Genomic DNA, 72,089 nt, shown 5'->3' on the forward strand with positions numbered 1-72,089 from the left:
CTTTTCCTATCTTTCTCTTCCCCTACTCACTAGTAAGCACTAGTTTGTTTTCTACATGTGTGAGTCTTACTCTTTTTTTGCTATAGCCACTAGTTTTTTGTGGTTTTTTTTAGATTCCACATATAAGTGATGTCATAGGCTTCACTGGTAGCTCAGCTGGTGAAGAATCTGCCTGCAATGCAGGAGACCCTGATTTGGTTCCTGGGTTGGGAAGATCCCCTGGAGAAAGGATAGGACCCACTCCAGTATTCTTGGGCTCCCCTGGTGGCTCAGGCAGTAAAGAATCCATTTGCAATGTGGGAGACCTGGGTTCAATCCCTGGGTTGGGAAGATCCCCTGGAGAAGGGCATGGCAACCTACTCCAGTGTCCTTGCCTGGAGAATCCCCATGGACAGAGGAGTCTGACGGGCTACAGTCCCGACGGGCTGCAAAGAGTCAGACATGACTGAGAGACTAAGCACACATAAGTGATATCATACAGTGTTTGTCTTTCTCTGTTTGATTTATTTCACTTAGCATAATATGCTCCAAGTCCATCAGTGTTTCAAATGGAAACATTTTATTATGTTTTATGTTATGGCTAGGTAGTATATATACATATACATCTTTATCCATTCGTGTGTTCATGGATCCTTCGGTTGCTTCCATTTCTTGGCAATTATAAATAATCCTGCTTTGAAGACTGGGGGACATGGATCCTTTTTGAATTAGTCTTTCATTTTTTTTTTTCCCCAATATATACCCAGGAGTAGAATTACTGGGTCATACGGTAGCTCTGTTTTCAGCTTTTGGAGAAACCACCATATTGTTTTCCACAGTGGCTGCAGCAATTTATATTCCCACCAACAGTGTATGAGTGTTCCCTTTAGGCAGAACACTCTGACATAAATTGCAGGAATATAATCTGTCTTTGATCTTTGGATTTATCTTCTAAGGCAAGGGAAATATAAGTAAAATAAACAAATGAGATCGAATAAAACTGAAATATTTTATACAGCAAAGGAAATGATTGACAAAATGAAAAGATAACTGAATGGGAGTAAATATTTGCAAATGATATATTAAGAGGTTAATATTCAAAGTATATAAACTGCTAATACAAGTCAACAGCCAAAAAAGAAAAAGAATCCAAAGAACACATTTAAAAAATGGGCAGAAGACCTGCATAGATACTTTTCCAAAGAAGGTATACAAATGGCCAGCTACACATGAAAAAATGCTCAATATCACTAATCATCAGAGAAAAGCAAATCAAAACCACAATGAGATATCATCTTAAACATGTCAAAATGGCTATCATCAAGAAATCTACAAGTAATAAATGTTGGTGAGGATTTGGAGAAAAGGAACTCTAGTACACTGTTGGCAGGAATGTGAATTAATACAGCCATTATAGAAAACAGTATGGGGGTTTCTAAAAAAGTAAAAAAAGAAATGAACTATCACACAATCTCATAATTCCACTTCTAGGTATTTTCCCCAAAGAAAACAAAAACACTAATTCAAGAAGATATATTCACCCCTATGCTTATTGCAGCATTATTTACAATAGCCAAGATATAAAACAACATCAGTGGCTATGAATAGGTGAATGGAGATCCCCTGGAAGAGGGCATGGTAACCCACTCCAGTGTTCTTACCTGGAGAATCCCCACGGACAGAGGAGCTACATTCCATGGGGTCGCAAAGAGTCGGACACGATGGTGACTAAAGCATACTGACATATATATTTATACATAGTAGAGTTGGGGTATGAGATTAAGAGACACAAATTCCTATGTATAAAATATGTACAGTGCAGGGAAATACAGCCATTATTTTATAATAATTTTAAGTGGAATATAATCTATAAAATATGGTATTATTATGTTGTACAACAGAAACATATAATACTGTAAATCAACTACACTTCAACTAACAATATACATAATCTAAAAATTGTTCCTACTTAGTCTTGTAGAAATTGCATTTAACATTAAAAGGAAGGTGAAGAGGGTGACCTTTGAATGAGAAGCTAACAGTTTTGTCTTTTAAAATCAGCAATGACTGGAACCTTATGAATAAATTATTAGACGCTCTATACTTCTTTCCCCGAAGTTGTCAGATATCTTAAGAGGTAAATTAATGTTGGTTCAGGAAGTATAAAGTGAGTCATAGGAAGAGAATCTGGTTCAATAATCTCGAAGTGTATTAAATGTCAAAGATGATAATTTAAATTCTTTTCTTCTACTTTTTTAGGGCAGTGACCCATTATCTAAATACTTTTAAGAGGCAAAGCTGACTTTTGACATAGAATCACTCAACAGCATGAAGCTGCTCACAGAACTTACAGCTATCAATATATGGAGAGCATTCCAGAATGTCTTCCACTCCTCAGACAGACAAGGTTTTTTGGCTCATTTGTGAAAGTCTGATACAACAAATACCTTAAATAGTTTACTAACTTTGAGTTTACAGTTCAAACTTAAACTGAGCCAAACAACCTGTACACACAATAAATGGGACTGTTGTACACAATATTTGGATGCACATAGGATGTGTATATGTCCAAAATATTTAATAACCATTCTGGAATGAAAACTGATAATCAGAACGAATGCCAGCCATGGGCCGAGCAGGGTCCTGAGAGGCCTGTATTGTTCCAGGCTAATGCTAAAAACTTTTCTGATTTTACATCCCTGGGAGACAGGAAGATTCCGGGGGTGGATCTGGAAGTGGTTGCAGAAAGGAACTGTTGTGAAACTATTTCAGTAATTTAAAAAGCAGTATGGCCACCCTAGAGCATATAAAGTAAATACCAGCCCTGAATATGGAAACTTATCTAAGTTAACTTTTGACTGTCAAGGAAACGGACTCAGAGTTTAATTGACTTTTCCAAACTCATATCCACTCAGTTGCATCACCTGAGCTACATCCCAGGTCTCTTGACTCCCAATCTTCTGCTCTTTTCATCAAACTAAACATTCCAGAGGGAATATGAAAACAAACAAAACTGAAGAACAGAATTTTAATTCATTTACATTTAGGTCTAAATAGTCCCATAAGTTTACTGGCTACATTTTAGACACTGCAGGGATACAGAGAGCTAGAGACAGATGTGAAGAGGAGCTAAAGATAGCACGAGTTGCTGAGAAAAGCCTGGAGAGAATCTTTCTTAAGATAACCCATATACACAAAACCATTTCCTTTAAGCTTGTTTCAGCTTTGGGAAAGTACACAATATATTAATAATGATTTTATTTACCAAGGCCTCTTTCAAGGGAGAAGTCTAACTTTTCACTCATTTCTTTGGAAATTAGTGTTAGACATTTTCAACTGTGCTAGACATTTTGTATCTTGTTTAGCATAAGAAATATTTTAAATGCGTGTAGCTTCAGTGTTATGCCCATTCTTTATTCGCAACGACAGATCTCTTGCTATACTAGCCTGCGCATATTTGCACTAGTTTTCATGTCTTTGAGAAGTTCTCAAGGCAACTTTGCTGATATGCAGTGAGTCAAAATCCAACTCTTCTACCAGCATGGTATTGCACACCAAGGGAGATATCTTCTAGAAAGACTTAAAAGTTTAACAGATATTCCACAAAGAGTTGGATAACACTGGTGTTTAGTCAGTAGGAGTAGTGAGAACTACTCTCAGTTCATGGACAGTACACAATCTTTCATTTTGATTCTAAGACATACCTTGAACTAAAAACAAAAACAAAGCAAAAACACTGATTACCTTAATATTCCTTTCTCCCCAGCCTTTCCTTCTATGCTTAGGAAGATAATAAACCTTCTGCTCTAACCCAATAATAATAATAATAATAGAAACAATGGATATTCAAAATATATTATCAGGTTTTGGGAAAAACACTCCTAGAAAATGGGAAGAAAAGGTTTATTTACTTTTGAATTTGACTGAGGAAATAGCCACTAATTAATTAATAACTTTAAAGTGATATAGAAACATGAATTCAGAAAGTCTGTTCATGCTTATTTCTCATTAAAATACATTTCAAACACATCCTATTGTTTTTGGGGGTGCTAATGAATTCATATTTAAGACATGCACACAAAAGCCTCTCCCAGGCTTCTGAGACAATATAAAAATGCACAAGTTGATGGTTTGCCTAAATGGAGCACGGTTATCAGCAAGTTGCACAGCCTTTTTATCTGTACTGTCACTGCAGGAAATCTCATTGTGTATGTGACCTGAATACATACAACCCAGTGGAAAATTCCATAAATGCAGAGTAGCCTAAGAGCATCCAACAGCTGCCTTGGTTTTTCTTTTTTTTTTTAAAGTCAAATACAAGGGATTGCTGGAGATTGCTATTCTCCCTAAACCACTGGGCCGTTTTAGAATTCTCTGTCATTTTCATCTATCTACACTAATTCTTAAACAGCATCCACTCAAATTGCTATGCTTTAACCCTGAGGAATGTAAATACTGAAGTAATTATGAGCCTTATTTTCCAGGGGCACACATTTAAATGATTATCTGAAAGTCAAATGCTAATGTCGCAAAATAAAGTAAAACATAGTTAATGTATGTTGCCCATAGTTAATAGGCTAAAATAGAGTAAGTATCTTAACATTGCCAGGAAATCTGAATGTGGAAACTAGAAGTGGTTTTTCATTATTCAAGTATTACAGTGCAGTAGATATATTTTATTTGCATTAACCTCTTGGCCAGATCAGAGAGACAAATGGTATGAGGCAAAAGGACTAGGAGAAAATGTGTGGATTATTGGATAAAGTGTGTGTGTCCCATCGGGCAGGGGTGTGGGGTGAGAGCGACTCAGAGCACAGTCCTCATCCCACGTCTATCAGGAGTTCAAGGGCAGTGAGAAAATCCTTTGTATGTAGAACTTAGCCGTGCCCTTGCTCTCTGGGTCCCTTCATTCTCCGGGTGTCATTCCTACAGATGCCTCTCCTCCTGTCTTCTACACTGCACCTATCTTTAAGTGGATTTGAACAAATAACAGCTGCAAAGTTTGTACTGTCCTTAACTGCATCCCAATTTATACTTCTCATCCATTTTCCCTGGTGACTCAGATAGTAAAGAATCTATCTGCAATGTGGGAGCCCGGGGTTTGGAAGCTCCCTTGGAGAAGGGAATGGCTACTCACTGCAGTATTCTTGCCTGGAGAATTCCAAGGGCAGAGGGGCCCAGGAGGCTACAGGCCATGGGGTTGCAGAGAGTCGGACATGACTGAGTGACTAACAGCAACGTGAAACTCTACTCTCAGGAATTTTCTATAACCTGGTAATTCTATAAAGTTGAGTTGTTATAGATTGAACTGTGTCCCCCAATAATATCTGATGAGGCTCTAACCCCCAGTACCTCAAATGTGACCTGATTTGGACAAGGCAGTTACAACTGTAATAAGTCAAGATGAGGTCATGCTGGAGTAGCATAAACCCCTGATCCAACGTGACTTCTGTCCTTATACGAAGATGATGGCCATGTGAAGACACAGAAATCTACAGGGAGACTGCTGTATGAAGATGGAAGCAGAGATTGAAATGATGCATCTACATGCCAAAGAATGCCAAGACCATGACCAGAAAGTAGGAGAGAGACATGGAATAGATGATCCCTCAGAAAAAAACAACCTGGCCAACATTTCGATTTCAGATTTCTAGCCTCTGGCACTGTGAATCAAACATTTTCTGCTATTTCAAGCCACCCAATTTATGGTAGTTTTAAAATATATGTATATATATATATTTAATTTTTTAAATTAGAGGATAATTCCAATATTGTGATGGTTTCTGCTGTACATCAGCATGAATCAGCCACAGGTATACATATGTCCCCTCCCTCTTGAACCCCCCTCCCACCTCCCTCCCCAACCCACTCCTCTAAGTTGTCATGAGCACTGGCTTTGTGTTCCTTGTGTCATACGTCAAACTCCCCAGGAAGCTAAGACATGAATCTTTGGAAGAAATTAAGACTTTCTCCTTCTAGCTCAGTGGTTCCCAACCTTTTTGGCACAAAGGACTAACTTCATGGAAAACAATTTTTCCATGACCCAAGATCGGGGGATGGTTTCAGAATGATTCAAGCACATTACATTTATTGTGTACTTTATTTCTACTGTTATTCCATCAGTTCCACCTCAGATCATCAGTCATTAGATCCCGGAGGTTGGGGACCCTTGCCTTAGAGGACGATTACATCCATAATTCAAAACAAGAATGACTGCCAACATTTACTACTTGCTATAATAGATGCCAGACACCATCAAGTTTTCCTCCCCTAGTTCCTGACCCATTGTCCCTGCAGAAACCAGGATGCCCTACACCCTTGACTTTAGCATCCAGGGATCCTGCTGTTGGTAATAAATGGTCCACTCAGTAGTCACAGTTCTGAGTCTCTAGTAGTGTCTGACTCAGTTGTGTCTGACTTTTTGTAATCCAATGGACTGTAGCCCACCAGGCACCTATCTCCATGGGATACTCCAGGCAAGAACACTGGAGTGGGTTGCCATTCCCTTCTCCAGGGAATCTTCCTGACCTGGAGATTGAACCCCAGTCTCACACACTGCAGGGAGATTCTTTACCATCTGAGCTGCCAGGGAAGCCTTGGTCCATTCAGTAGCCATAGCTAGTCTCTAGCTTGCAGTTCTCAAAATCCCTGAGAATTTCCTTGTGGATTTCAGTTCATGTATACGTTTCCTTCTTAAAAAGAGACCTACTGGGAAGTTAAATAGTTAAGTGAACATGGGGTTGGGGAGGATGAACTCAGAGTCAGATGAGTTAGAGAAGTGAGATACTTAATGGCACTAGATACACTTCACAATGAGGATAACCTTTGGGCTGGAGTGTGGCCATCTTCTCCTCTGGTCTGAAGAGCAGGAGCTGAGATGTTGGCGCCCTTCGCAGAGCTCCCCAAGCTGACCAACCTCTTTCTGAGAGTGACATATTTCCCCTTACTTATATTAATATACTAATTCATCAAGTTACAGTGGGATTTATGTTAGTCCAGGAAGCAGATGTCAAGATGGGGTTAAACATGCATGGATTTTACCGGGGGAAGGAGCAGGGGAGATTGGAAGGGCAAGTCTGACCCTGAATGAAGGAGAAAGGAAGAGAAGAGAGGCGGGTGTGTCCTAGATTGCCACACAGGCTGAGGAAGTTCCTCCAGGCTTCTGGGGGCAGGGGTGGGGTGGGGTGGGAGGAGGTGGCTTGAGGCAAATGGGCAGAAGAAGGGATCTCCCACCTCCCAGGATTTGATGGGCCTCCTGGCTTGCTACAGTCTGTGGGATGGCAAAGAGTCTCACAGGACTTAGAGACTGAACAACAACAAATAGCATTCTTGCTGTGCTCAGCGATTGGCTGGAGCAGCCCATGGGAGACTGGGCCTCAGCGGTGACTTGCTGGAGGATTTCAGAACCGGAAAGTGAGTCTTTCATCAGTTAATACACCCAGAAGTTGGAGGTCTTCCATGGCCCACACCCCACAGTCTGTCAGTCACTCTTCTTGTTTAAGAGAATTGATAGCACATCTTGGTAATGTATTGATTTAAAATTTAACTGCCAGAAGCAGCTTTACTTTTCATTACTTGGAAGAAACCTCATTGTGGTAAGACTTCCAAGCATTCATAATACCAATCTTGTTTTAGTCCATGTAACTATTATACATGTTAACACACACATATATACATATGTTTAAGATATACTACCACATTTAAAAAAGAGAGAGAAGGTTATTGAGCTAAACACTTCCTGAGAAATGTAACTTTCCTAAACCCATAGTGAAACAGCTCTTAACGGGAAGGATGCCTGTTTTAGAGCACTGTATTATATCCACTAGACTTAAACAAATGCATTCATAACATCTCAGGGTGAATAAACAACACACCTTATACCTTGCGGCACAGATCACATTTATTGAAACACCTACTTGGCTCTTAAGAACACTTGACTTCCCTTTAATTAAAACAGCTGTTGTCTGTGGAAATAGTAATGTCCACAATGGTAAGTGCTGAGAATAGGCAAAACAAACAAGAATGCACATAATTTTTACGACCTCATCCAAATGGTATCTGAGGAATATGCTGAGCACAGCCCCCTCTGCCTGGTGGGTGAGCACCATGTAGAGGAGATGTCTGAGGGCTCAGGTGCACATGCGGATTCAGCCAGACCAGGATGAGTGTCCATCTGGACCCTCCAGGGGTGGATTGCTCTTAAAATGATGTGAAATTCAGGGTAACCAAGAGGCAAGGAAAACAGTGAAAAATGCCATTCACAGTACAAGAATTTTCCATTGTTGTCTTGTATATGGTTGAACTTTAGATAAACTAAGTAACTTCTTGTTGACCCATTTCGCCTTTGTTTGGGCTGCTTTTTTCTTTTCTTTAAATCCATAGTAGTTTATGTAGCACAGTTTAATCCACACAAAACCACTTTGGCCTAATGACTCCTTTTATGAAATTATTGTGAAAATGCCATTTCAATAGTCAAACTTCCTCTGTGTTTCTCCAGTTTTTTATCCACTCATAACTTGCTTGGAATATTTTTCAATGATCTGATGTAATGCAAAGAAATTTCACCCGAGAAAAAGCAAAAACATTTTGAATCTCTCTTTAGAAATTAGTCATTTAGTTCCAAAAAAAACCCACTTGTGTTTCAGGTTTACCTCAAGTTCATGGACAGAGAAATCAGGTTAGAATAATAATAATCCAAATAACTGGAACCTTCAAATAATCAGATATTCATTTTTTCACTGCCAGCACTTTAATTTTAGGGAAAAATGACAAGCAAACAATCATAACTTCTAATGTGATTTTAATATCCTTGGACATCTCCAGTTGCTTATAGTTGAAAATTATTATTGAAACATAACATACTTTGAGCATATATTCAAAATGTTCTATTTGCTCATTAGTCAGTCAGTCAGTTGTTCACTTGTGTCCAACTCTTTGTGACCCGAGGAACTGTAGCCCACCAGGCTCCTGTCCATGAAATTTTCCATATGAGTACACTGGGGAAGTTTACTATTTCTTACTCTGGGGGATCTTCCCGACCCAAGGATCAAACCCAGATCTCCTGCATCTCCTTCGTTGGCAGGCAGATTCTTTATTGCTAGTGTCACCTGGGAAGCCCATTCTATTTTCTAAGGCAGAAATAAAATAATATATTTCATCAATAATTTTCACAAAAAAGACACTAAAAAGATTTTGGCATTTAGGCAGTTAACTCTTGGCAAAGGGGAAAGTAGAATAACCCGAGTGTCTCATTTAGTTATCCTAGACTTCACTCTATTTCAATACATATGGAAAATCCTTGGCCTCTGACACACGTATGCAGCTTTACAGCTCAAGTCCATGAGCTCTGAGTGGTTCCTAGGAGGCCACATAGCACCAGCTGCCTCCTTTCTTCCTATGCCCACCTTTCGCCCCCATGGTTATCCTGAGTATGATGAATCGGAGAAATTATTTTAGGCCCCATAGTTTAATTGAGGGGGGAGAGGATGGAGAAAGAAAGCTGACAAGGAAAAAGGACTGCAGTGTTCTCACAGCTCCCAAGGTAAAGAGATCCAGAAAGCAAGGAAAGATAAATACTGGGGTCACCTCTCCCCCCATTAAACACATGCACACACATGCACACACTCACGTGTACACACACACACACACACACCTCTACACTGAATGCTGTGCCTTTGTCACTTCTTTTCTTATTGCTGCCTTTATGTTTATTCAAACTGAATTAGGTACACAGAGTGCTTATGAGCTAAAGAGGACACATACCCAGTGAACGGGCTTGAGTCACCTTTTTGTCTAGAAAATCATCTTTGGGCATCATGATTTATTAAGGAGGTGCTCAATAAATGTTTGTTGAATAAATGTATGTATCTGCCACCTATAGACATGAGGCTTAATTCTGATTGTTAGACGAGTTACTCTGTTTTGCTTCTGAATTATTTCCTCTGCTTAATTCAGGCATCCTAAGCTGCTAGGAATTGCTGTTAGGAATTAAATAAGACCATCTTAAACTCTAAAAAGGCTGGAAAACATCTAGAGAAGCTTGGGTTTTTCCATCCTCTATCTTGGGCTCATTCCAATTTTGGAAATGACTTTCAGCTATTCTCCTAATAGTCCATCTGTAAGCTTAAATTTTATTGGTGCCTTTAAGTGAAATTCTTTTACAGGTGAACATGCAATGTGTGTACCAAAATCCATCAGAAACTGAAGTACTATGGTGACAAAGTAAATTACTAGGAAGTTGGTGTGGGTTTTTTTCTGTTTAGACAAAAGTTATGCCTGTCATTTAATTTAATGCTCTGCATACAAATGATTGGCTTAAAGTGTAGTAAGTTTTACAGGTATTCCAGATTTTTATTTACATGCTTAGCATTCATGTGACTTGACTTGGATCCAGACCTTTCGGGTTCTGTTCCTCACATGCCAAGAATGGGGTAGGACAGGAGACACTCACTAATGCCTATGGTTGGAGACTCTAATGACCCTTCCCCACTGTGCTTCATTCACACTTCCTCCATCACTTTGATTGCAGGTTCAAGTGCTGTTATGGGCTGGGCTGTGCAGAAATGGGTTGCGTGGGTTGTAGTGCCAATGCAACTTACACAGAGTCATTAAATACTGATGAGTAAGGTTCTGTCAGTAGGAACATATTTTGCAAAATATGAATCTACTTAGATTTCTTTAATAAGAGTAAATCTGTTTGATAACCAGGTTTATGCAGGTGCTTTATAAATCAAAACCTTCTGAACAACCTACATGTACACTTCTTTCAAATCCCAGGGTTTCCGATAATACTTTGCACACTTCTCAGTGCATAAGGGCTGAAATTATGTCTATTTGTGCCTCTCACAAGAGCAGTGGTGACTTTTGGGGGAAGTCTTTAAAAATACACAATGACTACTCATTCATTGAAAAATGAATACAAGTTAAGAAATAGGACAAAATTTAAATTCTCCACCACCCAAAAATTAACCATTATTGGCGTTTTGCCTGAAAGCTTTTCAGACTTTTTCTGTGCATATATATATATATATATATATATATATATTTTCCAAGATGGGTGCATATTGTACATACTCTATACGGATACCTTAAACCTAATTCTTGTGTTTAACAATTTATCAAGATATTTTCCTATGTCAACAAACATTTGTCAATAAACATTCCTATGTCAACATTGCTTCTAATGGTGGCATAGAATCCCTTCAGATAGAGATATTATGAACATTTGAGCATTATTCTATATTCTACAATTAGACTGTTTTCAAAAACTCACTCTTTCAAATGACACTGCCATAAACATCTTCAGCTAAGTATTCATTTCCTTAGGATTAATGATTTCTTTACGATAAATTACCAGATGTAAAAGCACTGGTTCAAAGGCTATATATGTATTTTTAAGGACTTAGAGTGGCAGTAATTTTTGAAAGAATCCCTTGCTATTGATGCCATTTGACTTGGGCTTTTTTTTTTTTTTTTAATTGAAGGATAACTGCTTTGCAGAATTTTGTTGTTTTTTTGTCAAACCTCAACATGAATCAGGTATACATATGTCCCCTCCATTTTGGACCTCCCTCCCATTTCCCTCCCATCCTCCCATCCCACCCTTCTCGTTGATACAGAACCCCTGTTTGAGTTTCCTGAGATATAAAGCAAATTCCCATTGGCTATCTATTTTACACATGGTAATGCAAGTTTCCATGTTACTCTTTCCATACATCTCACCCTCTCCTCCCCCCTCCCCATATCCATAAGTCTATTCGCTCTGTCTGTTTCTCCATTGTTTCCCTGTAAATAAATTTTCAGTACCATTTTTCTAGATTCCTTATATGTGCATTAGAATACGATATTTATCTTTCTCTTTCTGACTCACTTCACTCTGTATAATAGGTTCCAAGTCCATCCACCTCATCAGAACTGACTCAAAATGCTCCTTTTTGTAGCTAAGTAATATTCCATTGTGTATATGTACCACAGCTTCTTTATCCATTCATCTGTTGATGGACATCTAGGTTGCTTCCATGTTCTAGCTATTGTAAACAGTGCTGCAATAAACAATGGGATACATGTGTCTTTTTCAGTTTTGGTGTCCTCAGGTTATATGCCTAGGAATGGAATTGCTGGGTCATATGGTGGTTTTATTCCTACTTTTTTAAGGAATTTCCATATTGTCTTTCATAGTGGCTGTATCAACTTACATCCCCACCAACAGTGCAAGAGCATTCCCTTTTCTCCACACCCTCTCCACCATTTATTGTTTGTAGGCTTTTTGATGATGACCATTCTGACTGGTGTGAGGTGATATCTCATTGTAGTTTTGATTTGCATTTCTCTAATGATGAGGGCAGGAGGAGAAGGAGACGACAGAGGATGAGATGGCTGGATGGCATCACTGACTCGATGGGCATGAGTTTGAGTAAACTCTGGGAGTTGGTGATGGACAGGGAGGCCTGGCGTGTTGTGATTCATTGGGTCGCAAAGAGTTGGACACGACTGAGCGACTGAACTGAACTGAACTGAACTGAACTGAATGATGAGTGATGTTGAATATCTTTTCATGTGTTTGTTAGCCATCTGTATGTCTTCTTTGGAGAAATGTCTGTTTAGGTCTTTTCTCCACTTTTTGATTGGGTTGCTTGTTCTTCTGGCATTGAGTTGTATGAGCTGTTTGTATATTTTGGAAATGAATCCTTTGTTAGTTGTTTCATTTGCTATTATTTTCTTCCATTCTGAGGGTTGTCTTTTCACCTTGCTTATAGTTTCCTTTGCTATGCAAAATCTTTTCAGTTTAATCAAGCCTCACCTGTTTACTTTGGTTTTTATTTCTGTTACTGTAAGAGGTGGGTCATAGAGGATCTTGCTTTGAGTTATGACATCGAGTGTTCTGCCTTTTTTTTCTTCTAAGAGTTTTATAGTTTCTGGTCTTACATTTAGGTCCTCAATCCATTTTGAGGTTATCTTTGTGTATGGAGTTAGAAAGTGTTCTAATTTCATTCTCTTTTACATGTAGCTGTCTAGTTTTCCCAGCACCATTTATTGAAGAAGCTGTCTTTGTTCCATTGTATATTCTTGCCTCCTTTGTCAAAAATAAGGTACCCATAGGTGCACATGGGTTTATTTCTGGGCTTTCTATTTTGTTCCATTCGTCTATATTTCTGTTTTTTGTGCCAGTACCATACTGTCTTGATGGCTATAGCTTTGTAGTATAATCTGAAGTTAGGAAGGTTAATTCCTTCAGCTCCATTCTTCTCTCTCGAGACTGCTTTGGCTGTTCAGGGTCTTTTGTGTTCCCATATGAATTGTGAAATTTTTTGTTCTGGTTCTGTAAAAATGCCATTGGTAATTTGATAAGGATCGCATTGAATCTGTAGATTGTATTTGGTAGTATAGTCATTTTCACAACGTTGATTCTTCCTACCCAGGAACATGGAATATCTCTCCATCTATTTGTGTCATCTTTTATTTCTTTCATTAGAGTCTTATAATTTTCTATGTACAGTTCTTTTGTCTCCTTAGATAAGTTTATTCCTACTTAGTTCTTTTTGTTGCAATGGTGAATGGGATTGATTCTTTAATTTCTCTTTCTGATTTTCATTGTTAGTATATAGAAATGCAAGTGATTTCTGGGTATTGATTTTGTATCCTGAAACTTTGCTAAATTCAGTGATTAGCTCTAGCAATTTTCTGATACTATTTTTAGGGTTTTCTATGTACAGTATCATGTCATCTGCAAACAGTGAGAGCTTTACTTCTCCCTTCTATATGGATTCCTTTTATTTCTTTTTCCTCTCTGATTGCTGTAGCTAGGACTTCCAGAACTATGTTGAATAATAGTGGTGAACGTGGACACCCTTGTCTTGTTCCTGATCTTAGGGGGAATGCTTTCAGTTTTTCACCATTGAGAATAACTTTTGTTGTAGACTTATCTATTGTGGCCTTTAACCCCCCAGGGTTAGTTCTCCGGTGGTCGAGGGTCTTGGAGTCAGGCTCCCACTCTAAAGGCTCAGAGCTTAATCTCTGGTCAGGAACAAAGTTTCCGCAAGCAGTTTGTTTTGGCATTAAGTGAGATTAAAACAAATATCCCAAATGAGAAACCAAAGATGAACCCCAGACAAATGGCAGTTACAAAATCAGGCAAATAATAATTAAAATAATGAAATATACACACATACATATACACTCATGAGCAAAGTCAAAACAATCTAACAAAAATAAAGTACAATAGATTGACCTGGAGAACAAAAGAAATCAAAAATTGTATTTACCAGTTAAGAACAAAACTAGCTAAATCATTAACTGGAAAGCAAATCTAAAGCAAGGTGCCAATTGGGGAATAAAGCAGTGAAAACAAAACTAACAAATATGTTGAGAGGAAAGGAAAGAAAGAAAAGAAAGAAAGAAGAGATATGCAAAGTTAAACAGAGATAGATTAAAAAGATTTATATTCATTAAAGATTAACTGCAAGGGGAAAAGAGCAGTAGGAAAGTCAAGCAAAGGAATAAATGTATAAAAATATAATAGGCTAAAAAATTAAAAATTAAAATTATAAAAAAGAGAAAATAAAAAAGAAATGGAAGAAGAAAGAAAAAAGGAAAAGAAAAGGAAAACTCCATAGAACTGCAATGGCCTAACATAGAGGCAGAGGTTTATAACAACAATAAAAAGTGTGACTGAATATACACATATACATATACAGCCATAAGCAAAATTAAAGCAGTCCAACAAAAGTAAAGTGCAATAGATCGACTTGCAAACAAAGGAAACTAAAACTTATGTTTACCAGAACAAAAACTAACTCATTCACAAACTGGAAAACAAAACTAAAGCAAGGTACCAATTGGGGAATAAAGCAATGAAAATAAAACTAACAAATATGTTGAGAGGAAAGGAAAGAAAGGAAAGAAAAGAAAGAATAGATATGAAAATTTAAATAGAGGTAGATAAAGAAGATTTACATATATATTAAAGATCAACTGCAAGGGGAAAAGAACAGTAGGAAAAGCAAACAAAGGAATAAATGTAGAAAAATAATAGGTCTAAAAAATTAAAAATTAAAATTATAAAAAAGAGGGAAAAAAAAAAAACGGAAGAAGAAAGAAAAAAGGAAAAGAATAGGAAAACTCCCCAGAACTGCAAAAGCCCAACGTAGAGGCAGATGTTTATAATAACAATAAAAAATGTGACTGAGAAAAAAAGAAAAAAGAAAAAAAGCTCAAAAGCTTAAATAGATATCATAGTGCCAATGAAATCTACAACTACAAGAGAGGGGAGGAAAGGGAAAAAAAAAAAGAAAATAATCCAAATGAATCTATAGAACAAGTCAAAACATAAGAATAATAAATGTTTTTCTTGAGTCACTGCTGTCAGGGTCCTTTACCTTGCTGGGAGCCACTGTCCACCTCACCTCCCTTGGACGCCCTCTAACACTGTGCTGATCTCTGGATTTGCTGTGGGGGCAGCTCAGATTCTAATCTTGTCCTACTCCTCCATGTTCTGCCTCCAATGTCTGCAGCTATCAGAACTAGTGTGTTTTCTTTTGTAGGAACTCTCTATGACCTTTTTATATTCCATAGACACAGAATCTGCCTAGTTGATCGTGTGGATTTAATCTGTAGCTGGTGGGAGGGTTTTGGGCCTTCTTCCTTAGTCATACTGCCCTTGGGTTTCAATTTTGGTTTTATTTCCACCTCTGCATGTGGGTCATCCACCGGGGTTTGCTCCTGAGGCTGCCCTGGAGGACCTGGGTGTGGAGGTGATGCAGCTGCCTGGGTCGCAGGGGTTCTGGCCGCACCAGGTACTCAGGGGAGTTGGCGGCTAGGGCAGCAGGAAATCCAGTGCTCTAGAAGGGCATGGCAACCAGTATTGGCCAATAGACTCCAGTATTCTTGCCTGGAGAACCCCCCTCCCGGACAGAGAAGCCTGGCAGGCCACAGTCTACAGGGCTGCAAAGAGTCAGACACTACCGAAGCGACTCTGTGTGCACAGGTGCAAGACTTTTTTGCCCGTGGCAGCTCTGCCCCAGTGAGAGCTGAGCGTGAAGGCGGTGCAGCTGCTTGGCTTGCGGGGACCCTGGCAGCGCCAAGTGTGCAGGGACACGGACTGCCTCTGCCGCAGGAGTTTATGGCCTTCTCAGAGTCTTTTTTCTGGTGATCAGAAGGCCTCTTCGGCCAGTCTTTCTTGGTAGCTCCTCCCGTTCAGGCACTTGGAGGGCTTCCTTGCCTGGGGTCCTTCTGTGTTGTTCAGCGATCAGTCACTTGAAGGAGCGCCCTGGGTGGGGTTCCTCTCTGTAGTTCAGTGTCCGCCCTTTGATGGGCCAGCCTCTACCGTTCAGCTGCCGGTGCTGGCGTGTGAGGGGAGAGCGGCTACGGTGATGGCGTCACTCCCTACACGTGACTCAGCAGCATCGCCTTGCTTCCACGGCCACCCAGCTTTCCTCCATAGGCATTTTCCACCACAGTCACCTCCTTCACATCCCCTGGATCCATTTCTCCGCATCAACAGCAGCCCTTGCCTGGGGATTGCTCCACAGTCTCTGAACTCCAGCTCCCAGCTTCTGCGCCATCTGGGGTATGTATGGTTGTGGCAAGGACTGTAGGATTCTCATTCCATTTAGGCTGCCACGGATCAGCTGTTTCACTCTCAGCCTTAAATGTTTGTCCTCTGACTCAGACAATTGCCCCGATGTGGGGATCAGACACCTGCTTCAGTTCCCCCACTTTCCGAGGGCAGGTCCAGTCCTACTAACACTCCTGTTTTACCCCCAGTCCCTGCGTCCTACCATGTTTCGCGTGGGTCTATAAATTCTTTTCCAAAGGTCAGGTACTCCTATCTGCTCTCAGCAGATAGTGTTCTGCATGCACTTCTGTGTCTGAAGGTGTATTCCTGATGTGTCTGTGGGAGAGAGATACACTCCACATCTATCTCTGCCATCTTGTTTTCCTGACTTGGGCTTTTAAAACAGACAATTTGAGGGAAAAATTTGACTAAGAAAATGTTGCAAGTCATCTCATTTTGGATAATGAAACAGTCATTATGAAATAGTGGGAACTCTTGGTTTCTAAATGAACACTTTGTTTCTGGTTGAGTATACTTATAGAAGATATGTTTTAAAACTTAAAAAAAATAATAGGGCCCATCAATACCTGAAAAAAATATTGGTACACTAGAATGCAGAGGGCACTTTAGTGCAGTGGATTGTGCTGGACTTTTTCTGAGCTACCTAGGACATTAGGAGTCCCACCATAGGCAGTAGGGGTCACTGACAGTGACAGGCAACAGTAACATGAAACCTCCTTCCCAGTTAATTTTATCTCTTCTTTATCTCCTTTGAAGGGCATGAAGCTGACAAATGCCAAGTACTGAATTAAGCCTCAACAAACCACCATCAGCTGGGATCTTTTACCACACAATTAATTGGAATCTTTCACCATTTGCATTAGATCAAATGGAGGGCTCAGAAAAGATAAGGTAGGGCGGTGGCCTGGGCAGAGAAGCTGAAAACTATATCCCTTTCTAATGGGGACAAATATCATAGGTGACAAAGAATGGCTAACAACTGGGGGAAGGGGAGAAGCGTGCACATACATGTTTTTCCAAATTTCTCTTAGAATTAGCTAATATGTACTTCCTCATACTTCTTGGAGAAGGAAATGGCAACCCGCTCCAGTATTCTTGCCTGGAGAATTTCATGGACAGAGGAGCCTGGTGGGCTAGTCCATGGGGTTGCAGAGTTGGACACGACTGAGCGATAACACACACACACACACACACACACACACACACACACACACACGCACACACAGACACACACTTCATTGAAGAGGAAAGTGCCAAATTTAAGATGCCTCGGGAAATATAGGTGCACATCCTAGGTCTGGGGTGAACATCAGGTGAGTGAACATGATTCACAGAAGTAGCGGGACTGGGAGAAGGAGACAGTGCTGGGGGTTCACATGTTTTCAGTCTAACATCAGTTGGCGTCATTCCTCTTCCCTCCCCGCAACCCTCACCAGGAAAGAGACCACTGCTGCAGGCCAATCAATTTCATGTTCTCTTTCTGTACACCACCCTTTTGTGATTTCTCTTCATAATGAGGCCTAGAGGGGACCTTGCTTAGAATCCTGGGGGCTGGGGCCCCAGGGTGAGAAACAGGAACAGGAGATAGAGGACTGGGAAATGAGCTTAAGTGAGAAGAACATAGGAGAACAAGAGACTGAAGTTCTAGAGGAAAGCAAAAACAAACAAAAGACAAAACAGAAATGAGACAACCGTAGTTTCAAAACATTTTCTTTCTTTTGGATATATGTGCCTCAAAGTTCATAGCAATATTATTTAAAGTAGCCAAGACATGGAAGCAACCTAACTGTCCTCTGACAGATGAATGGATAAAGAAGATGTGGTACAGATAGACAATGAAATATTACTTAGTCATATGAAGAAGGAAATGATGCTATTTGCAGCAACATTAATAGATCTAGAGATTATCATACTAACTGAAGTAAGTCAAAGACAAATATCATAATATGTCACTTATTAATATATGTGGAATCTAAAAGATGATACAAGTGAACTTACTTGCAAAGCAGAAACAGACCCAGAGACAGAGAAAACAAACTTATGGTTACCAAAAAGGAGGGGGATAAATTAGAAGTTTGGGGAAAAAAAAAAGTTTGGAATTAACAGATACAAACGATTAATACATTTAATAAAATAGATAAATGACAAAGTCCTACTGTATAGCATGGGGAACTATATTCAATATCTTGTAATAACCTATAAATGAATATATATATATATATATGAATATATATATCAGGCTTCCCTGGTGGCTCAGATGATAAAGAATCTGCCTGCAGTGTGAGGCCTGGGTGTGATCTCTGTTTCAGGACGATCCCCTGGAAAAGGAAATGGTTACTCACTTCAGTATTCTTGCCTGGAGAATTCCCATGGACAAAGGAGCTTGATGGGCTATAGTCCATGGAGTCACAAAGAGTCAGACACAATGGGATGAATAACATCAGTTCAGTTCAGTTGCTCAGTCGTGTCTGACTCTTTGTGACCCCAATAATCGCAGCACGCCAGGCCTCCCTGTCCATCACCAGCTCCCGGAGTTTACTCAAACTCATGTGCATCGAGTCAGTGATGCCATCCAGCCATCTCATCCTCTGTCGTCCCCTTCTCCTCCTGCCCCCAATTTCTCCCAGCATCAGGGTCTTTTCCAATGAGTCAGATCGTCGCATCAGATGGTCAAAGTATTGGAGTTTCTGCTTCAGCATCAATCCTTCCAATGAACACCCAGGACTGATCTCCTTTAGGATGGACTGGTTGGATCTCCTTGCAGTCCAAGGGACTCTCAAGAGTCTTCTCCAACACCACAGTTCAAAAGCATCAATTTTTCAGTGTTCAGCTTTCTTCACAGTCCAACTCTCACATCCATACATGACCACTGGAAAGACCATAGCCTTGAGCAGACGGACCTTTGTTGGCAAAGTAATGTCTCTACCTTTCAATATGCTATCTAGGTTGGTCGTAATTTTCCTTTCAAGGAGCAAGTTTCTTTTAATTTCATGGCTGCAGTCACCATCTGCAGTGATTTTGGAGCCCAAAAAACCAAAGTCTGACACTGTTTCCACTATTTCCCCACCCATTTCCCATGAAGTGATGGGACCAGATGCCATGATCTTAGTTTTCTGAATGTTGAGTTTAAGCCAACTTTTTCACTCTCCTCTTTCACTTTCATCAGGAGGATTTTTGGTTCCTTTTCACTGTCTGCCATAAGGGTGGTGTCATCTGCATATCTGAGGTTATTGATATTTCTCCCGGCAGTCTTGGTTCCAGCTTGTGCTTCATCCAGCCCAGCGTTTCTCATGATGTACTCTGCGTATAAGTTAAATAAGCAGGGTGACAATATACAACCTTGATGTACTCCTTTTCCTATTTGGAACCAGTCTGTTGTTCCATGTCCAGTTCTAACTGTTGCTTCCTGACCTGCATACAGGTTTCTCAAGAGGCAGGTCAGGTGGTCTGGTATTCCCATCTCTTTCAGAATTTTCCACAGTTTGTTGTGATCCACACAGTCAAAGGCTTTGGTATAGTCGATAAAGCAGAAATAGATTTTTTTTGGAATGCTCTACCTTTTTCAATGATCGAGCGGATGTTGGCAATTTAATCTCTGGTTCCTCTGCCTTTTCTAAAACCAGCTTGAACATCTGGAAGTTCATGGTTTATGTATTGCTGAAGCCTGGCTTGGAGAATTTTGAGCATTACTTTACTAGCGTGTGAGATGAGTACATACATACACATAAATATACACACATACTTATATGCACAGCAAAGTGATTCAACCATAGACTCATAAAATATATACATATCTGCATTTGAATTGCTTTGCTGTACATGAAATTAACACAACATTGTAGATTAGCTACATCTCACTAACAATAATAATAAAAGATTGGAGAGACTCATTAGGGGCTATTGAGCACAGCAAGGGAACACATAGTTGGAAGATTTGAAGTAGGATACAGGGTTTAAAAAAATTGTCTTTTTGTTGACAAAGCAAAGTTGTGTTAAAAGTATCCTAAAAATAAGGGAAACACTGATATTCTCTAAACAAGGAAATTCCCAATCAGATCTTTTCTAACCCAACACTTCTTAATTTATAACACCTCAATAGGAAAGACGAGGCAATGACTTAGGATGTTTCTTTTATAATAAGATAGGATATGACCAGTACTTTGTTTAATAATGAAAAAGTGAAAGTGAAAGTCACTCAGTCATGTCCAATTCTTTGTGCCCCATGGACTATATAGTCCATGGAATTCTCTAGGTCAGAACACTGGAGCGGGTAGCCTTTCCCTTCTCTAGGGGATCTTCCCAACTCAGGGATCGAACCGGGGTCTCCTGCATTGCAGGCAGATTCTTTACCAGCTGAGACACAAGGGAAGCCCAAGAATACTGGAGTGGGTAGCCTATCCCTTCTCCAGGGGATCTTCCTGACCCAGGAATTGAACCAGGGTCTCCTGCACTGTCGGCAGAGTCTTTGCCAACTGAGCTGTGAGAGAAACCCACATTTGATAATAGTGATAGATTATATTAACTGAGAACTTGTAAAGTGCCAGGAACAGCATTAAATATTTTTACTTATTATCCCATTCTACAGGTGAGGAAACTGAGTCAGAGTGTGAAGTAATAGTGCATGATGGGTAGAATCGACCTTTGAACGCAGGCACTGTAAGACCAGGGTCTGTGCCCCTAATTGTGTTTTACTGTTCACCACACGGAACAGCACCACAGTGGGAGTGAAAACAGCTCACCAGCTTGCTAGGCCCACCTCCTCTGTCCTGTTTGTTCAATGAACACACAGTGGTCTCCTATGGAATAGATTTTTAAAAGTATTTTTGTATATGGTGGATTTCCCCAAAGTACCAACCGAATAAGAGCAGCTGTTCAGAATGCTTTGATTACACCTGTATGAATAAAAAGGGAAATATTTTTAAGATTTTATCCCAAATGTCTTCCATGAAGGATGTTGGCTACTACCAACAACCTTTCTTAAAATGCATCCCATTTTTAAAAAAATCGAAGTACAGTTGAATCTCAATGCTGTGTTAGTTTCACGTGTACATCAGAGTGATACTTCTACATATATGACTCTTCTCAGGTTTTTTTTTCTTTGTAGGTTTTTACAAGCTATCAAATGTATTTCCCTGTTCTATGGAGCAAATTTGTGTTTAAAAACGAATCCCATCTTAAATACTTAAATAACCTAGAGCAAAAAAAGAAAAAAAAATATGATAGTTAAGTAGGCTTGAATACAAATCTATCAGAGGGCAAAAAGCTAGAGGATTTCTCTGTGTTCTCCACATGGGGGCATAGCTAGTCCTTCATGTACTAAGGAATAGGCCTGTGGTCCTGAGGCAGTGTGTGTCTACCAGATGAGGGAAGTACAAGAGCAAGGGATGAGGATGAGGGAGCAAGGCCAGAGGATACTGCCGTCAGCTGCGATGGGGGTGGTGGTTGAGGATATTCCCTCATGGCTCCCGAGTCCTCTAGTCCATCCTTGCGGGCCTGTTCGACCTTCCCCTGGTTGGTAACAATGGAGGCCAGACTACAGATAGCAACGTGGCCATTCTCTATTTTTGCAGAAGCCCTTGTGTAACAACCGTTACAATATACTGCAGCCACAGCAAGGACGAATGCCTGCATCTCTTCACCTAGAACACTGTCCATTCTGGGTCTCTTCTCCCCAGTCTGGGGAACAGCTCTTTATGAGATACACAAGAGCCTGGGAAGTGATGGAGTGCAAGCCCTCGTGGGATGCACACCTTTTAAAATAGCCTGGTGACTTAATTCCGTAGCTAATTCCTGGGTTGGAGTGGAAAATATTTCCAGAAGAAGATAAAAATAACAAATGAAAGGTAGAGAGCCACTTTAGCATAGAGCAAAGCCCGGGGCAGGAGAAAGACCAAGGTGAGGGAAGCTTTCTATTTTTCTTCCTCTCTCCCTCCTCTAAGAATCAAACCCAGTATATATGTTTTCTTTAGAGCACCAGAGACAGAAGCATGACAAGAAAACAAAGAGTGAGGTTTGTTAAAGAGGTCAGAGCCTGAGGAAGACTCCTGGGTGAGAATTAAGAACACCTCTTGACATTCGTTTTATCTTCTGCCTCTGGAATCTTCAGCATGTTTATCTCAAGTAGAGCTGAGGGGTTCCCTGGCTCCCTCTTTCAGTATAATGGAGTTTTGGGTGACTCTGCTCCAGTCACTCCTATCGTGTGTTAGTCGCTCAGTTGTGTCCGACTCTTTGCGACCCCATGGACTGTAGCCCCCCAGGCTCCTCTGTCCATGGAATTCTCCAGGCAAGAACACTAGAGTGGGCAGCCATTCCGTTCTCTGGGGGGATCTTCCCCACCCAGGGATCGAACCCCCATCTCCTGCATTGCAGGCAGATTCTTTCCATCTGAGCCACCAGGGAAGCCCAGTCATTCCTGCACCTGCCCCTGCTGCTACCCACTGCCCAGCTCATTACAGAGGGTGGCTTGCGTAAAGCAGTTCATACTCAAGTTCTGACAGTAGATGTCAGGACTAACCTTGCTCATTTCATTTCCACATCTGCTTTAACAGAAGCAGAATTCAGGTTATTTGTTCAATGGCAGCATCTAAAGGACAGGAAATATCTGAAATGGTACTTTTAAAGAAAATAGATCATTTAGACATTACCTTAAAAAGAAAATCTGCTTCTTGGGAGGGAAGAGGTTGGAGAATTTGCTCACCAAATACATGGAGACGTGAAGTGCAAAGGAGGAACTTTCAGATAGCTTATCTTCCTCATCAAACTCCCAGACACATTTATTTAGTAGGAGGTGCCTGAGGAAAGGGAAAGTTAAGGCTTGGAGTTAAAATGAGAAAATTTTTATTTCATTACATAAAATATTATATCTCAGGGTCTGACATAGTTAGCTTTAATTATTTTTTTAATAGACTTTATTTTTTAGAGCAGTTTTAGGTACACAGAAAAATTGATCAGCAGACATTGAGATAACCCGACATCGGAGGTTCCCAACCTTTTTGGCCCCAGGGACCGGTTTCATGGAAGACAATTTTTTCATGCACCAGAAGCGAGGGAATGGTTTCAGGATGATTCAAATGAATTACATTTATTGTGAGCTTTATTTCTATTATTGTTACATCAGCTCCACCTCAGCCCATCAGGGATTAGATCCTGGAGGCTGTGGACCCCTGCCCCACATCACTTCTGCCCCCCTCCCAGGCAACAGCCTCCTCTGCTAATAATTATCCTGCCCTAAGCTGGTACACTTGTCAGATGGATGAACTTACCATTACTCAAAGTCACAGAGTTCACTCCTGATGTTGTACATTCCATGGGTTTTAACAGGCATACAATGATATATATCCCCCATTACAGGATTAGATAGGCAGTTTCACTGCCCTAAACATCCCTGGGCTCTGACTATTCACTTCTCCCTCCCTCCAACCCCTGGCAACCATTAATTTTTTTTACTGTCTCCATAGTTTTGCTTTTTCCAGATTGTCATATAGTTGGAAGTCATACAGTATGTAGCCTTTTCAGATTGGCTTCTTTCACTTGGTAGTATGCATTTAAAATTTCTCCTTGTCTTTTCATGGTTTGATAAGACTTTTTTTTTAGCACTTAATAATATTCCATTGTCTAGATGTCCCATAGTTTATTTATCTATTCACCTACTAAAGGACATCTTGATTACTTCCAAGTTTTGGCAATTATGAGTAAAGCTGCTATAAACATCTGTGTGCAGGTTTGTGTGTGAATGTAAGTTTTCAGCTCATATGGGTATTTGGAGTACAGTTGCTGGATCATACAGTAAGAATGAGATGGGAATACCTGACAAGTTCATCTGTCTCCTGAGAAACCTGTATGAAGGTCAAGAAGCAACAGTTAGAACCCAGTATGGAACAACTGAATAGTTCAGGATTGAGAAAGGGGTAAAACTGTTTGTTGCACATTAAACAGTAAGACTGTTTATTGTCATCCTGTTTATCTAACTTTTATGCAGAGCACATCATGAGAAATGCCAGGCTGGATGAGTTATAAGCTGGAATCAAGATTGCTGGGAGAAATATCAACAACTTCAGATATGCAGATGAAAGCCTTTCTTTTTTTATGACAGAAAGCGAAGAGGAACTAAAGAGCCTCTTGATGAAGGTGAAAGAGGAGATTGAAAAAGTTGGCTTAGAACTCAGTATTAAAATTCGAAGATCATGGCATCCAGTCCCATCACTTTATGGCAAATAGATGGGGAAAAAGTGGAAGCAATGACAACTTTCCTCTTCTTGGGCTCTAAAATCACTACAGATGGTGACTGCAGCCATCAAATTAGAATATGATTGCTTCTTGGCAGGAAAGCTGTGACAAACTTACATAGTGTATTAAAAAGCAAAGACATTACTTTGCCTACGAAGGTCCATATAGTCAAAGCTATGGTCTTTCTGGTAGTCATGTACAGACAGATGTGAGAGCTGGACAATAAAGAAGGCAGAGTGCTGAAGAATTGATGCTTTCCAACTGTGATGCTGGAGAAGACTCTTAAGAGTCCCTTGGAAAGCAAGGAGATCAAACCAGTCAATCTTAAAGGAAATCAACCCTAAGTACTCATTGGAAGGACTGATATTGAAGCTAAAGTTCCAATACTTTGGCCACCTGATGTGAACAACTGACTCATTGGAAAAGAACCTGATGCTGGGTGAGATTGAGGGCAGTAGGAGAAGAGGATGACAGAGGATGAAACGGTTGGATGGCATCACTATTTCAATGGACATGAACTTGGGAAAACTTCGGGATGGTGAAGGACAGGGAAGCCTGGTGTGCTGCAGTCCATGGGGTCGCAAAGAGTTGGACTGAGTGACTAAACAATATGTTTGCAATGATATCTCTTTGTTTTAATTTGCCATTTCTTAATGGCATATGATATTAAGCATCTTTTCATATGCTTATTTGCGATCTATTCAATGTCTTAAATCAGTATAGCTACTTCTTTCTTTTGGTTAATGTTAGCATGGTATATCTTTCCTTTTACTTTTACTCTATATGTGCCTTTTTATTTAAAATGGGTTTCTTCTTCTATTCTGTGGAAATGTAAATTAGTGCTGTCACTATGGAGAACAGTATATAACAGTCACTATAAAAGATCCCTAAAAAAATTAAAAATAGAGTTACCAAATGATCCAGTGATTCCACTCCTGGGCATATCCAGAGAAAACTCTAATTCAAAAGATACATGTATCCCAATATTTATGGCAGCACTAATTGCAATAGCTAAGGCATGGAAGCAACATAAATGTCCATCAAATATTCATTTAGATGATTGGATAAAGAAGATATGGTACAAATATGCAATGGAGTATTAGCCATAAAAAGGATGAAATAGTGCCATTTGTAGCAACATGATAGACCTAGAGATTATCATACTAAGTGAAGTAAGTCAGACAGAGGAAGATGAACTTCATATGATGTCAGTTATATGTGGAATCAAAAAAATATGATAAAATGAACTTATTTACAAGGCAGAAATAGACTCACATTCAACATTCATAGAAAACAAATTATGGTTCAGTTCAGTTCATTCTCTCAGTCGTGTCCGACTCTGCCACCCCATGAACTGCAGCATGCCAGACCTCCCTGTCCATCACAAACTCCCGGAGTTTACTCAAACCCATGCCCATCGACTCGGTGATGCCATCCAGCCATCTCATCCTCTGTCGTCCCCTTCTCCTCCTGCCCCCAATCCCTCCCAGCATCAGGGTCTTTTCCAATGAGTCAACCCTTCGCATCAGGTGGCCAAAGTACTGGAGTTTCAGCTTCAACATCAGTCCTTCCAATGAACACCGAGGACACATCTCCTTCAGGATGGACTGGTTGGATCTCCTTGCAGTCCAAGGGACTCTCAAGAGTCTTCTCCAACACCACAGTTCAAAAGCATCAATTCTTCAGCGCTCAGCCTTCTTCACAGTCCAATTCTCACATCCATACATGACTACTGGAAAGACCATAGCCTGGACCAGATGGACCTTTGCTGGCAAAGTAATGTCTCTGCTTTTTAATATGCTCTCTAGGTTGGTCATAGCTTTCCTTCCAAGGAGTAAGCATCTTTTAATTTCATGGCTGCAGTCATCATCTGCAGTGATCTTGGAGCCCCCCAAAATAAAGTCTAACACTGTTTCCACTGTCTCCTCATCTATTTCCCATGAAGTGATGGGACCAGATGCCATGATCTTAGTTTTCTGAATGTTAAGCTTTAAGCCAACTTTTTCACTCTCCTCTTTCACTTTCATCAAGAGGCTTTTTAATTCCTCTTCACTTTCTGCCATAAGGGTGATGTCATGTGCATATCTGAGGTTATTGATATTTCTCCTGGCAATCTTGATTCCAGCTTGTGCCTCATCCAGCCCAGCGTTTCTCAAGACGTACTCTGCATATAAGTTAAATAAACAGGGTGACAATATACAGCCTTGATGTACTCCTTTTCCTATTTGGAACCAGTGTATTGTTCCATGTCCAGTTCTAACTGTTGCTTCCTGACCTGCATACAGGTTTCTCAAGAGGCAGGTCAGGTGGTCTGGTATTCCCATCTCTTTCAGAATTTTCCACAGTTTATTGTGATCCACACAGTTGAAGGCTTTGGCATAGTCAATAAAACAGAAATAGACCAAAGAAGAAATGCGGGGAGGGATAAATTAGGAGTTCTGTGTTCACAGATACTCATTACTATATGTAAAAGAGATAACCAATAAGGACCTACTGTATAGCACAAGGAGCTATACTCAATATTTTGTAATAATCCATAATGGAAAAGAATATGAAAAAGAATATATATATATGTATAACTGAATCACTTTGCTTTATACCTGAAGCTTAAGCAACATTGTAAATAACTCTATTTCAATAAAAATTAAATCAAACAAAATAAAATATAATTGGTTTCTTGTAGACAAAATGTCTTATTTTTTGACCCATTCTGATAATCTCTGTCTTTTAATTGGTGTATTTAGACTCCTGATGTTTAAAGTGACTGTTGATGTAGTAGGATTAATATTTTACCATATTTATTATTGTTTTCTAGTCATTGCCCTTGTTCTTTGTTATTTATCTTTCATTATTTTTCTGCTTTTTGTAGTTTTAATTGAAAATTTTATAGAATTTCATTTTCTCTTCTATTTTAGCATTCCAATCATGCTTAAAAATTTTTTTTTTTTACTTTTTAAGTGGTTGTCTTAGAATTTTCAGTATACATTTACAATTAAACCAAGTCCACTTTCAAATAACACTATACAATTTCATGGTAGTGCAATACCTTATAATAAGAAAATAATCCTAATTCCTCCCTTCCATCTCTTATATCCTGGTTGTCATTCATTTCTCTTATACAGAAACATACATAAGACTACATGATCAAATACAGTGTTGATATTATTTTGAACTGTTATCAGATCAATTAAGAATAAGAATCTTGGAATTTCTCTGTCATTCATTGGTTAAGACTCCCTGCATCCAATGCAAGGGGTGTGGGTTTGATCCCTGGTGAAGGAACTAAGATCCCAAGTGCCACATAGCAAAAATAAATACGTATTTATTTCTCCTTCATCTTTGTAGGATAATTTTGTAAGCTTCAGAAATCTAAGTTGGTGTTTCTTTAATTCCAGCACTTTAAGTATTTCACTCCACTCTTCTTGCTTGCATGGTTTTTGAAGAGAAATTAGATATAATTCTTATCTATGCTTCTCTACTGGGGCTTCCCAGGTGGCATGAGTGGTAAAGAACCTGCCTGCCAACGCCAGTGGAGGAGATGTAAGAGACAAGGTTAGATCCCTGGGTCTGGAATATCCCCTAGAAAAGGAAATGGCAATCCAATCCAATATCCTTGCCTGGAAAATCCCATGGACAGAGGAACTTGGCAGGCTACAGTCCATGGGGTCACAAAGAGTTGGACATGCCTGAAGTGACTTAGTGCATATTATTCTCTATAGGTAAGATTTTTTTTCTTTGTCTTCTTTCAAGATTTTTTCTTTATTTTTTATTTATGTAATTTGAATTATATATATACTTATTTATTTAATTTGAATTATATATATATATCTATCAGTATAGTGTTTTAGGCATTTATTCTTCTCTGAGTTTCCTGGATCTGTCATTTGATATCTGACATTAACTGGGGGAAAATTCCCAGTTTTTATTGCTTCAAATATTTCTGTCCCCCTCTCTCCTTTTTCTCGTGATATTTTCATTGTAAGTTTGTTACACCTTTTGTAGTTGGCCCACAGTTCTTGGATGTTCTGTTTTTTTTTTTCCAGTCTTTTTTCTTTTTACTTCCTCACTTAGGAAGTTTCTATTCACAGATATCTTAGAATTTCCATCCCCCTGCCTAAACTGTCCATCTGTTCTTACATGTTGTTCACTTTATCCATTAGAGGCCTTAGCATATTAATCATAGTTGTTTTAAATTCTTGGTCTAAGTCTGACATCCCTGCCATATCTGAGCCTGGTTCTCATGCTTGGCCTGTCTCTTCAAACTGTGTTTTTACCTTTTAGTATTCCTTGTGATTGTTGAAAAACAGACATGACGTACTGTTCTTTAGTGCTGTGGTGGTAAAGTGTGGGGGAAGGGGAGCGATATTTAATGAGCCTGTACCCCTGAACTGTGAACTTCACAAATCTATGTCCTTTTCCCACCATCTCTTAGGTGGTACAGGATGGCTAGAGTGGACTGTAATTGGTTATTTCCTTTCTCCCACATGCAAGACTAGAGTTAAATATTTCTCTTTACTCAGATCGATTAGGCCCTGCTAAAACGCCAATAATGTAAACTCTGGTAAAAATAATTTCTTTTGCTCATAGACCTTGTTAAGTGTGAAGTTGCTCAGTCATGTCCAACTCTTTGCGACTCCATGGACTGTAGCCCATCAGGCTCCTCTGTCCATGGGATTCTCCAGGCAAAAATACTGGAGTGGGTTGTCATTTCCTTCTCCAGGGGATCTTCCCAACCCAGGGATCAAACTCAGGTCTCCCGCATTGCAAGCAGATGCTTTATTCTCTGAGCCAAAGAGACCTTGTTAAGAAGAAGATGAATACTTAACATTTGCTATGTGATAGGCAGGATTTTGGGCTCCAAGACACCAATAGCAGAACAGAGATGTCTGCTCTCAAGGAGTCTATCTTCATTCCCAGGGAAATGACAGTTTTACAGTTCTTTCTCTTATCTATTCTTGTCCTCCCCCATCGGTAATTCTTATGCTATGGAAACTTGTTACAATTATACTTCATCATGGGCTTCCCCAGTGGCTCAGCAGTAAAGAATCCACCTGCAATGCAGGAGTTGCAGGTTCAATTCCTGGGTTGGAAAGATCTCCTGGAGTAGGGCATGACAACCCATCCCAGTATTCTTTCCTGGAGAATCCTGTGGACAGAGGAGCCTGATGGATTACAGTCCACAGGGTCGCAAAGAGTCAGACATGCAACTTAGCACGTACGCATGCTCATACTTCATTATAATGAGCTTTTATTACCATAAATCACCATGTGTTAAATCCAATGGGTCCTCTTATAACATAAGAGTTTTTCCCCAGTCACCAGCTCTGAGTTGGAAGTGAAACTGTTATAAATTTTTCTTGGCATTCAGAGAGGGGAACTAAGCAATATTCTTATCCCTGGTAAGGATCAATCTAATTTGCTTGGATTTGTCCAAAGATTTTAGTCATGGAGAATGTAAAGGCTCCTTTCTAATTGCAGACAATTTTAATTTCTCTTTGCCATTATAAAATAGCTACGTAATGCTTTACAAAAACTGAGATGAACTCTCTGGGAATGATCCCAGAAGACATATTGTAACATTATAAAGCAGTATAACAAAATTATCTAAACAGTCACACTGAAAGCATTTTAATAAAATGTACACACAAAAGACCACTTCCATCAAAGTCTGTTTTTAGATGTATGCCAAATTCTTTATTTGAAGATTGTTTTATTTACTTTCTTGACTGGCTTAAATATGAAAGTTTTTTGGAATGGATCTGAATCACATTAGGTAAAAATTTATCTCAAAAATATCTTGTCTTTCAATAATGAAGAGCCAGGGTAATGCTGTCCAGTGGAATTCTATGTGATGCTAAAAAAATATTCTAAATCTGTGCCACTAGTTGACTGTAGCTAATGAACACTTTAAAAATGCTGAGTTTTTAATTCTATTTAATTTTAACTAATTTATAATTAAGTAACCACCTGCATCTAATGGTTATTTGGAAACTAAAGATCCAGGGTTGCTAGATCCTAAGAGCCATGCATTCTAATTCTCCCCATGAAAAGTTAGAAATCCAGATCACTACCACAGCCCTCATTGCCTATGGAGAAAAACAGAAACTTCAAAAGACAGAAAGGAATCTTTCTCTTCTCTTTGCACAGGGCAGATGTTGGGAAGTGAGATAGAAATTTTGTGTTTGTCTTTAGCTTTATGGGGGTTAAAAGAAAAAAAAGTAAATATCCATAAACTACCACTTTCCAATGAATCTATGAATTATAACTTTGTTTAATACAAATAATTAAAAGAAAGTCCTTTTCTTTCTGACATGACATAGACTCAAACAATTTCTAATTTTGTTCAGATGGAAGAATTCCTCCTAAATCTTTTTCTCTTCCTGCAAGTTAGAGTTTTATTCATTCCTTCAATAGATATCAATTAAGCATATTTACTGTGCTTCCATATAGTTACTAAAGTTTTTAGGTGTTGCAATCATCGATGCAAAGCTGTTTATTAAGTTAGCCAGTGGGACACAAAGAGAAATTTTCCTTATTGTTTTCCCCCAAGGACCCTTCAAACCTCCTCTTGCAGGTTCTTTCCTGCCCCTGGAGGAAATACCAAGCATACTCCACAGCTTTTCTAGTCTCCGGGAATCATAAGAGTAATTTCATACTGTAGATTGAAAAAGCATCTTCTGATCTAACCTTGGAACGTCCATCATTTATCCCCTTTAAAGCCTCTGCCTCTCTCATCAAGGCTGGGAAATCTGCAGGGTTAAAATGCTGAGGTGGATCTCTTTCTTGCTTCTTCTAGTCCCAACTCCTCACACCTCACTAGCTGCCATTTCGGGCCCCTTCACTGATTGGAACAAATGGAAAAGGAGAGAAATTATAGTGATAGTCCATCCTATCTGTACTAGTATGGTCATAATCTTGGATTAGTTCCCTTCTATGGCAGATGCACAATTGCTGACTCTTGTGGGATGATCAACACCCCTAACATCATTCCACGAGGGCACTCACAGCTCATTGACACAGCATAGGTTGGCTGACATCAGTTCCCACCCTCATCCTTCTGTTTCCCGGGCAGTGCACACCTATTAGGTCCCCTTTTTGGCAACTTTTAGGCCCTTCAGGCCATCCTCTTTTTGTTCATCCTGTTTTTGATTCAACATGTGTATCAGTAAAGTACTTTTGGCTGTGAACAGTGATACACAGGAAAATGTTCAACAAGCAGGTTTCCAGTGGGGGCGGGTGGTGGTGGTGGTGGGAATTCCTAATTCAGAGCATTTGCCAATTTCTGAGTTTTAAATAGTCCCATGATGGTCAGTTTTAACCTAACAAGATGATGTCACTGAATACAGAGTTGGGAAAAGATGTGCCCACTCAGTTCTAGAGAGCTAGCTCCAGGATTTACTGAAGTAACAGTAAGTGACAAACCAAACTGTTTAACACTATAAAGGAATAGATTGGTTTAATAGGAAATTTGGAGGTGGGGTGAATTAAGGCTTGCTTATCCATTAGGTCTTGGATTTCATAAAAGATGCAAACTCTTTCTGGCTCCAGCAACAATGTTGTCTTGATCCTGAGTCACTGCTTTTGACTTTAAGCAGAGTCAGCTCCTTCTGAATCTTTTCTTTGAGCTTTGGAACTTTCAAGTAACTTGGCATCAAAGACCTCATAGGTAGATTTTTCTTTGGAATTTAATTTCTCTCTTCCTTTCTTAGTATAATTTTCAGGTGAAAAAAAGTTGTGCCAGATGATGTGTGAAGTCCTGTCAGCTTTCAGAGCTGTGACCTGGTCTGACAACTTGTTTCCACGTATCCCTGTTTCTCTGTACTCTTTTCCATGATGATCTCATCCTCTCACATGGTTTCAATTATTGCCTCTGTGTATTGTAGATAATTGGCAAATGTGTAACTCTAGCTCTGAAATATCTTCATTACTCCAGTACCTACATTTCCTAATGCCCAATTAATATTTTTTACATAGGCATCCCAGTGACTTCAAATTCAACCTCTCTAATCCAAATAAATCACTCTTTCCTTGTCCTTTCCAAACAAATAAACAAACAAGAGTTAAATTTCTTCTGAAAGTATCAGGCACTGTTAAGGGCACCACTACCATCCAAGGAACACAAATTGACTCATCCTTTGGTAATCAAGGATGATGAGGTCAAACTCTGATTTAATAAACTAGATGACAGATAGTTTAATTCACTGAGATAGGAAAGCATGGAGGACAAAGTGGTTTGTGATGACAAGGTTTGGAGGAGAAGGAGTAGAACAGAGGGGAGGAGTTTGGTCTTGGACATAGTAAATTTAAAGTATGATGATGATGATGTCCAAGAAAGGGTGTCTAGAGACAATGACATTCATAGTCTGGAATTTAGGAGAAAGGGCTGGGCTGAAGAGAAAGATGCAGTTGATGATATTGATGTGGAAGGGCACACAGAGGAAGCAGAGTGAGAAGAGGAAAAAAAGCTAGGTCGGAGCCCTGAATGTGACATTGAAGGGAAGAAAAGGAGGGAAAGATGAGAAGAAAGTCAAGAAAATGAAGTGTTATTGAAATCAAGAGATGAGAGTGTTGGAGGGAAAGTTTCGGCCTAGAGAGTCAATTGCTGCTGAAACCTGATGCAGGGTAAAGTCCTGTAAAGTAGTCTCGGGATCAACAATGAAGAGCATGTGGGAGATCTTCCAAATGCGTTTTCAGGGGTGTGTTGGGTGCAGCAGCCAGAATGTGGTGAGTGGGAGGTGAGGACGCAGATGATTATTCAACAAATGGTATTAGGAAAAGTGATAAACTTTTGGGAGGAAGGATCAACACACGTAGCCAGAATGTGAAGAAAACAAACAAGAAATAAGCTCAAGCGCTTGTCCTTCAAGCAAATGTAAGAGAGAGCTTCATTTGAAAGGCAGCCAAAAGGTCACTGGCATTTTCAGGGGTAGACATGTGAAGAAAATATTTTCAATACCAGGATGGGCAAGAGCAGAGGGTAACAACAGAGGAGGATGTGCGCTGAGGACCTGCAGAGTTTTAGGAAAATTAGCTAAAATGAAATAACCAAGATGGAGGAAAGAGAGGGAAGCCTGCAATGTGAACACTGGCTAGGAAACTCTCTGCAACTACTCTTTTCACGGATGTTTCAACATCTTCAAAGCTGTGCTGTTTGAAAAGCACCACCACTGCCAACAGCACCACCATAAGAACCTCTTCCTGTGACCTCTGCATTTCCCCCTAGCTCTAGCCATAGTCTCTGCTGTTCATAACCAAACTTTTTGAAGGCTTTCTATCCATGCATACTGATCTCTTTACAGTTTTCTGAGTCAGTTTCAGAGTCCTATTTCACTTATCCCAACTCATTCTAAATTTTATCTTCAGGTTCTTTTCCAAGGAGGAAGAGGAAGGGAAGGGAACGTGGATTGCTGACTGGCGCAGTCACAATACATGCACAAGGCGGGCCTCTCTGTTTCCGGGAGGCAGGGCCACTCTCTTGGCTCCCCTTGGCTGATGTCCCCACCCTCTGTACTCTTCCTCCCTCTGTTTTAGGTGTCTTTGAGCTTCTATCCTCTCAATCTTCCAGATACTTTCTCCCCAAGGTTAAACTTTTAATTTTTATTTTTAATTGGAGGATAATTGCTTTATAATGTTATGTTGGTTTCTGCCATAGAACAACTTGAATTAGCCATAAGTATACATATATCCCCTCCTCCTAGTTTTAGTTTTTATATTGAAGTATAGTTGATTTACAATGTTATATTAGTTTCAGGTATACTAGAATGTGATTCAGTTATACATATACATATCTATTCTTTTTCATATTCTTTCCCATTATAGAGTATTATCAGATATTGAGTTTAGTATGCAGGTCAGGAAGCAACAGGTAGAACTGGACATGGAACAACAGACTGGTTCCATACAGGGAAAGGAGTACATCAAGGCTGTATATTGTCACCCTGCTTATTTAACTTATATGCAGAGTACATCAGGAGAAGCACTGGGCTGGATGAAGCACCAGCTGGAATCAAGATTGCTGGGAGAAATATCAATAACCTCAGATATGCAGATGATACCACCTTTATGGCAGAAAGCGAAGAAGAACTAAAGAGTCTCTTGGTAAAAGTGAAAGAGGAGAGTGAAAAAGTTGGCTTAAAATTCAACATTCAGAAAACTAAGATCATGGCATCTGGTTCCATCACTTCATGGCAAATAAGTGGGGAAACAGTGGAAACAGTGACATAGTTTATTTTTGGGGCTCCAAAATCACTGCAGATGGTGACTGCAGCCATGAAATTAAAAGACGTTTCCTTCTTGGAAGAAAAGTTATGACCATCCTGGACAGCATGTTATAAAGCAGAGATATTACTTTGCCAACGAAGGTCTATCTAGTCAAAGCTATGGTTTTTCCAGTGGTCATGTATGGATGTGAGAGTTTGAATATAAAGAAAGCTGAGTGCCAAAGAATTGATGCTTTTGAACTGTGGTGTTGGAGGACTCTTGAGAATCCTTTGGACTGCAAGGAGATCAAACCAGTCAATCCTAAAGGAAATCAACCCTGAATATTCATTGCAAGGACTGATGCTGAAGTAGAATCTCCAGTTATTTGGCCATCTGATGTGAAGAACTAACTCATTTGAAAAGACCCTGATGCTGGGAAAGATTGAAGATGGGAGGAGAAGGGGATGACAGAGGATGAGATGGTTGGATGGTATCACCGACTCAATGGACATGAGTTTGGGTAAACTGCAGGAGTTGGTGAAGGACAGAGAAGGCTGGCGTGCTGCAGTCCATGGAGTAACAAAGAGTCAAACATGACTGAGTGACTGAACTGAACTGATTGAGTTTAGTTCCTTGTACTATTCAGTAGGTCTTTGTTGTTTGTTTTATTTTATGTATAGTAGTGTGTATGTGTTTATCTCCATCCCCTTCCCTCTCTCCTTTGGTAACCATAAGTTTATTTTCTATATGTGTCTATTTCTGTTTTGTAAATAAATTCATTTGTATCATTTTTTTTAGATTCCATATATAAGTGATATCATGTGATATTTGTCTTTGTCTGCCTTACTTCACTTAGTATAATACCCTCTAGGTCCATCCGTGTTGCTGCAAACGGCATTATTTCATTATTTTTTATGGTTTAGTAGTATTTCATTGTGTGTGTGTGTATACTACATATTCTTTATTCATTCATCTGTTGATGGACATTTAGGTTGCCTCTGTGTCTTGGCTTTGTACACAGTGCTTCCAGATACTTTTTCAAACCTTTGTTCGATGCTGATTTACTTGCTCTTCTCTTGGCTATTACAGGTTTCCCCTTTACTACAGGATCTTGGGAGGGCTCAATTTTGTTCTTGAAAATAGTCTAAAAGAATAGGGGAATTAAATTTTTTTTCCTTGCCAGATTTTTATTAGCATATCTTAAAATGAATTTATATCCAAAAACAAAAAATTTTTTTCTTTACGTTATGGGCTATAGCATGATAAGTGTTCCCTCCCTAGGCCTTTGCCTCTAGCCAAATGCTCGACCTTCCCTGGCCTTTTCCTTTCTTTCTATTCAAGACCCTGCTCATATGTCACTTCCTCAGAGAGCCCTTCCTTAAAGATTCCTGCCCAGTCACTCTTCCATCACCTGTATTTGTTATCGTCAAAGCGGTTATCACTGGATAAAATGACCTTGCAAGCATCTTGCCTCTCTTGTTCACAGTGGAATCTCAGGAGACTTAAATAGTGCCTGACCCACACTAAATATGCAATAAATATTATCTATATAATTTATTGATCAATAAAGTAAAATCACAGTGTAAGTAGCTTTTATTCTTGAAATGCACAATGTCTTTTCCCTCCTTTCTCAAAAAATAGCAGAAAATGTAGCATAACTTGTGACTTTTAGGTTCTATTTGTGGAATTCAAATCTTTGAAAGCTTCCATAATCATGCCACACTTTGACTCAAGGAGCATTTACTAAATACCTTCTAAGGGCAGGTGTGGTAGAAGACACAGAGATAGAAGAGACAGTTGCTGAGTTCTGCTGAACCATCTCATATGCTTCCTTGATCCTCATGACATAGGGGTAAGTATTCTAACCTGGCCTCGAAGAGCTTCCATTCTTCCTTTCTATAATTTGACCATATAGAACTCTTCTTTAATCAAGTTCATAAATTATTTCTATGCTTCTATTGATTCAATTAGACAATATTTCTTTCTACACAATCAAATCTTGGCCATCCTTTCTCCCACCCTCCAGTATCCAAGGTCTTTATCACCAAGATGACAGAATCTTTGGAATGATGAAACTGACAAGATGGAGGAAGGGTAAGGAGGAAATGTGATGGTTTGTATATTTTTTCACTTAGAGAATTGTGGAGGTGCATTAACTCATCTGCTCTGCCTAACTTCTGAAAAAGATTTCAGTGAGAAAATAAATGAGATTGCAACACCTCTTGTCTTTCAAAAGTCAAGCACTGAATTATATGTGGGTCTGTGTGTTTTCTGCCCAAATTTGCAGTGGAAAAGAAAGGATTCCAAAGTTGTTGGTGTCATGATGCCAAAATATCCAGATGAAGAATTCAATCAATTGTGCAGATGTTCCAAATGCATCATGCCAAATATTCCAATCTGTGGAAACATCCAGTGACCATCTTTTTCATTTTGTTCTTGATATTTTGGCAGGGTACAGGTGCAGACTGATTTGCTGAGCTTAAGAGCCAAAATCACAACATTTTCTATCCAAAGTTATCAGGTTGATACCCTCAAATGGGCTTTTGATATTTTAAAGATTTATACTTTTTTCTCTTGGGGAACTATTCAAGAAGGAATTATTTTTCTGACTTCTATTATTTATCTTCATCAGAAGAGGAAAAGGTAGACAAGATAGATAAATCCTCAGAAATTGCTGCAGAAATGAATAAACACTGTATTCTTAAAAGAAAATGGTGTACAGCAGGACAAACATTTTAAAGAGATTTAAATGGAAAAATGTACAGGATACTGTGCATTAAGTGTTCTCATATTATAAACATATTAACCAGTAATAACACAATCTCTTTAAACTCTGGTCTGCTTCAGAAATGTTCTGATTTGGTCCCACTATCCAAGTCTTCAAATATCTGACATTGATTCCACAGTCTACGTTCATTGATACCAGAAGAACTGTACACCAGAGTTCCATTTTGAATTTTGTGTCCCGTTAATCCCACCCAACTTCACATTCCACATTGCTGAGTCACTCCCCAGACTACAGGCCCTTGTGTTCCTCTATCTTCTTCCTTATTTCATCCTAAACCACTCTTGGCTTTTTTCTCTTCTCACATAATCTATGGTCTCCTCTTATCTGATCCTTGATTATGGGGGTGGGAGGAAGGCAAAGATCAAAATTTCTTAGTCCTCACTTTGGAAAAAGTGAAGGTTCTTTTCAACTGTGTCATGGTCTGTGTTTGTTCTTTTAAAATATTTTACTGTCACTGTGATTAAAGAGACAACCAATTCCTAAGACACTCATGACTATCTTAACCAAGTGTCTGAATTTCTTCTGACAAGTTTTTTCATTTTTGCCTTCCAAAATAGAAGGCTAAGTATAGAAAAAATAAAAATTCTCAAACTATCTTTCATACATAAAGCTATAAGAGATTTCCCAGAGGGTCCCTGAAAATTGCAAATATTATTTTTTTTCAATCTTCAGAAAGGTGCTGGAAATAACTAGGTTTGTTTGATGAATTGCATTACTTGTCAAATCAGAAGAGACAGTCATTCCCAGGTTAACTTTGTAGAGGTAAAATTTTAATTATAAATATAATAAAAATAATATAAAATTTTAATTATTAATATAACAGCATCAGAAATTGTGTGCTTTATGGGAAATCCTTGGTAAATTGTCAGTATCATCTCTGTCCACAATATAGTTTAACCTTCAGGGATAACACTGATCAAAACTCTAGGATATAGCTGTGTCAGATGGTCCTGTTTTATTGGCGTCCTGGTACTGCTTGAGGCTTCCCTGTGGTTCAGATGGTAAAGAATCTGCTGGCAATTCAGGAGATCCCAGCTGGGCCCCTGGGTTGAGAAGATCCCTTGGAGAAAGTCATGGCAACCCACTCCAGTCTTCTTGCCTGGAGAATTCCATGGACAGAGGAGCCTGGTGGACTACAGTCCTTGGGGTTGCAAAGAATCAGACACGATTGGGTGACTAACACTGGTACTGCTTTGCCTGGTGACCAGATCGTCCTCATTCCTATTCTCGTCTTCTGGGATTTACTTTAACTCTTTCAATCCCCATCTACATGCTAATACTCCTCCAATTTCTATCTTTCTCATGTTTAAAAATTATGCTCATGTATCTCAATTTAAACCAAAGTAATCATTAAAATGTTACTCACCATGTTTATAGGTCAGAGATTCTAATAGTCTGCACTTTCCATGACATTTATAAATCTTGGCTTATTTTAAAATCTATTTTATGTTACTATTAATTTTATTAGTTCAGTTCAGTTCAGTCACTCAGTTGTGTCCAACTCTTTGCGACCCCATGAATTGCAGCATGCCAGGCCTCGCTGTCCATCACCAACTCCCAGAGTTTACTCAAACTCATGCCCATCGAGTCAGTGATGCCATCCAGCCATCTCATTCTCTGTCGTCCCCTTCTCCTCCTGCCCCCAATCCCTCCCAGCATCAGGGTCTTTTCCAATAAGTTAACTTGTTGCATGAGGTGGCCAAAGTATTGGAGTTTCAGCTTCAGCATCAGTCCTTCCAATGAACACCCAGGACTGATTTCCTTTAGGATGGACTGGCTGGATCTCCTTGCTGTCCAAGGGACTCTCAAGAGTCTTCTCCAACACCACAGTTCAAAAGCATCAATTTTTCGGCGCTCAGCTTTCTTCACAGTCCAACTCTCACATCCACACATGACCACTGGAAAGTCTCACAAAGTTTCAATCTATGTTAGCTCAGGGACTGATGAATGGATGCTTATGAAAGCTGTATCACAAGTCCAAGGAGATCTTCAAGATCAGTCAGGAACACCCTAATGGGTAGGATAGATAAGTGACATTTCTATAGGAAATATTTTATTGCTGAGAGACTTTGTATCATTCTCAATATGATATGGCAGGTGTTACCTATCATTAGTCAAAAAACCCAAAATAAAAGGTATATAGAAGCAATATTCCTATCATCAGCTTTATCATTATAACCACAAAATATGCAATTAGAATATCTAAAGAAATTTTCTTCTGTTTTGAGAGAGGGATTGATGAGGGGAAAAGGAGGAACAGGTAAAAATAGTAACAAAGAAGTGGGGAGAACAGTAAAAATACCAAACAGAATATTTGGAAGGTACCAAGAAGTGAGGAAGATACACACAGAGAGACAGAGAGAAATCAAGAAAGTGGGAGACACACTCGGAAAGAGGATCAGAGCAAACTTTCCCGGCAAAGCCTCTTACAGAATTTTACAGGACAGGAATCTGACAGAATTATGACCTCCAGGAATCATAATTCCACCAGGCCAACAAAGTCTTGTCATAATGAGCAAGTATAAAACAAACTGGAAGGAAAATCTATCTTCCTGGTTCACATTAAGTGTAATTTTTTTGTCACCACATTTCTCCCAACATATTGAAAAAAATCAAATAACAAAATATTTATTAAACAGTTCAGATGCTAAAAACTTAATATTTGTGTCACATATAAAATTATATAAAGCAAATAATAACAGACTAGACGTCTGTACAGTGCCATTTGCAAAGGCCAAAATATCTTTTGGAGCTTAAGTCCACCTTAATCAGTGAAAGCTTTTCTAAACTCTACTATATATGTCTCTCTGAACTTGTCTGTGATTTCGAAAATATGCTTTTAGAACTAATGTGAACTACTGCATCAGAAACATGAGAAGTGAATTATTATGTACACAAAAAGACTAAATTATTGAGTGACATTTTAAAGAAATATTGTATTTTTCTACTAAAACTTGTTCTGGAAATGCTTTGCTTTTTTCCTTAAAAGTATACACCAGTCACGAAATTTGTCAATATTGACATTTTTACTACAGAATAACAAGGTCATCATTTACTGAGCACTTACTATGTGGCTGGCATTATTCTAACATTTCACTTGTACCGGCTCATTTAATTCTCACAAAAGCCAATGTGTTTGGTATTATCATCCCCATTCTACAGATGTGGAAATCAAGAGACAAGCTAAATGACTTGCCTCAAGTGACACAGCTTCCGGTGAATGGCTGAGCTTTCGCTCCTGCTATTACCTATGCCTTTTTGCTGTTCAGTCGCTCAGTTGTGTCTGACTCTTTTCGACCCCATGGACTGCAGCATGCCAGGCTTCCCTGTCCTTCACCATCTCCCAGAGCTAGCTCAAACTCATGTCCATGGGTCGGTGATGCCATCCAACCATCTCATCCTCTGTTGTCCCCTTTTCCTCCTGCCTTCAATCTTTCCCAGCATCAGGGTCTTTTCTAATGAGCTGGCTTTTCACATCAGGTGGTCAAAGTATTGGAACTTCAGCTTCAGTATCAGTCCTTCCAGTGAATATTCAGGATTGATTTCCTTTAGGATTGACCTATGCCTACAATCACTGTGTTAGCATTTCTGCCTAGCATTTCCCGCTTATTCTCAAGGTCTAGATCAAAAACCGCTGTCCTCAATTAAGCTTTTCCTAGACTTCCACTCTTATTCTTACCCACAGGAGAATGAATGATCCCCCCTTCACCTATCCTCCAGCACTTTGATATTCTTCAGCCCAACTTTGCCATCACACCTTTGGCTTCCTCTAAAACAACATGGACTATAGCACAGACCAGATGCTTCACAAGCTGCATAAAATTATTTAATAAACTCTGTACAAACTTCCTCCAACTACACATAATATATTTTTCTTTAAACCAGCACATTTAGCACTTTTCTTCCATGTATGTTATCATTCTGCCCTTTTTGTTTTAGATAAGAGCCATTCTATGATGGTCTAAGGATGTAAGTGTTTTGAAGTCTGTTAATAAAGTAGTGAATGGAAGCCACCTTAAAAAGGAAATTCAGGAGCCCCAGAAAGTAGGAAGTAGGAACCTGGCCTGAGAAGCTCATTCTTCTTCTTTTTTTTTTTTTGATAATTTATCTTTTATTTTTATACAATTTAAAAGGTTACTTTCCATTTACATTATTAAAAAATATTGACTGTGTTCCCTGTGTTGTACAATACAGCTTTGCAGCCTGTCTTACAGCCAACAGTTTGCACCCCCCACTTTGACTCCTCTGTGCTGTCCCTCTCCTGACACTGGTAATCAGTAGCTTTTTCTCTATAACTGTGAGTCTGCTTTTTTGTTGCTATTGTTTTATTGACTACTTTTGTTGTATCTTTTAGAGTCCACCCATAAACACAGTATTTGCCTCTCTCTCTCCGACTTATTTCACGTAACACAGTGCCCACGTTTAGCACTTTTCTTTCATGTATGTTATCATTCTGCCCTTTCCATTTTAGATAAGAGCCATGCTATGAGATTCTAAGGACGTAAGAGTTTGACATCTGTTAATAAAGTGATGAATAGAGGCCAATTAAAAATGATTTAGATATTTTAATACACAATATCAATAGTATATGTGGCAATCCCAATCTCCAGTTCATCCTATCTCTCCTTCCCCCTTGGTATCCATGTTTGTTTTTTATGTCTGTGTCTCTGCTTTGCAAAGAAAATCATCTATATTATTTTTCTAGAGTCTATGTGCCTGCCTTAATATAGCACAGGGAACTCTACTCACTGCCCCATGGAAACCTAAATGGAAAGGAAACCCAAAAAGGAGGAGATATGTGTATACATATACCAGATTCACTTTTGCTGTACGGTAGAAACTAACAGAACACTGTAAAGCAACTATACTCCAGTAAAATTAATTTAAAAAGTGATTTAGATCACTGTGCTATGTCTCTCAACTTCTTTTTCCTTATATGCAAAAGTAAGTAAAATACATGCCCTAGGATTGTGGTGAAGTTTATATTTTAAATGTTTTGGGGATAGTAATCAATACACATGTTATTGTTTAGTCCATAAGTTGTGTCCGACTCTGCAATCTCATGGACTGTAGCCCATCAGTCTCCTCTGTCCATGGGATTTGCCAGGCCAGAATACTGGAGTGGGCTGCCGTTTCCTACTCCATCACTCTTCTTTCAGTAAGAGGTTAATAAGTACATAAGACTAAGAGTGTAGGAAGTCCTGAGAATGGCAAGATAGGACCCCAGTGAAGGCAAGTAGATAAGGGTCTTCAAAAAGTGTGTCATCCAGGGGATTAAAGAAAGGCACTGGGAATTACTCCCCTCCTAGTTCAATAGCTATGGAAAAACCCACTATTGCAAGCCAGCCAAGGCAGAATGGACCTGGTATCTTTAAATTCTAGAGCTATGAGAACTGGCCAACAGGGTTTGACAGAGCCAGATAAATGTATTAACTCCCACAAACACCAGACTTTTTGTCTTGTGCTCTGATTAACTGGATAGGGCTTGTACCATAGAATCCCACATGTTGTTATTAATAGCAGAGTGGACCATTTGCTTGGTCCATATGCTGGGATTTAGACAGGATGGAACACGACTATTGATCTAAGGTGGTTTCAAAGATTTGGTCCAATGGAAAAAATTCTATTGCCTCTTGGACTGTGGCCTTGCAAGGGGGTGGGACGAGCCTCTGTCCTGATGCCTTGGGTATCTTTGATATGCACACCCCAGAATATCTCTCAGTTGATTCTCCAGTGCTGCCCCAGGATACGCTCACTCTGTGTCAATTACCTTTACACGTGGCAGATCCAGTTTTGAGATTAGCACTGCAACATTGTCCTTTTGTTGTGGGAAGAGGGTGGGACCTCCTTCCAAGGTACATTGGCTGTGTATGTGGAATCTTTTCCTGGTCATAAAACATACTGGGAGTGTCAGTATTGGGAGAGTTCTTATTTCTCATGCAACATCTTTCTTGCAAGTTGGAACTACTGTCTTTGGATGGTGAAAGAGATAAGAGACAACTCCACTGTGTGTGAAAGTCACTCAATCGTGCCCGACCCTTTGCGACCACATGGACTATACAGTCCATGGAATTCTCCAGGCCAGAAAACTGGAGTGGGTAGCCTTTCCCTTTTCCAGGTTATCTTCCCAACCCAGGGATCAAACCCAGGTCTCCACATTGCAGTCATATTCTTTATCAGCAGAGCCACAAGGGAAGCCAAAGAATACTGGAGTGGGTAGCCTATCCCTTCTCCAGCGGATCTTCCTGACCCAGGAATTGAACTGGGGTCTCCTGCATTGCAGGCAGATTCTTTACCAACTGAGCTATCAGGGAAGCCCTTGGATGGTGAAGAAGTCTGTAAATGGTCTCTATATCTTGTAGTTAAGGAGTTTTCCCAAGATAATTTAGAATTGAAACAGACAATTTCAGTTTGATTTTCAGTGTGATGGTGGTCTTCAAAGAAAAGAGTATGTCTTTTCTATCTGCTCTAAAATTTCTGATAGTCTGTGCTTATACCTCATAGTTTAGTTCAGTTCAGTCGCTTAGTCGTGTCTGACTCTTTGTAATCCCATGGAGTGCAGCACGCTAGGCTTCCCTGTCCATCACCAACTCCTGGAGCTTACTCAAACTAATGTCCATTGAGTCAGTGATGCCATCCAACTGTCTCATCCTCTGTCATCCCCTTCTCCTCCTGCCTTCAATCTTTCCCCAAATCAGAGTCTTTTCCAATGAGTCAGTTCTTCACATCAGGTGGCCAAAGTTTTGGAGTTTCAACTTCAGCATCAGTCCTTCCAATGAATATTCAGGACTGACTTCCTTTAGGATGGACAGCTGGATCTCCTTGAAGTCCAGGGGGCTCTCAAGAGTCTCCTCAACACCACAGTTCAAAAGCATCAATTCTTTGGTGCTCAGCTTTCTTTATAGTCCAACTCTCACATCTGTACGTGACTACTGGAAAAAACACAGCCTTGACTAGATGGACCTTTGTTGGCAAAGTTATGTCTCTGCTTTTTAATATGCTGTCTAGGTTGGTCATAACTTTCCTTCCAAGGAGCAAGTGTCTTTTAATTTCATGGCTGCAGTCACAATCTGCTGTGATTTTGGAGTCCCCCCCCTCCACCCAAATAAATTTCTGTCACTGTTTCCATTGTTTCCCCATCTATTTGTCATGAAGTGATGGGACTGGATGTCATGATCTTAGTTTTTTGAATGTTGAGCTTTAAGCCAGCTTTTTCACTCTCTTTCATTTTCATCAAGAGGCTCTTTAGTTCTTCTTCGCTTTCTGCCATAAGCGTGGTGTCATCTGCATGTCTGAGGTTACTGATATTTCTCCCAGCAATCTTGATTCCAGCTGTGCTTCATCCAGCCCAGCATTTCTCACAGTGTACTCTGCGTATAAGTTAAATAGGCAGGGTGACAGTATACAGCCTTGATGTACTCCTCTCCTGATTTGGAACCAGTCTGTTGTTCCATGTCCAGTTCTAACTGTTGCTTCTTGACATCATAGTGCTATAATTTTTTTAAGTTACTATAATTAAAAATGAATTTAAAATAGTTTACCTAAGTTAATACTTTCCAGGTATCTCAGTGGTCAAGAACCTGCCTGCCAATGTAGGAGACACAAATTCGATCCCTGAATTGGGAAGATCCCCTGGGAAAGGAAATGGCAACCCACTCCAATATTCTTGCCTGGGAAATCCCATGAACGAGGAGCCTGGTAGGCTACAGTCCATGGGGTTGGAAAAAGTCAGATACCACTTAGCGACTAAACAGCAACAACAACAACAACAGCAATCTAAGTAATTACATGCACATGGTTTAAAAACAACAGTGAGTATTTTGGTTAAAAATTACAGGTTGGTTAACCCATCTCTCCTCATTTTTCTCCTTATCATTCCCCCCACAACACACACATGCACAAATAATTTTCAATTTCTTTAACTGTTGTCTGGGTTTTACCATCACATTTTAAAATTGTAATATCTCCATCTTGATTTATTTCAACTTTTGCTGATATTTATTGTTGAGATTATTTAACTCTTACAAGTCCTGCCCCCCTGAGACATTTCCCTTTGCCCCTTCTGTTTCTTCCAGCTATGTCACAATTTCTCAAATTAAATGTTTAGTTCACAATTGCATTACTATAGCTATATGAACGCCACTGAGTCAAACTTCATACTTTGATATATTTTCTTTTTTGTATAATAATATTTAATTTTCCTTCTCCTTTTTTTTGTAGTTTCTTGTGTATCTATTCAACTGCTTCATGAAACCTGTAAAATAGTATTAAATTATCCAAATACCTACCTCAGATATTTATCTATGTCACATCTGCTCCCTGAAACTCACACACAAACCTCCATTCCTGACTCTTCATTTCTTCTGTTCCAGATTTCATAAATTATTTTCTAGTCTTGAGTGAAGCTTTCATCTGGATTCTTCCCTTTGCTGTTTTCCTATGCTGGGTCCCTAGTTTCCTGGGTCATACAACTTCCTTCTGTAGGTTTATATCATCATTTTTTAAAGCATATTCTCCAGTACATTTGTAAGAAAGGGTGCAGGGTGGTTATTTTCCTCAGCCCTAGTACATCTGAAAATATCTTTTGCTATCATACTTCCTTTGTAGTTAGGCTGAGTATAGAACTTTGGGCCTAAAGTCTTTTTTTCTCAGATTTTGACGATATTGATTATTATCATTTAATGTTACAAATGAAAAGTGTGATGCCATTCCATTGATTTTATGTATATCTTCACACATGTACACATCAGTTCAGTTCAGTCACTCAGTTCAAAGTCGTGTCTGACTCTTTGTGACCCCATGGATTGCAGCATGCCAGGCTTTCCGGTCCATCACCAACTCCCGGAGCTTGCTCAAACTCATGTCCACTGAGTTGGTGATGCCATCCAAGCATCTCACCCTCTGTCGTCCCCTTTTCCTCCTACCTTCAATCTTTCCCAGCATCAGGGTCTTTTCCAGTAAGTTAGTTTTTCGCATTAGGTGGCCAAAGTATTAGAGCTTCAGCTTCAGCATTATTCCTTCCAATGGATATTCAGAACTAATTTCCTTTAGGATTGACTGGTTTGATCTCCTTGCAGTCCAAGGGACTCTCAAGAGTTCTTACATTTAAGTCCATGATTCATTTTTAGTGGGTTTTTTTTTTTTTTTTTTGGTATGAAAAAGCAATATAACTTCATTTTTCACATGTGGATATCCAATCAACTCAGTACCATATCCTGAAAAGACTTGTTCATTCATATCAAAAAGTGAAATACTAAAAGACTAACTGGAAGTGCTACGTGCGTGAGAGGGGTTAATCAACAGGTAGGCTTTACTCTGAAGTTTTGGGACTGAATTGGCCTCTTTCCTGAGTTTCCTAGATAAGTAATATGGAATGATATGTCACTCTGTCCTCAACACCACATCTCAATGCTTTCAAGTCCAGAACATCTCTTGTTTAATTCCTCCAGTTTGTGGTCACTTAGAGAAAGGTGATGAGTAGGCGGTTAGGAAAAGGTTGTCACTTGTCTGATGTGGGAAGGAGGAAGTTATGTGGGACATTCGACCACTTCCAACGCAGACTTCCATCTTATCCCCCTGGCTTTAATCTTTTGCTCTATCCACAGTTTGGTGACTCCAAGTTCTGAGACTATGAGTTTCAATGCAGCAAATTGGCTCATTTCTCACCAGTGCTCCTTTCAGCAGACACTGCGGCGTTATCTTCTTACTAAGTCACTTACCAGCTATTTTTCACTTTATCGTCTGCAAGTATTGAAATCCTCTGTCTGTTGATGATTCATCTCCCTCTCTTGCTTTATTCATTCATCATTTTAATGGTGTTCAGGAGCAAAAGAGATAACCATGTGATACGCATACCACGTTTAGCAGGAAAAGTCTTTTCAGTTCTTACTGTGCATGGCGTTCAAAACAGTTTCATTTTAAATCAGAATATAGCTAATTTCAGTAGGATAATCTAATTTAGTAAATGTAAATTCACATTTAGACAGTAACAGAGAGTAATCTTTCTAAATAGTCCATATTAGATGCCATCCCATTCGCAAGTGTAACATCCCTCAATGGCTGTGTTATGTTTCCTTGTTTCACTGTTGAGTTCCTGGAGTTTAGCACAATGGTTAATGCATAGGGAGTCTCAATAAATGCTTTGTAAATGGATGGACAGATTACTGAGCAACCACATGACACTGATCGAAAGTTTTCAACTACCATGAGTAGCTTACTCTAAGACAATAATTTTTTTTAGCACTTACAGCACTGATTTTGCTTGACTTTTACATCTTGACCTGGGGGAGTAGATGAAGTGTGTTAATTTCTTAACTTTAGCTCCAACGTTGAACTGTATTTTGCTCATATGCAAGTCAGCACTGACTGATGAGTTATAAGAGTTTACTTTCAGTTCAAAGAAATCTGACTTCAAAACAGGTTAAAACTTACTCTTAAGTAAATTTCCCCACATTCTTCCTCCCACTAATTCCAGAAGACAAAGTGTCATTGTTTGCCAACATGACTTAAATAGAATTAATAAATCTAGTTCACTTTGATGATTGGAAAAGATAATTAAATTTCTAACAGGATTCTAGTATATATTACCATGCTGTTTAAAAACTAACTTTTTAAGCCTAAGAGATGAAATGAATAATCTTTTTGAGTGAGCTTTGGTTTCATTTCATTATGAAAATTCTAAAGAAATACATAACACCTAAAGACATTTGTTCTGAGTCTAATATTTTTCTCATATAAAGTCATTAAGACATGATAGCTGAATAAAATACATTATTTGAGGTTGAAGGAGCAAGAGTAAAATAGAGAATATTATAATATGGTTATAATTTGATATGGTTTTAGTCACCATTTTTACTACACCTAAATAGAATCTATTAGTAAAACTCTGGAAATGAAAAATGCAAATAGGAGTTTTTAGTGATTTGGCTTCTCAAACTGTTTAGCTTGTTGAGGAAGTTGCAGATAACTTTTAGATACAGCCAATCTAAATTGTTCAGTTGGTCTCAAACCATTGCTTGTATCTTGGATTTCTGCCTAGCAATTTCTTTAGGATTGCTGGAAGATGTTGTTGCTTGTCTTTTCAAGAATAGTTGAGACAATCAAGAAAAGAGCATGTTTCCATTATCCTGAAAAAATATAGAAGCAAAGTGGGAAAAAGTTGTTTGATATCAATCCAGCTGTGATTGGTAATTAAACCTGTTTTGTTCTTGTTTGGGGGCTTAAATATCTTAATAACTACTAGAACTTATTGTTTTTCTTCATTATCATTAATTAGGTATTTAAAAATTACATGCACATAACTTTTTTGAATCTAAAATAATAATTCGAAAAGTCATTTACTTATATTATGATTACATAAATATTTTTCTGGTAGAAACAAATGCTGGAGATACAGAGAAGTAAAAATAAATATTATTGTTATTATATTTTTCTAAAGAGAACATTTCACAAATCACAGCCTTATGAATTCACTTTTAACTTTGTTCTAGAGTGTTTTATTTCTGCATCAGACTCAGTTGTTGATGTTCCTTGAATTTCACATCTTACTGTTTTTTAGAATCATTTGGCTATAGACTGAATGTTTGTATGCCCCTCAAATTCATATGCTGAAATTTTCCACAGTATGATGGCACTTGGAAGTGGGAACTTTGGGAGGTGATAAGTTGATGAAGGTAGAGCCCTCATGAATGGGATTAGTGTACTTATAAAAGGGACCCCAGAGAGCTCCCTCTCCCCTTCTGCCACATGAGGATGCAGGAAGAAGCGGCTAGATAAGAACCAGGAAGTGGATTCATCAGTCACTGAATCTGCTGGCACCTTGGTCTTAGACTTCGCCTCCAGAACTGTGAGAAAGAAATGTCTGTTATTTGTAAACAATCCAATCAAAGGAATTCTGTTATAGCAGCCCAAACTAAGGCACATTTTATATTTGATTGGTTTGCCTGTCTAAATAGCAATGGATGCTAGACTTTCTGAATTCTTGCATGTCCAAAATTGTCTTAATTTTCTGTGACCATTTGATCAATATTTGACTGGGTACAAAATCCTAAATCCAAGCTTTAGAACTTATAAACCATTATTGTCTTGCTGGAAATGAAATGTCTGATATTAGCTAGTTATTTTTCTCTTTATCCCAGAGTGCTAAAATTTCTTGAGTATGTGTCAAGATATATATTTTAAAGTCATTATTATTGTCACTTAATAAGGTATTTCAAATCTTTCTTCAGCTCAGTACATTTCTGCTCTTCTCAATTATATCTTTCCTTTTATTCATCCTGTTTGTTTCTTTTGGAACTCAAATTAGGTGGCTATTGGATTTCCTAAATATATCTTCCACATTGCTCAACTTATCTACTACTTTTAAAATAGACAGTGGAAAATAATAAAGAACAAGGTTTTGGAGTCAAATTCCCTGGATTAGAATTTCAGCTCTATCACCTCATTAGCTGTGTGACTTTGGATATGCTACTTAACTTCTCTCTGTATATAATAATAGTTCTCAGTTCAGAGAGTTGTTATGAAAATTAACTATGTTATTATAACTAAAGCACTTACAGCCATCTGGCACATTAAGTGCTCCTATTTCCTCATTGACTTTTTGCTTAAATATTCTAAAGAGCTCCTTGAATTTACCTTCCTTACCATCAACTTTCCTAGATGTCTAATTCATTTTTCAGGCCTTTTTTTAAAAAAGTTTGGGCAATGGAAATTTTAATTGCAATAAAATCTCTTCTGTTTCTGGTTGCTCTATTTTTATAGCAGCCTGTTTTCATATTTGGCTGCAAAATCTTCTAAATTTTAATATTATATTTAAATGTAACTTCTTTTAAAAAATTATTGAAAAATAGTTAATTTGCAATGTAGTATTAGTTTCAGGTATACAGCAAAGTGATTCAGTTATACACACACACAAAGGTGCATATGTGCATATTTTCTTTTTTAGATTCTTTCCCATTATATATTACTATCAAGGGATTAGATCTAATAGACAGAGTGTCTGAAGAACTATGGACAGAGGCTTGTGACCTTGTACAGGAGGCAGGGATCAAAACCATCCCCAACAAAAAGAAATGCTAAAAGGTAAAATGGTTGTCTGAGGAGGCCTTACACATAGTTATGAAAAGAAGAGAAGTGAAAGGCAAAGGAGAAAAGGAAAGATATATCCATTTGAATGCAGAGTTCCAAAGAATACAAGGAGAGATAAGAAAGCCTTCCTCAGTGATCAGTGCAAAGAAATAGAGAAAAACAATAGAATGGGAAAGACTCGAGATCTCTTCAAGAAAATTAGAGATACCAAGGCAACATTTTATGCAAAGATGGGCACAATAAAGGACAGAAATGGTATAGACCTAACAGAAGCAGAAGATATTAAGAAGAGGTGTCAAGAATATACAGAAGAACTGTACAAAAAAGATCTTCACGACTCAGATAATCATGTTGGTGTGATCACTCACCTAGAGCCAGACATCCTGGAATGTGAGGTCAAGAGGGCCTTAGGAAGTCCAGTTGAGCTATTTCAAATCCTAAAAGATGATGCTGTGAAAGTGCTGCACTCAATATGCCAGCAAATTTGGGAAACTCAGCAGTGGCCACAGGACTGGAAATGGTCAGTTTTCATTCCAGTGCCAAAGAATGCTCAAACTACTGCACAATTGCACTCATCTCACATGCTAGCAAAGTAATGCTAAAAATTCTCCAAGCCAGGCTTCAACAGTACATGAACTGTGAATTTCCAGATGTTCAAGCTGGGTTTAGACAAAGCAGGGGAACCAGAGATCAAATTGCCAACATCCGCTGGATCATCGAAAAAGCAAGACAGTTCCAGAAAAACATCTATTTCTGCTTTATTGACTATGCCAAAGCCTTTGACTGTGTGGATCACAATAAACTGTGTGGAAAATTCTGAAAGAGATAGGAATACCAGACCATCTGACCTGCCTCCTGAGAAATCTGTATGCAGGTCAAGAAGCAATAGTTAGAACTGGACATGAAACAACAGACTGATTCCAAATAGGGAAAGGAGTACGTCAAGGCTGTATATTGTCACCTTGTTTATTTAATTTATATGCAGAGTACATCATGAGAAATGCTGGGCTTGATGAAGCGAAAACTGGAACCAAGATTGCCGGGAGAAATATCAATAACCTCAGATACGCAGATGACACCACCCTTATGCAGAAAGGGAAGAAGAACTAAAGAGCCTGTTGATAAAAGTGAAAGAGGAGAGTGAAAAAGTTGGCTTAAAGCTCAACGTTCAGAAGACTAAGATCATGGCATCTGGTTCCATCACTTCATAGATGGGGAAACAATGGAAACAGTGAGGGACTCCTGTTTCCAGGGGCTCCAAAATCACTGCAGATGGTGATTACAGCCATGAAATTAAAATACGCTTGCTCCTTGGAAGGAAAGCTATGACTAACATAGAAAGCATATTAAAAAGCAGAGACATTACTTTGCCAACAAAGATCCATCTAGTCAAAGCTACTGAGTTTTCCAGTAGTCATGTATGGATGTGAGAGTTAGACTATAAAGAAAGCTGAGTGCCGAAGAATTGATGCTTCTGAACTGTGGTGTTGGAGGAGACTCTTAAGAGTCTCTTGGACTGCAAGGAGATCCAACCAGTTCATCCTAAAGGAAATCAGTCTTGGATATTCATTGTAAGGACTAATGCTGAAGCTGAAACTCCAATATTTTGGCCACCTGATGCAAAGAATGGACTCATTGGAAAAGACCCTGATGCTGGGAAAGGTTGAAGGCAGGAGAAGAAGGGACCGACAGAGGATGAGATGGTTGGATGGCATCATTGACTCAGTGGACATGAGTTTGAATAAACTCTGGGAGTTGGTGATGGACAGGGAGGCCTGGTGTGCTGCAGTCCATGGGGTCGAAAAGAGTTGGACACGACTGAGTGACTGAACCGAACTGAACTGATATGTTGTTACAAGGTATTAAGCCTAGTTTCTTGTGTTATGCAGTAGGTCATTGTTGGTTATCTATTTTATACATATTTTAATCCCCAATAAAGTCTAGGTTCTTGTTTGTTTACCAGGTTATATCCTTTTCCCTAGAGTTAGTATTTATTTTGTTTATCGTATCTTTCTCTTCCATGTTATTGATTTTCCTTAAATGCTTAGTAACCCTTGATTTCCTTTTTGTGTTTATGAATATTGATCAGTACACATACTGAGTTTGGTTTTCTTTGTAGCTGCGTTCAGTCTGGCTTTATATCAGTCAGAGTACCAATAGGAAAACAGAAACCACACTAGGTATTTCAAACATTAATACAAATCAAAATTTTAAAACAGAGATTCTACAATATTGTTGGAAATTGTGGAGATGCAAAAGATGGCAAATCAAGTTACTCGAAGACAGATAAATATAGGAGGCTGCTACCATCTCTGTGCTGAAGAGGAAAAACTACCTAAAGGCCAGATCAGCTCTTGTTATTGAAGCCCATATGCCTGAGTAGGAACCCAGTAATTTGATATAAGTGGTTGGGACTGGGGTATACAGATTTAAATGACTTCAGGAAAATGGCAAGTTCCCTACAAAAGATGAAGCAGATGGGACAGTGGGTATGAAATAGCAAGGGTGGTATTGTGACTAGCTGGACAATGCACACTTGGCCAAAAATTTTTGCATACAACTTTTACAAAATATTTTGCTATCTAACATGAGTTTTCTATTATTTCTGGAGTTGAATGTTAGTAAATTATATCCTACTTCATTTTATTATAATAATATATATATATAAAATCACATATCACAGCATGTTTTGGGTCATACTGTTCTAAACAGTTGTTTTTTATTCAGTGCTTTTGAAGATATAGGAAAATGATTCTGCTTCTTTAAATACTTTAGACTGTTTTTTGTAGCTGTGACAAACATGAGCTGAAGTATCATGATTTGGATGCCTTCCAGACATGAATATCGCTTTTCAGACCATATAAGGAGTGATAGGATCCTTGGCAAATGGACTAGAATGGACTGAGCATTGGAAGAACTGGCTTTATGCTGACTGACGCAGAGAGAAAAGGAAGCAATGGACAGCAAAGCGGACCTGTTGTAGGATTGCCTGAGTCTTCCCACATACTATTATGTTTATGGGGGAAAAACTCCTACCAAGACCAAGCAATTATCTTCAATACTAGGAGAAAAGGACTAAGAAGTTTTCATGTCAAATGCATGCCAGGTGCTGCGTATGTGTCATTTTGTTTTCCTCAAATCAACCTCATAAGGCAGGCATGCTAGCCCACGTTGTTCAGTAGCTCAGTTCAGTTGTGTCTGACTCTTTGTAAACCCACGGACTGCAGCACACCAGGCTTCTCCGTCCTTCACTATCTCCCAGAGCTTGCTTAAACTCATGTCCATTGAGTCGGTGATGCCATCCAACCATCTCATCCTCTGTCGTCCTCTTCTCCTCCTGCCTTCTGTCTTTCCCAGCATCAGGGTCTTTTCCAGTGAGTTGGCTCTCTGATAACACATGGCAATCTGAGGCTTAGAAAATTTAAGTCCCTTAACCAGTCAAATTATACAAAGTATGAAGTGACAGTTCTGCTATTCAAACATAAATCTGTTTGATTTCAATACTCAGGTTCTTTCATCTATACCATATCATCTCTTATGAAGTCAGAATTTGGTGAGACATTTCAGAAGACCTTGGGGAAAGTTCTCAACAAAGGAGTATTTTTGATAGCTTTCAATTTCCCCCCTAACAATATGTTGAAAAAAGTGTTGCAAGTTTTAGGTATTTTACTGGTTAGTTTGCCCACAGCACAATAAATGGGTAGAATTATTCCAACTTCACCTCCACTTAGATATCTATTGAGCCATCAGGCATTGAAGATCGCTGGAAGTGTTTGCTTTGTCCCACAAATAGAGCAGTGATGACTCAAGCACACAGAATTGGAATTAAACCCGGTTGTTCACACATGCACCCTGAGCTGTGGTCTCCAGTGACTTACCGTGTTTCTGAATGTTGACAGTGAGCCACGTCTAAAATCCCAGCTAGGAATAGAAGGGAACTGAGAAACCAGATACCACTCACTACTTCCAGAAACCTCACGGCAGCATAATGGAAAAACCAGAGTAGGCCTTCAATAGGCAGCTGAAAGATTTATTCTGGGTTGGCAAAATGAACCTATGTGAAATGTAATTGATCAAGGGGCAATTGATCCTGTGGCTTGCAGTAAATGAGAGGCCCCTGGAAGCCTGGCAGTTTTGAATGGTGTCTGGCTGTATTCATTCCTGTTTAAGAGCAACATGTTAATATGTTTATGAGCATATAATGGGCACTGCCTAATACCACTAATTGCCACTTAATGTTAATCTTCGGTTTTAGTCTTTCTGCGAGCTCTATGATCCCTTAATTGGTTAATTAGGCCAGCATTAGCTGTGGAGGAGGTAAGAGTGCTGCTGCCTGCATCTACTCATAAAAGACTGAAAGTCAATGACCACTGCCCTAGGAAGACCACAGCTTGATTTTTTCCTTTGCCACATCTTGTCTTGAAATAGTTGTACCAGGAAAGCCCTTCATAGTTGTTGCCTGAGTGCTAAGTTGCTTCAGTCATGTCTGACTCTTTGCAAATCTATGGACTGTAGCCTACCAGGTTCCTCTGTCCGTGGGATTCTCCAGACAAGAATACTGGAGTGGGTTGCCATGCCCTTCTCCAGGGGATCTTCCTAATCCAGGGATTGAACCCTGCTCTCTTATGTCTCCTGCATTGGCAGGCTTATTCTTTACCACTAGTGGCACCTGGGAATCCCAATCACAGTTGCTAATATTTGCTAAATGGCTTCCCAACAACCTCTCTAATCCTGTGGTCCCCAAACTTTGGCCTGCATCAGAACCAATAGATTGTGGAGTTCCCTGTTCATTAAATCTAGGGTGAAGCTCCCAAATGTGCATTTCTAGTAAGTCCCTAGATAATGCTGATACTACTGTACACTTTGAGCACTCCTGTTCTTGCTGGATATTCCAAAGCCACAATAAAACACATGTCTTGGGCAATATTCAAACACCTGGCCTTTCAGAAGCCCAGCACAGACAGTCAAGTCTTTGTGAAAAGAATCACTGAGGAAAAAGCCAAATTCTGGTTTTTACCTTAAGTGGGGGAAGGCCACAGTGACTCTCTAATTTAGTGGTTGAGTCAAAGTGTGGTTCCCCAACCAGAACTATCAACATCACCTGGGAGCTCATTATGAAAGCAGAATCTCAGGCCCCACCTGGACAGACTGGATGTGACATTCTGCAGGTGGAGTCCAGCAATCTTGGACTTTTTTACTGAGTCCAAGCTCACTCTGCTTACTGCATGACACACCAGTGAACCTGAGAGATGAGATGTTGAAGCAAGGAATACAACTTTATTCGAAAAACTGGCTGACCAAGACAATGCAGACTAATGTCTCAGAGTAACCATCTTGTTGGGGTCTGGATGCCAGTTTCATTTATAGAGTCAGAGAGAGAGAGAGAGAGAGAGAAGAAATGAGGAACTAAATTCAAAAGGCAGAATAGAGAGTGAGAGATAGTGAGGAAGTAAAGTGAAAGGGTCTTCAGTCTTGCAAAACATCTGTCTTTAGGAATGGCCAGACATTGGAAGGGGTGTGTTAATCTCTTCTTTTTGTTGTAGCTATTTGCAGGTGGGCAGGGCCAGATTCTTTGTCTATGAGATATTTTTTTTTTCATTTATTTTTATTAGTTGGAGGCTAATTACTTTAAAATATTGTAGTGGGTTTTGTCATACATTGACATGAATCAGCCATGGATTTATATGTATTCCCCATCCCGATCCCCATTCCCACCTCCCTCTCTACCTGATCCCTCTGGGTCTTCCCAGTGCACCAGGCCCGAGCACTTGTCTCATGCATCCAACCTGGGCTGGTGATCTGTTTCACCCTAGATAATATACATGTTTCGATGCTATTTTCTCGAAACATCCCACCCTCGCCTTCTCCCATAGAGTCCAAAGTCTGTTCTGTACATCTGTGTCTCTTTTTCTGTTTTGCATATAGGGTTATCATTACCATCTTTCTAAATCCCATATATATGTGTTAGTATGCTGTAATGTTCTTTATCTTTCTGGCTTACTTCACTCTGTATGATGGGCTCCAGTTTCATCCATCTCATTAGAACTGATTCAAATGAATTCTTTTTAATGGCTGAGTAATATTCCATGGTGTATATGTACCACAGCTTCCTTATCCATTCGTCTGCTGATGGGATCTAGGTGGCTTCCATGTCCTGGCTATTATAAACAGTGCTGCAATGAACATTGGGGTGCATGTGTCTCTTTCAGATCTGGTTTCCTCAGTGTGTATGCCCAGAAATGTCTATGAGATATGTAAAGGCACTTTAGTTTACAGTCAGGGGTAGGGTCCTCTGAGGCAGGCTATTATGTATGACTATAATAGCAAAAGCAATGGAAAGCAAGTCAAAGAAACAGTTTCCAACATGAAGTCAGAATTGGCTTTTTCTCTGCAACACTTTCACGTATTTACTACCACGGGCAAGTTCCAGCACCACAAAGATTCTTCAGTTTGTTCTTTTATAAACATACCCACCTCCCTCCCACACAGCCCCCACCTTCCCTCCCTAACCCTTGGCCACCACTAACCTGTTTTCCATTTCTAAAACTTTGTCATTTCAAAAATGTTACATCAATGGAGTTATGCTGTGTGTAACCTTTTGGGATTTACTTTTTCCACTCAACATAATTCCCTGAAGATTCATCCAAATTGTGTGTATCAACAGCTTGTTCCTTTTTATTGCTGAGTAATTTCTATGGTACTTGTGTACCACAGTTCATTCCTAGTGAAGTTCATCTTGATTGATTTCAGTTTTTGACTATTACAAAAAAAGTGGCTGTTGAATATTCATGTACTGGCTTTTGTGTTAAGCATATGTTTTAATTTCTCTGGGGATAAATATCCAAGAATACAATTAGCAGGTGGTATGTAGTTTCATTACTTTATTGACGAAGGTCTGTATTGTCAAAGCTATGGTTTCTCCAGTAGTCATACCAGGCCACCTGACCTGCCTCCTGAGAAATCTGTACTGAAGCAATAGTCAGAACTGGATATGGTACAACAGACTGGTTCCAAATCAGGAAAGAAGTACGTCAAGGCTGTATATTGGTCATCCTGCTTATTTAACTTATATGCAGAGTACATGATGTGAAATGCTGCGCTTGATGAAGCACAAGCTGGAATCAAGATTGCCGGGAGAAATATCAATAACCTCAGATATACAGATGATGCCACCCTTATGGCAGAAAGGGAACAAGAACTAAAGAGCCTCTTGATGAAAGTGAAAGAGGAGAGTGAAAAAGCTGGCTTAAAACTCAACATTCAGAAAACTAAAATCATGGCATCTGGTCCCATCAATTCATGGCAGTTAGACGGGGAAACAATGGAAATAGTGACAGACTTTATTCTTTTGGGCTCCAAAATCACTGCAGATGGTGACTGCAGCCATGAAATTAAAAGACACTTGCTCCTTGGAAGAAAAGTTATGACCAACCTAGACAGCATGTTGAAAAGCAGAGACATTACTTTACCAACAAAAGTCTGTTTAGTCAAAGCTATGGTTTTTCCAGTAGTTATGTATGGATGTGAGTGTTGGACCATAAAGAAGGCTGAGTGTTGAAGAGTTGATGCTTTTGAATATGGTGTTAGAGGAGACTCTTGAGAGTCCCTTGGACTGCAAGGAGATACAACCAGTCAATCCTAAAGGAAACCAGTCATGAACATTCATTGGAAGGACTGATGCTGAAGGTGAAACTCCAATATTTGATGTGAAGAACTGACTCATTGGAAAAGACCCTGATGCTGGAAAATATTGAAGGCAGAAGGAGAAGGGAACAACAGAGAATGAGATGGTTGGATGGCATCACCGATTTGATGGACATGAGTTTGAGTAAGCTCCAGGAGTTGGTGATGGACAGGGAAGCCTGGCGTGCTGCAGTCCATGGGGTTGCAAAGAGTCGGATGTGACTGAGAGACTAAACTGAACTGATGTATGGATGAGCAAGTTGGACTATAAAGAAAGCTGAATGCCAAAGAATTGATGCTTTTGAACTGTGGTGTTAGAGAAGACTCTTGGGAGTCCCTTGAACAGCAAGGAGATGGAACTAGTCAATCCTAAAGGAAATCAGTCCTGGATATTCATTGAAAGGACTGATGCTGAAGCTGAAACTCCAATACTTTAGCCACTTGATATGAACTGACTCACTGGAATAGACCCTGATTGTGGGAAAGATTGAAGGCATGAAGAGAAGGGAATGACGGAGGATGAGATGGTTGGATGGCATCACCAACCCAATAGATGTGAGCTTGAGCAAGCTCCAGGAGTTGGTGAGGGACAGGTAGGCCTGGAGTGCTGCAGTCCATGGAGTTGCAAAGAGTCGGACATGACTGAACAACTGAACTGATGTAGTTTCATGTTTAATTTCAAAAGAAACTCAAGCTATTTTCCAAACTGGTTGAGCTATTTAGATATAGCCCTGTGGAAATCAACAGCAAAGTATGAATAACCCTGTTCTCTGCATCCTCGGCAGCATTTGGTGTTGGTACAGTTTTTTCCTTTTTTTAGGTGTTTTGGTAGTGCTGCAGAACACTATCAGCTATGTGTTCGAGAACACGTTCTGACTCCATGTTGGGGCTGTTTCTTTGGACTTGCTTTTTGTTGCTGTTGTTATTATAATCAGACATAACAGTCTGCCTCAGAGGACCCTGCCCCTCTGCCTGCTGGTTAAACTGAAGTGCCTTTGTTCAGCTCAGAGAGAGATAATCTGGTCCTCTCTTACCTTTGAATGTCTGCAAGAAGGAAGAAATTACTATATCCCTTTCCTGATGCTGGTCATTCCTGGAGACATTTTGCAAGGCTGATGGCCCTTACTACTTTACCTTCTTACTGCCTCTCCCTCTCTATTCTGCCTTTTGACTAGTTCTTCCTCACCTCTCTCTGGTTCTATAAAAGAATGTGGCATCTACAGCACCACAAGACGGTTGTTTTCAGTCATTAGTCTGCCATCTTCTCAGTCAGAATACAGTCATATTCCTTGCCTTAGTACCTTGTCTCTTAGATTCATTGACTTGTCATGTGGTGAGCAAAGTGAGCCTGTACTTTCCAACAATCAGTTCAGTTCAGTTGCTCAGTCATGTCCGACTCTTTGAGACCCCATGGGCTGCAGCATGCCAGGCCTCCCTGTCCATCACCAACTCATAACAACTCATTCCTTCGTAACAGCAGGTGTGTAGTAATATCTCACTGGGATTTTAATTCACATTTTTCTCAAGACTAATGATATTGAACACCTTTTCATGTACTTATTTTCTATCTGTATACCCTCCTCAGTGAAATGACAGCTCATGAGATTTTTTTTTCCATTTTCTAATTGCATTATTTTGGTGTTGTTGAAGTCTTACTAATTTTTGAAAATGCTTTTTATATTCTAGATATTAACCCTTTCTTGGACATGGGGTTTGCAAACATTTTCTCCCAGTCTGTATCTTCTCTCTTCATCTCCTTCACATGGACTCTCATAGATCAAATGTTTCTGATTTGATGAGGTCCATTTTTTCTTTTATTAAAGAGATGATGCATAGTGACCACTTTTTATTTGATTTTTCTTGTTTCTTGAGATAGACTTGTATCACTATAAATTTCCCTCTTAGAACTGCATTTGCTGTGTCCCATAGATTTTGGAAAGTTGTATTAATAGTAGCTACTTAAAAATGTATATATACATATATAGTGGTAAAATATATATAACATAGTGACTATTTTAGAGTTCTAGTGACTGTGGTTTTTTGTTTGTTTGTTTTTTTTTTGGCATAGTGACCTTTTAGAACACAAATTTGATTATGTTGCTTTCCTGTTTAAAACCTTTGACTGCCCATTTCCCTTAGGATAAAGTTTAAAGTTCTTAATATGGATGAAAGCTCTCCACTATTCTGCCAGGAGGTCATTCTTCTCTGCACTTTAGCCAAACAGGAACTACTTTTAGTTCCTCTAAGATATTTGGTGTTCCTGCTCTTCACTCCTGGGACCTTCTTCTTCTCTACCAAGTGCTCTTGAAGTAGAGTGGTAAGTGCCCATTTCCTTGCCTCCCCTCCATTATCTAAGCTCCTTGAAGGCAAGAACTATTTATTCATCACTGTCTTTCCGTTGCCTGTCAGAATGCCCATTACATAGGACACTAGACCTAAGTCACTGAGCCCTGGGACTGCAGCCCTCCCCACAGGACCACCCTGCAAGAAAAGAAAACAAATCTAAACTTTAGCTTCAAAATGAACATCACTCTCATAATCTCTGATGAGCTTTCAAAACATTCTGAAATTACAAAGCAGCCTTTATTTTTGAGCAATTGCGTGGCATGGTATTTTGGCAAAGTGCTTTATAATGAGCTCGTTGATTGCTTCTCAAAACCCTTAAGGAGAAATGTTCACCCTCTCTCAGAGATTAGAGACTGAGCCCAGATCAGAAAATCACATCTAAAGTCATATGGCAAATCATTAGCCCTCACCACAAAGTATCTTTGTTTCCTTGGCTTTGACCTTGATGTGTCAAGGTCACATATAATGTGTCCTCATTATACTGGGGAAACCCACAAAACCCTTGGGACACTCAGAGGAGGTTATTCAGTACAGCTTTCCTTTTTGGGTCATTAACAGAAATTGAAAGACAATTCTTTTATTTTTCATTTTTACTTTTTAAATTAATTTTTATTGGAGTAGTCGCTTTGCAATGTTGTGTTAGTACTCACTGTATAAAAAGGTGAATCAGCTATACATGCACATATAGCCCCTCTTTTTTGATTTCCTTCCCATTTAGATCCCCACAAAGCACTGAGTAGATAAGAGTTCCCTGTGCTATACAGTAGGTTCTCATTAATTATCTATTTTATACATAGTATCAATAGTGTATATATGTCAATCCCAATCTCCCAGTTCAAGTCATTGCCTCTTTTCCCCTTGGTATCCATACATTTGTTCTCTACATCTGTATCTCTATTACTGCTTTGTAAGTAAGATCATCTATACCATTATTTTAAACATCTGTTTGAATGTATGAATTGAACAAATACATTCTTAAATTTAGATACAAAACTAATATTACTGTTTAAAGAGGTAGTCTCATTATGAGTCCTGCTCAACATTAGCTTACTGAACATTTTCTAGCTTATGGAATTGACTCCATACATTAGTATAATCATTCCTTCAGCTTCCATAATATTGGAAGCAGAGAAAAATATTCGCAAATGGCATTAGTCCACTCTCTTTACTTTGCACAGTTTCATCTGCATTTTTGCTCTAGTGGTTGAATGGAGTTAAAGACAATCCATTGCAAACCACCCCCATTATCAGATTAATTTGAGCTTTCAACACAGTCCCTTACACAAGGAAGAAGGGCCAGCTCAAAGGGAATCATACACTGTAAAGAAAATTCAGGAAGAAGACTGACCGTCCCACCCCCCACATAGTTCTAAGGTAGTGTATCCTGAGGACCTACATTGTATCCTTTGGGGCAGCTGGAGTTGGGACAAATGAAGTACTAGGGCTTCTTGGATGAAGGCTTGATTGCTACTGCATCTACATTCTTGCATTCTTGTGCAGAGGGAGAAGACATAGGGAACAGGTCAGTTTCAAAGCACCACCTAAACCAGTGAGCCAGATACAAGAGCAGCCCCAGCCTGCCCCAGGCTCAGGTCTCACCCCATATCCATCCATCAGGGCAGGACCTGCTCATCTCTGGTTGATCCACCCCAGGACTACTGAATCAGGAACAGAAATTTACTTCTCATAGACTTATTTTCTCCTACACTCACTCAGGTATATTAACTCTGTGCTCAGTGGTATTATTTTGCTTATGAAGGTAACACTTAGCTAAGATTTAAAACACTTCTGTAGTCTGTTTTTGGTGGCCAGTATAAAACTGTCATTCATTTATTTCTTCAACGTGTACTTACTGACTACGTCCTCTGTGCTAGATGCTATGTTTGGCACTGAGGACTGAGTGGTAAACAACATGAGCAGGGCCTCTACATTCAAAGCTTACAGTCTAGCAGGGCAAGGGCCTAATATCAAACAGTCCTGCCAGTACACACATACCTCCTTTAAAGGCAGTCTTTGTATGCAGCATTGATTTTTCACAACACCATTTATTTTGAAGCAGTTTTCTTAAAACACACACACAAGACACACATATAGCACATTATATACAAAATACTTTAGTTCACTGTGGATGCCTGTATTTCCCCATGCTTAGTGAAAGCAAGTTCAACCATTGGAGCGTGATGCGCCACACTACAAAGACCCACAGCCAGCACGTGATGGTCAGGACAGCAACACTGCATTGCCTACACCCACATGGAGCTGTATTCTGCCAACAATGTGAATGAGTTTGAAAGGGCCTAGACCCTACAGAAGGAGACGGCAACGCCAACCCACTCCGATACTCTTGCCTGGAAAATCCTATGGATGAAGGAGCCTGGTAGGCTGCAGTCCATGGGGTCTCAAAGAGTCGGACATGACTGAGCGACTTCACTTTCACTTTTCACTTTCATGTGTTGGAGAAGGAAATGGCAATCTACTCCAGTGTTCTTGCCTGGAGAATCCCAGGGACGGGGGAGCCTGGTGGGCTGCCGTCTATGGAGTCGCACAGAGTCAGACACAACTGAAGCGACTTAGCAGCAGCAGCAGACCCTACAGAAAGGAATGTGGCTTTGTTGATATTTTTGACTTTGTCAAAAATCATCATATCAGAAAGCCAGCCAAGCCTATTGGATTGCTATGGAGCTGTGAAATGATAATTGATGTTGTTTAAAATGCTGAGCTTTGATAATTTGTTACAGCAGCAAAAGAAAACTAATACAGGACTAAGGGAATAAACACTAATCAAAAAATTATTGCAAAATTCTAGCAAGAGATGTTGGTGGTGTGGTGTGGGCAACAGTGTGGAAGTGATGAGAAGTGGTGAGATTCTGTATATATTTTTAAGGTAGAGCCTAGATGATTTGCTGAGCTGGTGTATGGCTGAGAGAAGCCAAGGGTCCCTCCAAGATTTTGGTCTGAGCATTTGGAAAAATGCTGTTTCCATTGAAATAGAGTAAACTATGGGAGGAGCAGTTTGCAAAGGTACATCTAGTGAAGCAAGTGGAAACAAATTATACAGTGCTTTCTAAGAATTTTTGAATATTACCTTAAAAATAAAGGAATACTATTAAATACCTTCAATTAGACAAAGTTTAGAATCAATTTGCATCTTAATAAGAGCACTCAGGAACCCTCATGGTCAAACAGATGTAGTGAGGTGTGATCACCCAGTATAAATAGGTAATTACACATTTAGGAAGACCAGCAAAGCCAGGGTCCCCCAAAGTGAGACCAAGGACAGTTTCCTAGCTTATTGGAACAGAATTTCTCAAATTAATAAAATGAGAGACTATTTCAAAGGAAAAAAATACACATGGGCTACCAGGACTTATTAAATCTATTTTAATTCCAGGCAAGAATACTGGAGTGGGTTGCCATGCCCTCCTTCAGGACATCTTTTCAACCCAGAGATTGAACTCAGGTCTGTGTGACTCCTACATTATAGGAGGGTTCTTTGGCACTGAGCACCGGGGAAGCCTCTATTTTCATTATAACATTATTTAACTATGCAATAAAACTAAAGTTCTTATGGCTATAAAACCCAATAAATGCACAAATTAAACATTAGGAAAAATAGAATTCAAATTTAGAACACTAATACACTGTTATAAAAGATGTTATAAAGCATCTTTTTCCCCCCAGAAGTTAAATTGCCAAAGCTTGACTTAGGAGTTGAAAGATGCATTTTCTTTTTTTTCTAACATCAACAATATAAATGCCAATGTCTCCTCTCAAATGTGTGTGAAAAGTCATGTTACTAACATCAAAGCTCTGCTTGCTAGTTCAAGATAATCAGATATCATGTCAGTCAAATTTAACCAATTTGCCAGTATTCAAATGGCATTTTTAATAAAGCACAGTTTGATAGCCCTGTAAAGTGTACTTACTAGCTTCAAGATGATATAGCATTGCAACAGCTTAGAAATCATTATTAAAGTTACATTTAATAGGTTTATTGGACAGTCTGTATTAAATACTTACCTCCACACCAAAGAGCTATAGCAAATGGATACATATAAAGATGGGATTTGTGTGGTATATATTTACAACACAGTGCAGTTCCTTTTGAATTTAGCATACCTATATGCGAAGAAGACAAGGAGAGGAAAATAAAATTACATGGATTAAAAAGAAAGAAACAAAACTGAAATTACTTGCAAATGATATGATCTTGCATATAAACACTCCAAAACACATTCTAGAAAATTAGTAGAAATAGCAAAAGAATTTAGCAAAGTTGCTGGAAATAAAATCAAATAAATGTTGATAATGCATTTCACATTCCAGCAGCAGTTTACAAATAAAATTAAAGAGATATTATTTAAAATAACATTAAAGAGGTACTTATTAATGAATATAACAAGAGATAGGCACAACTTTCCTGGATAAATGTATAAAACTTTTCTGAATGATGTTTGTTGTTGTTTAGTTGCTAAGTCATGTCCAACTCTTTGTGACCCCAAGGACTGTAGTTTGCCAGGCTCCTCTGTCCATGGGATTTCCCAGCCAACAATACTGAATTGAGTTGCCATTTCCTTTTCCAGGGGATCTTCCCAATCCAGGGATCAAACCTGTGTCTCCTGTGTCTCCTGCATTGGTAGGCAGATTCTTTACTGCTGAGGCACCAGGGAAGCCCGGATGATGTTTAAGGAAACCTAATTAAGTGGAAAGATAGACCATGTTCACTGATTGGAGAATGAAGTATTTTTAAAAGTTTGTCTTTCCGAATAAATTTAATAAAATACAACCGTATACCTGAGATTTATTTTTCTTTTTTGAAAATTGATAAGCTAATTGAAAATTTTATATATGCAAAGAGCCAAGAATAACTGAGACATTTTTGAAGAAAAGACAGGTGGGGTCACACTCAAGTTGTCCTCCTTTCCATAAGACATTATCAAGTTAAAGTGATTAAGACTATAAGGTATTGGTACAAGCATAGAGAAATAAACAAATAGAAACAAATTAGAGACTACTCAAATAAACCCATAATATATGGGCTGTTGAAATAAGGCAAGAATAGAACTGCAGATCAATAAGAAAATAATTTTTTTTCACTAAGCAATTCTGTGCATTATTTATACTTTCAGAAAAAAATAAAGCCTTTCTCACATCATAAATAAAAACAACCACAGATTGAAAATTAAATAAGAAAGTCAAAATTATTAAACCTTAAAAATGTAAAATAGAATACTTTGTGATTTCGGGTAGGGAAGAATGTTGTAAATATGGTATAAAAGTATAAACCATGAAAGACTGATGAATTTAATTACATTTAAGAACTCATGTTAATCAAAAGACACCACAAAGGAAATGGCAATCCACAAACTGGAAGATAGTATTGAAACACATCCATAAAATGGGTAAATCTAGAGATTCTTCTTAAGATATTATAAGAAGGACCTACATAAAAGGGAAGGTTTATGTATAGGTGATTCATTTTACTATACAACAGACACTAATACATCATTGTAAAGTAACTATACTCCAATAAAAACTAATTTTTATAAAAGAGAAGGTAAAGGGTGGAGATGGGATAGTTAGAAGATTGAGGTCTTTGGTAAGGCAGGGAAAGATACAGAACAATAAAAGAGACACTTGCTGTTGATAACTGTGGGAATATTAGTAGTAGAAAGGATGAAAATAAGAGTGGAACAGATTCAAGAATAGTTTCAGACTTGTTGGAGCAAAAGAGGTGGCAGGGGGACTCATGAGTGATGATTTCTATTTTCTTTATAAGTTATGAGGTAGTATTAAGATAGCATGTAAATTTGATGGTTGCAACCCCATGGACTCTCTTGCAACCCCATGGACCATAGCCTACCAGGCTCCTCTGTCCATGGGATTCTCCAGACAAGAATACTGGAATGAGTTGCCATTTCCTTCTCCAGGAATCTTCCCAACCCAGGAATCGAACTTGGGCCTCCTGCATTGTAGCCAGATTCTTTACCAACTGAGCTATGAGGGAAGTTTAGGGAGATCAGATGCAAGGTTGGGGATGAGGGAAGAGCAAGTGAAATGCTTGTAAAAAGAAGAACAAATTTACTGCCGGCAGTACTGAGGGCCAATTTGAGTTTAATGATCAAGAGTATCTATAGCTGTTATTTTTCACAATTACATGAAAAATTTCTGGTAATGCTCAGTCTTTGAACACATGTTCAGAGAATGCCAGTGATTGGGTTTATCCAGAGTTGTGTTTTTCCAAGAAGGCATGATGGAATAATACTTATTTAGTACTATTTAAATTACTCACCTAGAGCCAGACATCCCGGAGTATAAAGTCAAGTGGGCCTTAGGAAACATTACTATGAACAAAGCTAGTAGAGGTGATGGAATTCCAGCTGAGCTACTTCAAATCTTAAAAGGTGATGTTGTGACAGTGCTGCACTCAATATATCAGTAAATTTATAAAACACATCTGTGTCTACAGAACTCGAAAATGTCAGTTTTCATTCCAATTCCAAAGAAAGTCAAGGCCAAAGAATGTTCAAACTACCATACAATTGTGCTCATTTCACATGTTAGCAAGGTAATGCTCAAAATCCATCAAGTGAGGCTTCAACCATATGTGAACCAAGATCTTCTAGTTGTACAGTTGGATTTAGAAAAGGCAGAGGAACCAGAGATCAAATTGCCAACATCAGTTGGATCATAGACTGAGCAAGAGAATTCCAGAAAAAACATCTACTTTTGCTTCACTGACTACACTAAAGCCTTTGCCTGTGTGGATCATAACAAAGTGTGGGAAATTCTTCAAGAGATGGAACTACCAGACCACTTTACCTGTCTCCTGAGAAACCTGTAGGCAGGTCAAGAAGCAACAGTTAAAACTGGACATGAAATAGTGGACTCGTTCAAAATTGGGAAAGGACTGTATCAAGGCTTTGTATTGTCATTCTGTTTGTTTAACTTGTATGCAGAGTACATCATGCAAAATGCCAGGCTGGATAAATCCCAAGCTGGAATCAAGACTGCCAAGAGAAATATCAATAACCTCAGATATGCAGATGATACCACTCTAATGGCAGGAAGTGAAGAGGAACTAAAGAGCCTCTTGATGAGGGTGAAAGAGAAGGGTCAAAAAGTTGGCTTAAAATTCAACATTCAAAAAACAAATATCATGGCATCCAGTCTGATCACTTCATGCAAACAGATGAGGATAAAGTAGAAACGATAGCAATTTTCTTTAGATTCCAAAATCACTGCAGATAATGACTGCAGTCACAAAATTAAAAGAGACTTGCTCCTTGGAAGAAAAGTTATGACCAACCTAGACAGCATATTAAAAAGCAGAGACATCACTTTGACTACGAAGGTCTGTGTCATCAAAGCTATGGTTTTACCATTAGTTATGTACAGATGTGAGAGTTGTGTCATAAAGAAGGCTGAGTATCAAAGAATTGATGCTTTTGAATTTTGGTGCTGTAGAAGACTCTTGAGAGTCCCTTGGACAGCAAAGAGATCAAACCAATTAACCCAAAGGAGATCAATCCTGAATATTCACTGAAAGGACTGATGCTAAAGCTGAAGCTCCAATACTTTGGCCACCTGATTTGAAGACTGACTCATTGGAAAAGAGCCTGATGCTGGGAAAGATTTAGGGGAAAAGGAGAAGGGAACAACAGAGGATGAGATGGTTGGATGGCATCTTTGACTCAATGAACTTGAGTTTGAGCAAACTCTAGGAGATAGTGAAGGACAGGGAAGCCTGGCGTGCTGCAGTCCATGGAGTCACAAGGAGTTGGACATGACCGAGTGACTGAAAAACAACAACAACAGTGATGAGTCTCTTTCAATGTTTTTAAGGAACTTCCATATTGCTCATCATAGTGGCTATAAGATTCCCACCAACAGTGTAGGAGGGTTCCCTTTTCTCCACACCCTCTTTAGCATTTATTATTTGCAGACTTTTGAGGATAGACATTCTGTCTATTGTGAGGTGATACTTCATTGTGGTTTTGATTTGCATTTCTCTAATGATTAGTCTGATATAATGGATATGAACTTGAGCAAACTCTAGGAGATGGTGAGGGACAGGGAGGCCTGGCATGCTGCAGTCCATAGGGTCATGAAGAGTTAAATATGACTTGGCAACCGAAAAACAATAATTAGTCATGTTGAGCATCTTTTCATGTACCTATTGGCCATCTGTATGTCTTCTTTAGAGAAAACATCTATTTAGGCATATGTTCAGTTCAGTTCAATCACTCAGTCATGTCTGACTCTTTGCAACCCCATGGACTGCAGCACTCCAGGCTTCCCTCTCCATCACCAGCTCCTGGAGCTTACTCAAACTCATGTCCATCAAATCAGTGATACCATCCAACCATCTCATCCTCTGTCATCCCCTTCTCCTCCTGCCTTCAGTCTTTTCCAGCATCAGGGTCTTTTCCGATGAGTCAGTTCTTTGCATCAGGTGGCCAAAGTATTGGAGTTTCACCTTCAGCATCAGTCTTTCCAATGAATGTTCCCAACTGATTTCATTTAGGATTGACTGGTTGGATCTTCTTGCAGTCCAAGGGACTCTCAAGAGTCTTCTCCAACACCACAGTTCAGAAGCATCAATTCTTTGGCACTCAGCTTTCTTTATAGTCCAACTCTCACATCCATACATGACTAGTGGAAAAACCATAGCTTTGACTAGGTGGATCTTTGTTGGCAAAATAATGTCTCTGCTTTTCAATATGCTGTCTAGGTTGGTCATAATTTTTCTTCCAAAGAGCAAGTGTCTTTTAATTTCAAGGCTGCAATCACCATCTGCAGTGATTTTCAGTTCAGTTCAGTTCAGTTCAGTTCAGTCGCTCAGTCGTGTCCAACTCTTTGCAACCCCATGGATCGCAGCACGCCAGGCCTCCCTGTCCATCACCAACTCCCGGAGTTCACTCAAACTCATGTCCATCGAGTCAGTGATGCCATCCAGCCATCTCATCCTCTGTCATCCCCTTCTCCTCCTGCCCCCAATCCCTCCCAGCATCAGGGTCTTTTCCAATGAGTCAACTCTTCGCATGAGGCGGCCAAAGTATTGGAGTTTCAGCTTCAGCATCAGTCCTTCCAATGAACACCCAGGACTCATCTCCTTTTAGAGCCCCCCAAAATAAAGTCTGTCACTGTTTCCATTATTTTCCTATCTATTTGCCATGAAGTGATGGGACTGGATGCCATGATCTTAGTTTTTTGAATGTTGAATTTAAGCCAACTTTTTCACTCTCCACTTTCACTTTCATCAAGAGGATGTTTAGTTTTTCCCTTTCTGCCATAAGGGTGGTGCCATCTGCATATCTGAAGTTATTGATATTTCTTCTGGCAATCTTGATCCCAGCTTGTGCTTCATCCAGCCTGGCATTAGGCATATGACTGTCTGTTAAATGGAGCATAACACTTTGAAGAGGCTATGGATATAACCAGACACATATGGTAGTCATTATATTAGTAAGAGTTTTTAGTTGTAAGCAACCAGGCAAAATGATTTAGATGAAAAGAAATTCATGAAAAGGAGCATGAATATCTCAGAGACCCACACAAAGGAGGGACAAAGCCATCATAAGCTGGCAGACTCCCATTCTCTCAGGAGGGGGCACCTTTTTATTTTTCACACAAAGACCTCAACAGGCCTGGGGTGAGGAATTTGACATAGGGTGACAGATCCAAGCAAAGGTCCCCTGCTCCATAAGGCTGGTCTAGGGACTCCTTACTGCCGCCTCCCTGAGCAGCATACCTTGTCGTGCGACAGACCAACCATGGGCTCAGCCCACACCACTGGCTCTCTTGTTGCTGCTGGCAGAGACAGTGGCTCCAGGGTGGAGTGTGTTGGCAATATCTGAGTTACTTTTGGCTCTTGCTTCAAAGAAGACAGGAAAAGCAATTCTCTGACATAGTCTGGTGTGATAACAGCGATGTCTGTTGCTTGAGTGGCTTGAGCCATTCACCAAGACCCAAGAGGTGGGGAATTTCCCAAACACAATTAGGAGCTCTGCTTGGCAGCTGAGAATGCCAACACTAACTTGTTGTTGTTTCCTGTCCTTGATTGTTTCTTTTACCATCTATTTTGACTTTCCTTGGCATTCTAAAACACAAATGAGATGGTGCCTACATGCAGTAACAGGTTACAGGAAGTCAGCACAAAGTTGAAAAGGGGGTCAGTCCATGGATAGTAGGGACTTTAATTTAAAGAAGAAAGGACATTTCCAATAACAATAGTGTCCTTCAGGCTACTTATAAGCATTACATCACATGGATCACTGCGTGGTATGAAGAGATGTGGAAACTGAGCTGTTGGTCTAAAAAACGAATGCACTAGATATGATTAAGTTTAACTCAAATTTTTATTTATTAAAGTTGGACCCTGGAATGTTATTTCTTCACACAGTCACACACACAAAATGATGGAGATTATTATCTGTATAAGTCTGTGTGTGTGTGTGTGTATATCTATATATGTAACAGTATATATAAAGTATATACGTGTAAATAATCATCATTGTAATCATTCTCCATTTCTGTTTTCTTACTTTGCTTTGTATTATGCCTCCTTCTCCCCCCCCCACCTTCCTCCAATATTATTGATTCAACTTTATTCCATAGCAACATGTATTTCAACCATCAGCCACATATCCTTAATCCTGGCTCAACTTAATTCAAATTAATAAATATTTATTATTTGCTGTTATGTGCAACATATACAGATTAAAAATTCATAAATGCATCTTTTTTTTCCCTCTCTGTCTCTCTCTCTCTACAGCTTATAGCAGATCAAGTTGCCCCAGATAGATATTCTGTAAAAGCAAATGAGATGACTAGAAGGATATGGGCAACATATACACAAAACGAATGAATCCATTACCCATAAAATACCAGTAAAATACTTCTTTTTGTCACAACTTCTTTTTTTGTTGTCATCAGTCTTTAATATCTGAAAACATGCCAATTTTAACATACCACTCATCAAAATTTAAATACATTTAGAAATTCACTATGTGAAGATAAAATCTATAGATAAATTAAATAAAGGCCTCCTTCATACAACAGAAAAACATTATGTCTTTTAACTCTCTTTTCCAGAATTCAGCAAATATATTCTCATAAAATAGTGAATGATATTAAGAAATGTGTATTTAACATTCTAAAAGTTTTAATGCACTTATAATTTACAAGAATTTAAGATGTTGTTGT

The sequence above is a fragment of the Odocoileus virginianus genome, chromosome 24, assembly GCF_023699985.2.
Source record: "Odocoileus virginianus isolate 20LAN1187 ecotype Illinois chromosome 24, Ovbor_1.2, whole genome shotgun sequence".
Taxonomy (NCBI): domain Eukaryota; kingdom Metazoa; phylum Chordata; class Mammalia; order Artiodactyla; family Cervidae; genus Odocoileus; species Odocoileus virginianus.